The following is a 63800-nucleotide window of genomic DNA, read 5'->3' on the forward strand; positions in this document are numbered from 1 at the left end:
TCCGCCCCCGCCTCTCCGCCGGCGAGAGGTGGTGGCGAGACTCCCACAAGAAAAAGGAAAAAGGGGGAAGAAGGAAACAGAAGAAGAAGAAAGACAAAAAAAAAGGGGGGGTACTTACCTCGGACCACGGCCTTACCTCGCCGTGGTCGGAGCCGGTGAAGTCCTCTCGGAGGAGATCAGCCTCGAACCCACCTCCCAGCTCTCCTCCTCTCCTCCGGCACCACTTCGGAGAAGAGGGAAGAGCCGGCCTCCCACCGCCGCCGCCCCGAAAGAGTTGCACCTCTCCGGGCTGGTGGATCGGGAGCCTCGCCTCCTCGGCCGCCTGCGAGAGGAGGGGAAGAACCGGAAGGCGGCGAGGGAAAAAGGAGAAAGGCACCGGGAGAGGAGGAGGCCGGGGAGGGTTCGGTGAAGGCGGAAGGAGGAGGGGGCCGGCGGATGGGAGATGGAGAGGCACGGGCGAAGAAGGGGGAGAGGCCGAAGCCTCTGGAAGCTCCCGGAAGAAGAAGAAGAAAGAAAAAAAAGGGGGAGGGCCATAACGGGCTAGCGGGTCGGATCCAAGTCCAGATCCGAAACCCGTTAGGCCCAAATGACTCAAACGGGTTGGGTGAGCCCAATGTAGGGTTGATCCAAGCCCAATTAAATTAAACGGACCAATTAGTCCTAATTGATGTTGGATCTGAACCCGACCAAGCCTGAATGAACTCAAATCAAGCAAATTGGGCCAAATTAAACCCAATTGAGTTGGATTAGATCCAGCAGACCCAATTGAATATTGAACAGGCCCAATTTAAGCCCAATTAAATTGGCAGAAGGCCAAATTGGCTAGGAAAAGTGGACTTAACCACAAAATCAGGCCCAATCTTTCCCATAAGAAACCCAATTAGGCCTGGTAGACTCAAATTTACTTTAATTGGGTTAAAATTTATGATAATAGAGGATAATGTGGGTCTTATAATATGGTCCTAGGAATTAAAGACTTGTCGTCCGGACTCAAAGGATTGATAACAACTTATTGTAAGTAACCTGTCCTAATCCTGTTATGGATCATGTCATGTTATTAATGTTTTCCTAAGCATTTATTTTAAGTATATATGTTTCATGCATGATATGTTACAATGCATAAGTAACTTGCATGATCTCGGAAGCTATGGCTATGTATGCAACATGATGATACTGATAGTTTAATCATGCATGTAAGTTTATAAAGTCTTAGCTAGCCCAGAGGCACTATAATGGGCTCAAAGATGCTACTGAGAATGACTGAGCCGCCAGTAGCTGAATAGTAACTGAGCTGCCCCGCCAGTGGCTGAATAGTAACTGAGCTGCCCCGCCAGTGGCTGAATTGGAATTGGGCCTGCCCCGCCAGTGGCTGAATAGTAACTGAGCTTGCCCCGCCAGTGGCTGAATAGTAACTGAGCCTGCCCCGCCAGTGGCTGAATAGTAACTGAGCTGGCCCCGCCAGTGGTCGAGTCTGACTTCGCAGTAGCATCCGAGAGAAAAAGGACCACGGCATGCCGGGGGGCACGGTTTCATATGCATATATTATGAAAATTTTGTGATTTGCACTACTGCTTTGTTTAAATTGCATACATATTATGCCATGATGATGATTAGATAAACATGCATGTCAGCTTCTCAAACCCTGATTTACATGTTTAGCCTACTGGTTGATCCGGTGGGATTATGCAGGATTACTTACTGAGCCGTGTAGCTCACATCTGTTTATGCTTCGTTTTCTTTCAGATCCTCATCAGTGATCGCCATCAGATATGTTTTTATTTTGTTACAGAGCTTCGTATTTTTTTGGAGAAGCTTATATACTTTTGTACATTTGAATAGCATAGAAGTTCTGTATTTTTGGTTTCAAACTTGAAGGTTGTACCGCAAAACTTTTAATATATATATATAAGTTTGAATCCTTTTGGCTACCTGTTACCCCTGTATGAGGCTGCGTGCTACTGTGGGCGATAGTCGGCAATAGCACGGCCGTGTCACGGATCCGGATCCGGGGCGTGACAGTTTTGATTCCAACCGACCAATGAAAGCTTGCCATGTGACAGCCACTAGAAGTGCAACAAAGTTTTTTGAATCTTCTTCAATGAGCGATAGTTATAGCCTAGCCAACAAGGGTATAGTTATCGAGTAGTTAAGATGCGCTCCCAAGAGACTTCTAGGTATATTGTCTCTGCCACTCTTTCACACATCTCTATTGTTTTCTCAAATCTCTAAGGATCCCTTTACGAACAAATTTCAGCAAATGAACTTTTCTTATTTTCAAGTCCGATGACTAATGCCAAGCAAGCTTCTTCGTTTGAGCACAGCCAAAGCTGACCACTGTCGTCAGCGGGCCGCTTCAACTGGAGCTCGCTCGGCCTTTCGAAGCTTGGAGCTCGGATGGTAGAATTACGACAATTATAGTTGGACGCAGCAGATTTTGTTCTTTTCTTTTCTCCTTTTGACGCATGCAATTGTAATTTTTTCAACTCAACATTCTTCTTTTGGAAGGCCGCAAATAAAATTTGCAAGTATATAACACTTAATCGAATCAACATCAAGGAAAGCATCGCTCAATTCTCGAAATCTAGGATAACGACGAGTCCGCTACAAACTTTTTTTTTTTTACTTTTTTTTTTTTTTTTTGAGGGGTAAGTGCGCTACAAACATACTGGAGCTGGCGCAATGGGTCTCAACCACACGGTTATGGATGGCATAGAGAGGTCAGGATAGGCTTTGAAGGGGGCGGGCAAAGGTGAGCTGCTACATGTGGTGGAAGAAATGAAGGGCGGGCGCTAGAAATCCCACGAGTGCGGAGGATGGCGTTTTATAAGATGTTTCCGTGGGGGATTTTATCGAACATCTTGTGGGCAGGCTCGAGATGAGCAAGGCTAGCAGAAGCACAATGAGCCGAGTTGTACTCGCACTGGAGGGCCCTTCTCGACGAGCATCGAAGCCGGTCGCCGGCGACTGGGAGGTGGAGAGACTAGATCGCCAGTCGAAGCATGGGAATCCAAGCGAGGAAAAGTCGGGGGGAGGAGAGGAAGACAAGGTGGAAGGGCGTGGATAAGTTGGGACCGCTTGCGAGGGTGCGGCGGGCGCGACTCGAGACGCAGCATCTCGCCACGTAGTTAACATGCATGCAGGATGAGTTGCTGCGCCTGGGCTCGATTTTGCAACTCAAGTTGCCGAGCCCGACGTCCATGCAACCCGGTTAAATCCAGTTACTGCAATTGGGCCTGAAGACATCCCAGTTACAAGAAACAAACAGGACTTACGACGAAAGAAGAACTATGCTCCTACAATTACATGCAACACTCCTACGGAAGAGTAATACTAAAATAACGACGAAACCCAACAGAAATCTCGGATAAATGGGGTTCATAATGACATGTAACACCCAATGACATGGCGATCATAATGATGGCCGTCCGTTGTCACGATCAGCAACTTAGTAAGGATGGGGGCCACGGCAACTAAACTTGGTGCGGAGAAGCTGGAGGCCACAAGCTAGGATGTGCGGGGGCCACCCTGTTCAGCTTTCTCCATCTTAGACTCCATGGCTGCGACTGTGACCTTTGCACCAAACTACGGCAAATGAACGAACCACTCTCCAAGAATTAAGTGCGCCGAGTAGTGATATCCTATTGCAGAGTCTCTATTGGGTTCTCCAAAAATTGGAGTGCCTCCGCACTTCCTTCGACCTCCAGGGAGGTTTTAAAATTACATATTAGTAGGATTCCCTCTCCGCTATACTTTGCATGGTTCTCACCTTGGAAAGGAGTGGCAATTTTCAATCCACGTTTTATCTGACCCGATCTGAGCCCAACCCAACTAGTCCAATCTATCAGACTAATGGGTCAAGTATGAGTTGGGCTCGAGTCAAGCTCTACGAACCTTGATATATGGGGTCAATCTAACTCCAACTCGACCCAACCTACTAATTAGCGTCTCTAATTTTTGTCACCAAAACCTGGAATCTCCATATATATACATCTCTTTGCATCTACTTGCTAAAAGTATATGTAAAATATCTGCTATATGACTGGGAGACATAACAAAAAGCCCTCAATCTGCATAACAAATGGAAGCAGATGTCAGGAAAATTATAAAGGATTGACAGGTTACTAATCCTGCAATGTACACGGTAAACGTTGCAGTACAGTTGAAGAGTATATTCTCCAATCCAAACGCAACATCGATGAGAACGCTCCCCCACTGACGTAATGATCATTTCCAGCAAATTTCTCTTGGCATTTAGCATAATCTAAAACATTGTTACTGGGCCCATATGTAGTCCAGTAAATCAAGTTCGAGCAGTGGAATATCAGAATGATCTGGAAAGCATATGTTTCATTATGTCTCGCTACATATTTCATTTAAAAACAATATTTTTTTCACACTACTCTTCTTATGAGGTAAATGCAACTTTCAACACGCCATGGTTTTAGAATCTTTGGAAAAAGAGAAAAAAGAAACGAGCATAATGTCAAAAGACAACTAAACTTTTCGGGTGAAGTTCTTTACACATCATTAAAGCAGCATCTTCCCTTAATGCAAATCTTTATTTTGACGTAACAACGAAGAAAGAAAAGGAAGCCTCTACACTTTCCTGCCAAACCACTTTTCTCCCCTCGCCGACCACCTCCTCTATTATTCAACTTCTAATACATATATTAGCTAGAAACTATACGTCATTAACTAAAACTACAAATTATAGTTCTTCAAAAAAAAAAGTTACAAGGTGATGGCAGAAAAAAAACTCCATATCGACTAACACAAAAGAAATCCCAATGACAGTGCGAGTGAACCCCTGAATGCTGCTCCAAATAGAGTGATTGCTGACGGAGCCGATGAGTAGGGTAGCGGCGGGGTCTTGTAGTAGAAAGGGAAGTAAGGGAGGATAGGATTAGGAGGGGGAGGTGCAGGGAAATTGTTATAAGGTGGAGGGTAGTTGTATGGTACATAACCTGAAGGTGGAGGGTAGTAATCAGAATTCGGCGTCCCGGGCGGCGGAGGGTACCCGGTTTCAGGCTCCGGTGGTGTGTATGGCAGCGGCGGCGGCGGGCAATTCGTGACCGACGTTGGTGGTGGCAGGCACGGATACGGGCAATCTGGGGGTGAATCGTCGGATAAACTTGATTGAGGAAATCTGAGTAGTATTAGAAAGAAGAACAAAGTAGAGATAGAATTAGAGGGCCGGAAAAGCATGGCTGATGTGAGAGAGATAGAGGACCCCCGGGGGGAGTGCAAGAAAAAGATTGAGGAGGAGAAGGGAAACAAGAAGACGGTCAGCAATTATAGACTTATAGTGGTAAGACTTGGAAGAGAGCAAGATGGCTATAAGAAGATGAACGTTTTGTCCCCATGTTGAGAATGGAAGTATTATATGTAAGAGCAAAATGCCTTCAAAATGACCTTCCAAAAAGAATCCAGCTCAAATATTGCATTACTTCGTTGTAGGGCCCACGAACCTGTGGGTCGTGCGAATTTGGTAGGATTCTTTATTGGGTGTCAAGCATTCATGTATAATTTTTAATATTAAACGAACAGAAGGTGATGTCTACGTGGTGGCGTCCAATTGACGTAAAGGTCTTTGCCACCTTCTCGCTTCGTCAACTTTTGACCGAGGGGCACGAGAAAGCCGCAGCCGTCACCACGTTTTTGTTCCCACCGATTCTAGGAGCAGGTACGAGATCGCTAGAGAAGATGACCACTAGGAGCCATTTGATCGTATATTGGACGGATGAGATCGGGAGTAGTTATCACAGCTTGATAATTGTATCATTATATCTAAATAATCACATGATTAGTTGGTAATGAGATAGAGAGACAGCACCCTTTGAAAGTAATTAGCTGTATCCAGCCATGGGACGGAACACTTGGAAGCATTAATTTATTAAATTAACAAGAATAAAAGTATGAATACTAAGTCATATCCTTAATAATTAAAACTGAGTTGGAAATCTGGTTTTGCAGGTAGCTCGGAGTTTTGATTGGATCTCATTTGAACCTTGACGAGTCAAGGATAAACTGGAAGTAAAACATGAGCAGCTAATTAATCATATTTTCAATTTATTAGAGACAAGAAAAACTTATATAATTATTCTTACATATATGATGTATCCCTTTTCTTTTACTCTTGGGGTTGATAGTAAGTACCCCTCATGCAATTGGAGTGGTATTATACGTGTAATTGTAGCACAGGCGAGACTGCTAACGGGGCTAAATTGCTGAAGGTATGAGCCCTGTAGTTCAATTTTTTGTCCAAGCATTCATCCATTATAATTCTTAAAGAAAACATTGCTGATTAAAAGAATACTAAATGTACATGAAAATCGGACCAAATGGATGCAAAACCACTTACTGGATGAATTCTCACAGCACAATATGTATTTAGATCTTGAAAAACACTCCAACTCACCTACAAACTACGATACCTGAGATCTACGTAGACTCTTTGGACATTATTGGGCTGGTAAAATCAGACTCTAAAATCTAAATTGAGATGTCACGTAGGCCATATCATCCATATGGGACAGACAAGAAACCTCTAGTAACAGTAGCATTGAAATTGGAAAGCTCGAGCCGAGATAAAATGGTAGGAACCCACCAATAGGCAATAGGGCGAATCCAAATCCATTTTAATAAATAAACTAACTCGAATTGCTTTTTTTAAATAGACAACTTGACACCCATTGGCTTTAGGTCTATTTTTATGTTTGCGAAGCTTTGTGCTCCTTTTAGGTCAACTTCTAGTCTAATTTAGTGTAATTAAAATTTCAAAGATGTTGGATATTTAGGAATTGAGATGAGTAAAAACAAAAGATATCCAAGAAGCATCTGATAAAGAGATCGGAGTTAAGACCCTCATCATAAACGATGGAGCTCTGTTAATAATTTTCCTCTCACTCCTCTAGTTAGACTCTTATCACAGATTCCCTTCCCTCTCATCACTATCTTTCTTGATCTCTGATTTCATCCACCGTGTCTTTTAGGCAAGCGACATCGGCGACTCCCAACAAGCCGCCGACGATGATCGTGGATCTCTTTTATCTTTTCTATTAAATGTCAAAATTGAATGGGAATTGAAACGGAGTTCTTCCGTGACTCTAAGATATGCAGAGGAAGTCAACGTGTCAGCCATGCATGGCCTCGCACTGGATTACCCCGCTGTGGCCGCTTACCCTAGACGTGTCCGTAATTCTGGTTCGTTTCGAGAGAACATTGACATCGTGAATTAATGATTTAGGTTTCACCCTTTTGAGCAACAAATGGCAAAAGCGATAGAAAAAAAGAAAAATCAAGGAGAAAAGGTAGTGTCGAACTTCACACACGCCAATTCCCTCTCAGCCGAGTGCCTCCGTTCAATACGGGGCTTCAGAAAAAAGTTTGAGGCCCAGCCCCTTAAAACTAGCATCCATGGCCGAGGATCGAGTATGAGTTGGGTAGGCCATTACCCACACTTGTCTTGTGCTTGCCTCAGGACGGGGAATGGTGGTAAAGTTAGACGGGTGGCTTAGAAGAGTTATATAGATTTGGAGTGGATTTTACTTACCTATCTAGGATCCGCTGTCTATAACTATTGGGTCGATTCAAGTACCCAACGTGATAGAGTAAATTATCACTCATATCCACACATACTAACATGTTCTAGTCGGCTATCCACACATACACTAGATCTTTTGCTTGGGTTCAAGAGGATAGTAGTAGTGTGATCTTCCTAACCACGTTACAATTTGCTAGATTCTCGTTACTTATAGCATCCCAAAATGATGCGGACATGGATCTAATGCATCTTTTATACAATTAGCATATGTGAGAACAAGAAGACCGATGGTGCCGAGAAGGAAGCGAGACACGCAAGGTATTATGGTGACGGGGGGTGAGAACGTGATCATCGAAATAAATCAGAGATCGAGTAAGTTCAAGCTTTCTCGATCTGCGCTCATTGTTTTGCCTGGCCAATTCCCAATCCCAGCGAGACAAAAAGCCATATTATAGAGCAATAATACATATCTGTTGAATTTATGAGTATTGATAAAGCGTAGAGGGGGAGGAGAGAGAGATATAGAGGGAGAGGAGAGAGAGACGTAGAGGGAAAGATATAATCTTTATTTCTTGAATCAAACACTGTCTGAGCCCACCTCTAATAGTTGAAGGTGGTTGTACAGCTCATGTACATCAAATCATACAACTCATATACAACTTATGTATATCAAATCTTACAGCTTATATGCAGCTCATATATATAGCCAACATTTTTCCTCAAACTCAAAATGACAGTGAAGATCCCAACTTAAGTTTGCTAACCAAATCTCGATGGCGCCCTAATAGATGGGCCTGTTAGAAGTATGTCCTAAAAGCTAATGTGGCTGACGTATTGTAATCTGAGGCATAAATTTGTACTTGATCCTTATTATTCATTAATAAGATTGGGCATTATTTTCATTCATGTTTGTATGTGTACATGAATCGTCTAAGAAATTAATAAGATGATATATATTCTCAAAAGTTGAGAATTTGAGGCATGTATCATTAGTGATTAATTCCTAAATGCTCTTGATCGATAGATCATCACGAGGATGGTGATCGATCCGCCGAGATCAGTGCACAAATCACTTAGTCAGATGAATGAGTCTCGAGTCTACAGTGTGGGGACACTAGAATGATTGTGCAAGTGCTTGTTAGAGAACAAAAGTACTGAGCATGACCAAAGCAAGTAGTCACATGGATATCTATCCACTCGTCAGTGACATACTTATACTGCAGTTATATGACTGCTCCTTTGACCTGCGGTGCCCTGGCTATTCACTGTGAGGTTACTGTAGTTTGATGAATATACACATACATGGGCCCTAGTCATTCGGGTCCTTATCGTACAGATTGGCTGCAGCAGGTTCATTGTAGGAATATGAGTGCATCTAGATGGGATCTATCAACCTTGATAGATTAAGAGTGATCCTATATGATTCATGAGACTGAGTTCGATTAAATTTCTGGCCAGGTATTTTGGAAAATAAGTTTTCCAAATCTCAAACTAGAGTCAAATAAATCTTGCATATGATAGACAATGAGTTTGACGAGTTATCCATAACCTTCGTCCTGTCAAGATCCATGATAGAGGGACTGTATCATACGCTAACTGCACTTAGAGGTTCATATATTCTGTTTTGCTGGGTTGTCACTACATACTACTAGGTGTCACTGGTGAATTGTGAAACTCACGGGTATTTATCTGATGATCGATAAACTCTAGTGAGTAGAATTGAAATTGTTTCAATCCACTGAAAAGATTTCAGTGATATTGAGATGGAAATCTCAATATATCTCACTACCAGTAAAAATAGAACCTACGGGGTTACACACATAGAGAATTTGATTAGTCAGATTGTTGTAATTGTGATTTAGAATCACAATTGGTGTCAATTATCAATGTAATCGGTGATTGAATTAACCCACTAAGTGTTTGTGAGTTAAAAGAAGAAGAATTAAGTGGCATTGATTGCAAATGGATTGCAATTGGGCTGATTTTATGAGCCAAATCAAATTGGGTTCGACCCAAATTAAGTTGGGCTCATGATTGGGTCAACCCTGATTAGATTAGGGTATATTCTTGGAATATGCCTTAAGTCGTATTCACACTATGCGGACTTTAAAGTCCGCATGGCATTGTAGGATATGTGGACTCTAAAGTCCCATGGCATTGTAGGATGCATGGCACCCCATCTACTTCTAATATGATTAGGAGTTAGCCTAATTAAGAGACAAGTCCTAATGTGATTAGGACCTATCCAAGGCGCCATGAAAGAGGTCTAAGCCCAATGTGATTAGGCTCTAATCACTTGATCCAAGGACACATATCATGCATTGATTTGAGGCGCCACATAAGAGGATTCTAATCCTCTTGATCAAAGCGCCATAGACACTTGGCATTGATCCAAGGGTAGGCGGCAACGAAGAGTTTATCTCTTGATTAAATAAGCCTTGAAAAATCCTAAGCCACCAAGTATAAGAAGGAGGGAGGGGAGGCGTGTGGGAGAGGAATTGGAGTCTCTCCTCCACTCCTCCTCCCTCTCCCTCTCCTCCTCTTCTCCCACGACAGCAAGAGGGGTTCACTACAGAAAAAGTAAGAATTCCCGACGCTTTTTTCCCGATGCTAAGAAGAAGCGTCGGGGAAGTTTGGTTCAGCGCTAAACTTTGTCGATGCTTTTTAAAAGCGTGGGTAAATCTAAATCTAAAACGACGCTTAAAAGCATCGCTGAAAGTCTGGACCTACGATGACGCTTATAACCAAATCCCTTCACAACCGCGATCGATGCCCTAGCTACCCCCTTTGCCGACATCAATCTCTTAAAATCTCTCTTCTCCTCTCCTCCTCTCATCGTCAGATCTCTTCCCTCTCAGTCCCAGCTGCCATGCCCTAGCTGCCCTAGCTGCTCCCGATGGACTCCTTCAAAGCCTTCTCCCTCCCCTGTTCCAACTCCTCTTCCTCCCCCGAATCCACCGGTAGGAGGAAAAACGGGTGATCAATCCCCTCCCCCTTGGCTTCAATCATGAGAGCCTTTCTATTGGAGGATTTACCGGCAAGCATTCCGTGGGAGGAGATTGGAGTCTTCGCCATCGATTCGGCAGGAGAAGCATGCCGGAGGCATGGTGAGCACCCTCTTCTTCTTCTTCTCTCTTGTCTTTGGGCCACGTTCCCTTGGAATCCGGCCGGCAAGCCGCTGGATTAAGTGATGACTGAGCCTCCCCTGTTCGGTCTTTTGCTCTCCCTTCCGTTCGGCTGGCCGTCGCCGGGTGTGGTATGCGGCCGACACCACCTTGGCCCGTCGCCGCTGAGGTCGTCGGCCATGGGCGTCTACGGCCACAGAGCATCTTCCTCCGGGAAGAAGGAAGGAAGAGAGAGAGAGAAAGAGAGAAGGAGAGCCCCTTGGCTCTCCTATTTTTCTTGTCTTCCTCTCTCCTCTCTCTTGACTTCTCTTTCTTGTTGGGACTTTAGAGAGAGAGAGAGAGATTGTTCTCCATCTCAAGTTTCATATTTGTGCCGAGTGAACTGATTGAACTAATTTTTCACAGGTTACAATCCTTAAATAACTTAGGACAGATTTAGCAGCAGGAGACTTTCTTTTGACATGAGTTGAATCAGGCGGAGGAGGGCCTTCGAGCGTGGGAAGGAGATGCGAGCAGTGACGGTGGCTGTAGCGGAAGAGAGGCGGCAAGAAAGAGACTCCGGTGTTGCAGCCTCCCGAGTAATCCATGGTGAGTTGAGGTTCTTGTGGTTTCTTGTTAACAATTGCATGGTTAGTTGCAGCCTCCCGAGTAATCCACTTTCTTGGCTTCGACGTCGAGGTTAGGGCAGCTGCTGATGGATCGAGCTCCGGCTCGTCTTCGTCCTCAACGGCGGCTCGTCTTCTGAAGAAAATATTTTTTAAAAAAAATTTGAGGCTTTTAGCGACGCTTTTAAGCGTCGCTAAAAAGTGTCGCTAAAAACGGACTTTTTACAACGCTTTTCCAAAGCGTCGGGAAAAACTTTTCCCACTCAGATATCGCCGACGCTTCGGCGATGCTTTTGTTAGCGTCGGAGGTATCTTTTCCGACGCTTATAAGCGTCGGTAAAGATCTTAAAAAGCGTCGCTAATGCCCCTTTTCTTGTAGTGGTCCTTCTTCCTCTTCCACAGCAGCAAGAAAAATCCCTTTCCTTCTCTTCCAACGCAAGCAAGCAAGGCAGAAGAAGAAGAAGAAGAAAAGGTTTCTTCTTCAAAAAGCAAGGATTGATAGCTGTTCTTCTTCCTTCTACGACAATCAGAAGAGATCTCTGCAAGGAGCTAGCATTCCGATGAGATCATCATCTCTGATTTTCATATCCTCGTGTGGATACTTGTAAAGGCCGGATACGTATGCGACTATAAGGAGAACCTTTTACGAACGATTATCAGATTGCGGCGAGCTTCTACCAGCACAAAGATGGAGATGAGATCTTTACTTCTTCTGATTTTTGTTTTGGTTTTGTAATCTGATTTTTAATCTTAATCTCCTCTCCCTTATGGATTCAAAGAGATCTTCTAGATTATCGAATCCAGAAAAATTTTTGAATTCAACGATCCATGGCATGTTCATGAGATGAACAACGCCCCGTGCGTATTTCCGCAGCGATCGTCGCATTACATAGGGTGTAACTCAACAATTAAGGCCTTCATAAAAATATCCGCAAGTTAATTCGCAAAAGCAATATGTATCAATTGAATAGTGTCTTGCTTGATATGATACTGAATGAAATAACAATCTACATATAATTATCCAGGTTAGGATTTTTTGATGACTCACCACCCAACAATCCAGCCCATGGTCTTTTATTGGTAATGAGAGAGGTCTAACGATTTGCTAAGCCCGGTTTTGTTATACATCTTTACGTACAACCCCACTCTCGCACCTTTTCTATATTAGTATTCTCTCTCTCTCTCTCTCTCTCTCTCTCTCTCCCCCTCTCAAATTACCAAAAAATAATAATATAAAATTAATATAGGCATATATTTATAATTTTTCTTAAATAATCTTGATTCTTCCCACCTCGGCCATCTATTTGTTGTTCTTTTCAATTGAATAAATCATATACCTGGCACGTGCCAACACTATATTTAATCTTGTAAAACAAATTGTAGGTAGACTTCCCAAGTCATACTAAAGTTGCCCTTGGGAAAACAACCTATACTTGAGTTTGGGGCATAATACTTGTTATACATGCATGCACACATCGATACATTTTCAGAAACAAGATGGGCCACGGGGCTGGGTAAGGGCTGTATCTGTTATGACAATAGAAGAATTCACCTTCCTTTAGATGAATCCATCATTGGATTACCTAGTGCTCACTTTTGAGATTTGTGCACATGGATATATTATGTAGCTCGGAGTGCTTTGAGAGCTGTGTGGTGGGTGATCCAACTATAGATTCGTATCATGTAGAGGAAGGTAAATCCTTCATTAGCGCGAAAGATGCAATCGCTATCCCCGGGTCTGGTAACTTCAACTTTGTTTGGATTCTCCAACAATCATAGTATGTACTGATTTCCTTTCATGTATGTATATATGTTTTCTTACGTACTCTGTGGTTGGCGTAGGAATTTCCTTTTACCTACCTGGATTAAAATGGTCTGTCATGCTTCTCTCCTTTCTCCATGTAAGGAGAAAGTTCCGCCCCAGTAATATAAGTTTATAATAACAGACTCAAATGTTCAAAATTTTGTATGTTTAATTTGTCTTAAAAAATATTCATACATTTAGGTTGCATGCACTTGGACTTTATGCCTTTATGCCTTTATGGAGCAGGTCTGGACTTCCCAAATTTAAAACAGTAGGCTGGCCTAACACATCGATTTACCTGCAGTAGCGCGAAAATTACTCGACTCTCCGGACTGGTCTTGTCAAAATTTCAGCGGTCCAAAAAGGCAGGCAATCGCCATTCGTCTTAGATCCGCTTCGGGCCTGCAACCAAATCTTTTTTCAAACCAGCACCCAAACTTGACCAAATAAAATTTATTTTGTACCCAATCTTGACCAAACTCGATTCTTTTTCTGGTAGATTTGGGTTAGATTAGCTAAATTGGCCTGACAAACTCAGCCAAACAACATAATCTAGGTGCCTAAACCCTTCACTTTTTCCAGAAATAATCATAAATAGGCATATTCCTTTCCTTGTATTTTGTTTCTTCTAAATCCAATATCTAGTATATTTTAAATGCAACCTTAATTTTAACATTTAAAAATTTCTTATAATTACATAGGACAGGATGAAAAATGGGAACTACCAAGTACCAACATGTTCTGACCACAGTCCCAATGTTACATTAGGCCTCAATCTTACACCTCACGGACACATTGGGTCATGCCCATGGCCCTGTTTGGTTGGCTTGGACCATTGACAAATCTATCATTGGCACGCTGGTGGAGATATAAAATAAAGGGCATGGTGTTACTAAATCTATTTGCGATAGGAATTAATTAGAGAGAACCGTTGGAGTGGGTGGCACTAGAGATTATTATAATAGGACGTCTAGTTGTCAGTGACTCAAAAAGTTATTCCCCTCCCCTCGAATGATTGCCTAAAAACAAAACCAGATTGACGAAAAAGTCGTCAACCAGCACATTTATTTATTCTTATGTTTAACAAGGTTAAACACATTCTCTAGACTAAAACACGGATATGTTGGATCCCATGCTTTTACCAAGAAGCCTCCATCTTCTCCCTTGGTTATCCACACATAATAATCACCGAAAATAAAGATGTTACATTAATGTGGACTCTTTTCCATCCCTATCTATCTTTTTTCCCATAACTAGTGGGCTACCGGTTGGAAATGGGTGTGAGAGTAGTCCTAACCATCCGGTTGAATATTATCATCTACTCACTACTACTAGTAGCAGCAGCAGGTGGTGTCATCAACTGGCCGATAAGAATTATTCGTGCATCTTTCGTGTGAAAAAATGATTGATCTTTTTTCACCATGATTGTGATTTGCACAGATTTCAAAACAATCCAAACACTTTCATTCATTTGTAAATCTTGAAGTAGATATTGTGTGATTTGATGGTAGATTCGCGTGAAGGAAGATGAATCTTTCTTCCGCATGAAAGGCACAACCTTCTGTCCCTTCTGTAAATGGTTGGCCCTCAATAATTTGTGCTACTTTAATTGAAAGTAACCAACGGACCAATTGACTTCAAAAGATGAATTTTTTTAATTAAGAAAACGCTATTTGACAATTTTTCATAAATCTTGTCATGAAACTGAAGAACATTTCATGAGAAAAAAGTTCTCCCATTTGTCCTGCTAACCATATGAGCAGAACCAAGCTGTATGATTCTTTGTTTTTAACGAACGTTGCATGTGTCCAAGTTACCTGTTTGGAAAAAATCGGTCAATCAGTTCTGATGAGCCGATCGAACGGTTGATCATCGATCTGATTATGAACACGAAGTCCAGTTGCTAATCACACTCAACACTGCTTGTAATCAATGCACAGCTACGACATAAGCGTGCACACAGAGAGATCATGAAAAGCAAGAAGACTTCTCCACATGCAATAACCATCCACAGAACGAGATCTATTTCATTTAAATTTTCTTTTACAAATAGAGGAAGCGGAAGACAAACCTAAACCAAAGGGATGGATTAAAAAGCCATACAACAGAAGATTCCAGGAACCTCACAGCGACCAAAACCCCCCAAGAGTTGACAGCCCACACATAACAAAGACCGGCAGCAGTGCAATGCAGCTCCGACGAGCCACCGACGTATAGAAGTAGGGTTCCAAAGGATACAGATTCGCTTTTGGTGGACCCTCCGTATAGTGATATGGTGGAGGTGGACAATATGAGGTTGGGTACTCGTGCTCCGGAGGAGGCGGAGGTGGCGGTAGGATTTCCTGGCAGCCACAGGAAGGACACGGGCATTTCATCTCCGAATCAGGCGCTGGTGGAGACAGGGGGACCTCGTCATGCCTTTCGAGTGCCGAGCATCCGATCGATATCGAAGCCGCCACGGCGACCAGGAGCACCAGTTGGAGTGGAAATGGCGGCTTACGGCTACCCTGTCCCATTTTCTTCCCGACGTCTTTGTCCTTACTATCCAGAGATAATTCTAGGATGTTTGCCTGCTCTTCTTCCTTCTATAGTTTTGAGGCCTCGGATGGTTTGGTTTGGGGAGGATGGACGAAAAGGAAAGCGTAGAGAAGAGGTGTTGGTAGGTGTTAGGTTCTTATATTTTTCTCCTACGTTTCAGCGCATGGAGTGGAAAAGGGGTGCGTGGCTGGAAAGAGTTGTTTAGAAATGGAAGGGTGACGCCTTTCTACGTAATTCTCTCTATTCTATTTGTCTCGAAAGCAATCCCCATGTGGGTGCTCCAATTACGTGGACCCATGGTCAACCTTCCAAGAATACTCTATAAGGGTGGTTAATTAGGTGCAACCCAAATTGGAGCATGAATCCCACACACAACCATTACTCCGTGCTTCCTGTATTCGATTTAAAAGGGTAAGCTAGATGGTGCCAACCCTTATGGTTTAATTATAGAGCAAAAGAGAGACTAAACTGTTCATGCTTGCTTTAGATTTTTAGCTTTAAAACCAAAGAATAGATGACATGTATTGGACTGTCAATTGTACATGCGGCGCAACATGCTTTGTTGATTGCACCTAACACGTCTCTACCCTATCTGCCATGGATCATTTTCACTGCACCTTCTTGGTAGGGCACTATCGGCGGTTGGATCTAGATGCATTAGATGGCCTAATGAAAACTGATTTCATACCTTTCAGTGTAGCCACTCCTTATTTATTGACAAATTAACAAATGTCTCCTCATAATCAAATCTTTCACCAATGGAAAGTCTAACCTAACTTTATGATGACACTCATCCTATGTCTTCGAGGCATTCCTCCTGCCTTTATAGTTCTTGTATTAATTAGTCCTCCCTATGGGCGGCTCAGGATTAGCTCACCTCTTCTTAGGGCAATCCAATCTACTATGTGATTACAATTGGCACAAGAAACAGGTCAGACTAGGCTCTTGTATCATAAAGCAATTGATGAAGATAGAGTGCGCGTTGCGCTCTAATTACATTAGCCATTCATACCCTGGTGTAGAGCTGATCACGGGCTTTCTGGCCCGCCCAGCCCGGCCCAAAATTTTTTTGGGCTTGGGCATTAAAAAAAGGCCCATGGGTCGGGCCTGGGCAAGAAAAGCGGCCCGACCAAAAAAAAATTGGGTCGGGCCATTCTGGCCCATTTTCAGATTCCAAACAAAGAAAAAATCAAGCCTGTCGGATCGGGCCTATCGGGTCGGGCCGGGCTAGACGGGCCTATAACCAGATTTATAAAGTCGGATCGGGCCTGAACAAAAATTTAAGCCCGACAGTCGGGCCGAGCCGGGCCTGGGCATAGCCATCGGGCCTAATTTTTGCTGTAGATTCCGGCCCGAGCCCGGCCCGGGTTTTGATCAGCTCTACCCTGGTGGCGGGTCTCCGTCCCCTTCAGGAGAGCAATGCATGCACAACGCCCCCTTGGAAACATCTTTTATATAACCCTTGAGAAAATGCTTTAACTCCAAAATTCACTCAAATAGTTGCTCTTTGAATTGGTATTGTCAACTGTGCCGTTTAGTGAAGCAAAGTTATTGGTACAAGACATGGGTGATTTTTTTTTTCCAGTAATTTTTCTAAGTTACTCTAGCATTGTTCTAACCATTATTTTCATACTCATCCATGAATATCAAAATTAGGTTCAAATATTTATCTACAAGGTTCTCTATTTTCATGCTAGCTGTCTCCCCAGAAAGTCCGGCCTTTTTTCCCAAAAGAACAATATCTTGGAACCATATATAGTTAGTAATATTCTGAGTACTATTAAATTATTATTTTTTGACTAAATACTTTTTAAATTTATTCTTCAGAAATAAATTAATCAAGAACTATTCAATGTTCTCTAGTTATACATGAATTTTATGATTTATTGATGAATTATTCATTATTAATTTAAAAATGCCATTTACGTGAACCTTGGATTTTAATATCACCATACTGATGACAGAGAAACTCTAATCTTATACGTAAACGTGCAAGTTGGATTCGGTTCGATAACTTGCCTACCCAACCTACTTATTTGGTAATATTTGATTCAGATTTTATAAATTTGAGTTGGGCTTGGCCTCAAAAATTCTAATCTAGCTTTTAGTTGGTTGGTTATTTAGTCGGGTCAAGCCACGTAAATCATGTTAGATAGGAGTTAAATAAGAAATTCAAAATAAGCAAAAGCTTTGGAATGCTTTTGTTGGGTTGAGACTCAAGGACTTATCAATTTGAATAGCAAACTTGTAAAACTAAGAAAATACATAACCCCTATGAAACATGTGTGTGTGTGTGTATATATATACACACACACACACATGTTATGTATATATATATATTATGTATATAATATATATATATAATGTATATATATTATATATATATATATATTATTTATATATATTATATATATATATATTATTTATATATTGGATTATCATTTGTATATTAGGTTGGGCTAGGTTACATCAAGAGGTTAGGTCCGTTCCAATCCGGTCATGAGTTGGCCCGGAGAAAAGGTTAAAATGCTGAACACAGGCAAGGTCACGTAGATGAATAGTTCCATAGTTATATCACCTATTATTAGATCAAGGCCGTTACGTTTGATTATTTTAAAGGGGAAACTAATGACCGATCCAATGTTGGACCGGAGTATAAGAAAAAGTCCATGTTGACCGGTCTTTTAACTCCTAATCCTGAGAAATTTTGGATTTGTATCTAGTGACGAAACTACCCTTTATTCCTCCCTTGGGCCTTCCGGCTTCCTTTGTTCCTCTTCCTCTCGACCGACTCCTCTTCCTCTCATTGTCTTCTTCCTCTTGACCTAGAAAGAAACCCTTCTTCGTCTTCCTCTTCCTCTCGACCGAGTATTTTTCTTCTCGACCTAGGAAGAAACCTTTCTTCTTCTTCCTCTCGACCGAGTCCTCTTCCAGTCAACGGAGTCCTCTTCCTGCCGGCCGAGTCCGCCTCGATAAGCATATCGAATCGCCGAAAAGGTTCTGCTCGCCCAATGCTACTGGATACCATAATGCTGGCTATAATTAAAGCTAAACCCTAATCTCTCATGCTTCCCCATTTTTTGTTCCGAAGAAATTTTTAATTTCGGTTTTGAATGTTATGGAATGAATTATTGATTTCACCCAGGGAAGATTTGTTTTTACTTTTTGAGAACCATAATACTGCCTATAATCGAAGCTAAACCGTAATCTCTCTTGCTTCCCATTTTTTTTTGTTCCGAAGAAATTTTTTATTTCAGTTTTGAATGTTATGGAATGAATTATTGATTTCGCCCATGGAAGATTTGGTAGGTGATATATTGGCATAGTTTCCCACAAATACATCATATAAGGTTGTTGTTTTCTTTAATTTTATCCTGCAATGATTCTTAATTTGATGTTAATTAATTGTATCACAATGCATTATTGAAAGACTTGTTTTATGGATAATGTGTTTCATTAATATTTTTGATGCAGACATTTTATATAGCTCCAATTCAAAGTAGAGGCAAAGCACGGTCTGTTGGTCAATGAAAGGTGCTACTTCAGCCACTATGTCCAATTTATCGTCACCCTTGTGCAGTCTATGTCTCCGGAGCAGAAGAATAGGGTGACCGCAACTCTTTTTAGGCATATGCTAGATTTGCCATATATCAAGCAGAGTAGACCTGTCCTAAACACTTTGCTCTCTTTTTGGGATGATGTGGACGAGGATTTTTGGTTTGGTAAAGTTTTAATGCCTTTTATAGGAAGTGAGTTTGCACTTATTCTTGGTTTGAGTGCCACAGACGATGAGGTCGAACTATATAGGGAGGGGAGGGTTACTTCTGACCTTATCACTCATTTTTTTGATGGTGACCACAAAAAGGCCGATAGGGATGCAATAGAAAATAGATTATAATTGTTAGTTGGAAAGAGAGGACGACAAGATGTAGAGGATTTCACCAAATTATGGGTTCTATATCTCTTTATGACTATCCTGTTTCCAACCGTACATTACTATGTTCCTAAGGCATTATGTTTATATATTAATGATTTAGACCGATTAGGTTCATATAGTTGGGGTCTTGCCGTTTTTGCTTTTGTTCGCCAGCAGATACCTAGTATATCCGAGAGTGTGAGGAGAAGGAACATCATCAGAAATGGATCTAGTGGATATATGGATGGCTGCATGGTCGCTCTGGTAGTAAGCATCTTTGTATTTTTTTTAATTTGATTGTTAAGATATGTATTGTGTTGAAATTTGATGTTCACATTGATTTTTGGTCGGCATGGGCTGTTGAGTATTCGAATATCCTTTTGGGCAGCCACCGACCACCGTTCATGTATCCACGTCTGTTGCATTGGAGCAACGCCAAATTTCCTCGCAAGGTGGACGTGATCGTCAAAATTATGAAGAACTTAAAAAGATTTCAGGTTTGAATATTCATTTGTAACATCACAATTATTTTGACATGATGCAAAACTTAAGTTTTTGCATGCACCTTCTCTCGCGAGGAAGGCCACTATTAGAAGCTCCGAAAGAGATAACTCAGGTAGTACACATTTAGAAGTACCTGGCACAGATTTATTTTCATGTGGCACAAACCTTTTATTTTGCGGCACACACTTATAACCACTTGGTACACATTTAATTCCATTTGGCACTTAGTTAAAGATATACACTAAATTGGATAATTGTGTTGTTTTAGTTTCCGTCGTCTAGCCAGAGTGAACGACCTTCATTGGAAAGCTTACAAATCCGCTTAAAAGTGGTTGAGAGGTCTTTGTTCTTGATTGATAAGAGGGTGTCCAGACTTGTGAAGCTCCTCCGAGATAATGGTCTCTTGGTGGATGACGAAAATGTTCAGCATGATACAGATTTTACTGAGGTAAGCAAAGTTTGATGAATTATTAACTATGTCGTCTTGGGGATCATGGTTGTTGTTATGAATTAAATACAACTCATTATTAGGTGAGTGAAGAGCATACTATAGTTGAAGCTATGGACAAAGCTGTAGTGGGGAAATATGAGATGCACGATAGTACAGATGAAATTTATACTCTTATCAGGTTATTTGGCCCACTGATGTTGAGGGTGAGAAAGAAGGTGGACCCACCATGAAATATGTTTCCTCCTTATGCAGACGCATGAAGTTCGAAGCACGTGAGCGAAAGGCAACAGAGAAAGCAAAGGTCATATCACACTTTCCAAATACTTATAGAAAGGCAAAAAGAAAACAAAAAGTCCCCTCCATAGGTGAAGGTAGTATGGCATGAGCAATTAAAAAGGAGGATTCGCCAGCTCAATCGAGTAAATTATTGGAGCCTATCACTACTGTACTTATGGAGCTCAGCAAGTCAATTCCACTCAACAAAGAAAAATCACCCCCAAGAGAGGTATACGAATTTGGTCAATTCCTTAAATATTTTGTATACATATGCAATTTGCTAAGTCCATATCATGTTCCTTGCTAAGTCAAATTGTTGTATTCTCATTTCATTTCACTTAGCTTTTAGAAGAAACCACTAAATTCATTGATGTTGAAAGAGCGGTGACGCCAAAGAGTAAACTGAAAGTGGCACGGAAACTGTGTGCCTATCACGGGAAGGGGGAAGGTGTACTCCTATGTACCATGAAGAAGCTATTGATTTCTTCCTTGAAGAAAATCACATGGTGTAAGTTACCTAAATTAACTTTGCAATTTCACATTTGTCACAATGTATGTAGCTTAAACATTGGATTGAATTTCGTAGGCACACCATTTGGAAGGATGTAGATACTTTGAAACCATCATGCAGCGGTGATGCCATAGTCCAGCTCCTTCATGAAGGGCCACTACGCAGTGATATATGTTAATTGAAGACATATTCCTCACTTAATTTTATATTGGCGGTTCTATCTTATGAAATTCTTTTAATAACTGCAGGTCATCAACGTTTACTTTCGTGTCTTGGAGCTTTTGCATCGAGAAAATACTAAGTTCGTTGATAACCCATTTATATTCTTGTGCTGTGAAATACAGGTTCTGAATCACTCTTAAATTTTTAAAACTGTGTTATAAATTATGTGTATTCTGACATAATAAATTTTGTAGGTTGTCGTGAATCAACATCTATTGTGCGTTCATGAAGTAACCGCTGATGTTACCAAAAGTATTTTACATTCTTTGCAGCCTAGTATTCTGAAATGGTTAGGGGACATACAACTCTGTGATCTCCAAAACTGTAGATATATATTCATTCCGATGAATACGAGATGGCATTGGCATTTACTTGCTTTGGACTTGAAGTAGCAGTGTTTTCTATGCTACAATTCCATGTGGAGCTTCAAAGTTGCAGACGACGCTATTAAATTTGTGAGTATAAGTTGAAAGATGTGTTATATTTTTTTTATACTCATAGGTACATCAAAAATAATATATTCTGCACATCCATATGGGCATCATTTCTGCGATATTGGCTAAGCGACCGCGTGGGATACTATATCCCCGAAATTGTCATTCATGAAATTCGAGAGTGTCCACAACAGACGCCGGATAGTCCCGACTGCAGGGTATACATGCTCATGTATGCAGAGGTACTAATACGAGGCACTTCGAGATTATTGCTGGAACAGTTCAAGGATCCCTCTTTTTACAGGAGCTGGGCATAGAGCAAAAAACTGTGTTTTTTATTCCTTTTTCAGATTTCAATTAGAAAAACATGGTGTATAATACCATGTATAATAAGAATACATGGTGTGCCATGGCGTGCCATGGGATTGAAACTGTATGCCATGGTGTGCCAAAGGTGCTACCTTTTTGTTGAAACAAATCTTTGTAATTAGTGAATTTTATTAACTTCAGTCCTTAGGGCAACACGTCAGTTTGGTATCTGATACTTGACTCTTCTCTTTTTAAGTTTTGGGTGTTATTGCAATAGCTCTGGGAGTAATACATGAATTTGGTATTTAAGATTCACATTTGTTCTAAGTTTGTTATTGCAATGGAGGATCTTCTTAAAAACATTCTCAGTTTTCTGCCTTACATTTTGCCTACAGTAATCTGACTAGTCATATAATAATGGAAGATTGTAAAAGACAACAAGGATATCTCTGATCTTCTACCAAGGATTACTTCCATCTACTTGACCATAACCAAAGAAATCAATAATTATTAAATAATTGATACTGTAGGTAGACAAATTAAATATCTTGGAAACTATAGAAAGGCCAAAGAATACAGTTAAGACTGTATCAAAGAATACAGTTAGGTTAGTTTTCTTTTTTTTCGAGAGAAGGATGGTGGAAAGCAGGAACCCTAACCAAGTTTCTATTTGAAGCAATAATGAAAGAAGCAAATTCAGTATTGGTAAATAGGAAAATTAAAAGAAGGTAATATTGTGAACCCAACCCTGAATATATACATAACAAAGATCAAAGACCAAAATGCATATTTCAAATAGGTCAAAACCCGATCCAAAATACATACTTCATAGACTTTGGATATCAATACCCTACCTTGGATGTAAACTAGAGCACCAAATACATACTTCACCATGATTAGAAAACCCAACACCCATAAATGTTCCAACCATGATTGTGTCTTCTCCTGCCTGCAAAAACCATATATAATAAGAATACATGGTGTGCCATGGCGTGCCATGGGATCTGAAACTGTGTGCCATGGTGTGCCAAACCTGTCCCATGTTACGCTATGGTGTGCCGACGATTGAGTAAATTGGTCTCATCTATATTTTGTGTGCACCATCTACTGAAAAATATTTTCAGTCTTTTTCTAACTGCGTGCCAGTTTCATTTCAGAATATGCCAGTTTTATTTCAGAGCGTGCCAGCATCATTTCAGAGCGTGCCAGTTTCATTTCACAGCATGCCATTTTCACTTAATTATGTGGTTTCTCAAAATTATGTCACTGTTCTAAACTCTATGCATGTTCCAGAATTTAACAATTCTATTCTGAACTGTGCATCAGCAAGGGAACAAAAGAATAGTTTTAGATCTCCAAACATTACAAACAACAAAATTTCAGAATAGAAGAACAGTTTTAGATCTGAAATATTACAAAAGAACAGTTTCAGATCTTCAAACATTACAGTTAATAAAAGAACAGTTTCAGATCTCCAAACAACAAAAGAACACTTTCACTTCATTAACATCAATATAAGAAATTTCCATCTAATATGCGAACCACATGACTGAGAGAAAAATAAAAGTCTCAGATCTCGAAACATTACAAACATTCTCCATATTGTTTACACTATGACCTCATTACAAATCCTTCTGTTGTGCCCAAGCTTCCCGCATCGTCCATATTTCATATCACGTACTAACTTAACTTGAGAAGATCTTCTCTTCTTTTGAGGCCTACTAGAACATGTCTTTGTCATAGGAGGTAAAATGTGAATCTCTTTAGAGGCACTGTGGGGCTCCTCAAAATCAAGAATTGGATTAATTGCTTCGACATATATTGTTATATACAATTCAGCTTGAAACCAATTGTCAGTGAATTGTACAATGATCTCCCAGCCTTCTCGATACAAGCACAAGCATGCTTACATGGCATGCTGAAGATTCGCCACTCGCCACAAAAGCAGCTGCAATTTTGGAGGTCAACTTTGCATGAGTAGTTTGTATCATTTACGTCATATATCATTATGTTGGACGTAAACACGGATAATCTCTGACCGTCTTCTGCATTTTTATGTAACACTTTCTCAGCATAGGTGGGTTTAAATGCTATATCCTCGATTATGTCGTTCATGCATCATCTGCATTATTTGAAGCATGATATGGTCAACCATCTGAGGGACGAGTAGATGACGAGCCTTCATGATCTAACTATTAAAACACTCTGTCACGTTAGATGTCATAGTGCCCCAGCGTGGACCTGAAAAAATTACATTTGCCCAATGCTCAGGGTTTACATGTAGGAGAAAGGTGGTAGCACCAGGGACTTCTGATGTAAGCTTCCCAATTAGCTTTTGGAAAATATTAAGCCTCGAAGTATACGCAATAGCATTTAGTAAATCAAGCAGCCTTTTCTGTCAGCTGCACAATAATGGACAAGCACCTGCATTCACAATTAAATATTAGATATACCGCATGGTATATTATTTAGATACTGTCTACTTTAAATTATTCAGAATATTATGCTGCAAACCTGATTCTTGAAGTTTTCTTTCATATGACGGATATAATATGAGTGGTAACAACCAGAAAAGTACTTCGGCACCGATTTAATAATTTCTTGATGTCTATCCATCATAAATGTGAACTGTTGACCACGATACTCACTGCAACTATGAATAGCTTCTTTAAAAATTTGGCAAAACCATTCTCAGTTTTCATCAATTTCTGTATCTACCACACCATAAGCTACAGAAAACATATCATCATTGCCATCTTTGGAAGTGGCGCCAAGCAGTACACCTCCATCCTTATATTTTATGAATGTTCCATACATAAAAATTAGAGGTCGACATCCTTTTATGAAACCCAATAGTGAAACATGAAAACAAATGAATAGACGTCTGAATCGACCTTTAATTGTTTCATACTCTGCAATGCTGTCGGGGTTGGTTTGAAGAATGGCGTCGCAATACCACCGAATTCGGTCATAAGATAGTGATCTATGACCATAAATCTCTTTCATAGCCACCTACTTACCACGCCAAGCTTGATGATACGGCAATTCAACACCATATTTCCGACGGATATCTTTTACAATCTCAATCAGCTTATATAATGGCATATATTAAAGTTTATCTTTAATAATGTTCGAAACCCAGCATTTTGAAGCCTTCGGATGCGACCGGATTTGCAACCCTCCTCCACATGTATGGTTACCGTATATTTTTTTAATTGCAAACTTTTCACCATTCCCAAGTCGAGAAGCATGGATACGCCATTTACATTGTTCATATGCACATTCCACAGTAACTTGCTCACGATCGTTCTTCACGAACACAAAATCTCTACTATTTGTAATACAAAAGTTGCGAATGGTGTCAGGAAGATTTTCGACATCCTTGAACTCCTGACCAACACCCTCTATATAGCTTTTCCAAGCATCCAAGGAATTTCTTTGACTTCCTTCCTCTTCAATTGCAGCTCTTGTTTCTTCAACAACTTGACCAAAATTACTTGAGCTACTATTTGAAATATTTTTGAATATCCAACTAATTTCAGCACAATGAGATGAGCCACTGTCCATACAAAAGGATAAACATAATTTCAGCACACTTATTAATGTCCTTTTAGCTTCAAATGCACAAACTAAAATTTCAAATATGAAATACCTCGTATCGATTACGACATCCGCAAAATGGAAGAAGATGGGATATAATCAACATGCAATCTCAAACGCAAGGCAAAAGTTTAAACAGAAAAATAGGGATCGAACGGAAAACAGATGGGTAATCTGCTTGAAATATCAAAGAAGAGAGGACTCAATTTTCTGCTTGCCGGTTTGGAATCTCAACCGCACGGCACAAGTTCAAACAGAAAAACGGGGATTAAACAGGAAACAGGTGTTCGTTGGAATCTCAAAGACGAGGCAGAAGTTTAAATAGAAAAACAAGGATTGAACGGGAAACATATGGATAATCTGCTTGGAATATCAAAGAAGAGAGGACTCAATTTCTCGCTTGCCGGTTTGGAATCTCAACCGCACGACACGAGTTCAAACAGAAAAATAGGAATTGAACGAGAAACAGGTGTCTGTAGGAATCTCAAAGAAGAGATAACTCAATTTTCCGCCTTCAAAAGTTTTGTATGGAATTCCAACGAACACCTTCTCCCGCCTTCAAACCGAAAAAGCCTTTTGTTAGCCACGCAATCAGGGAATACCGGAACTCCAACTGACTCACTTTTCCGCCTTCAAAAGACTATCGTTGGCAAAAATCGAGGTATATTCGATACCTTAACTTGAATGATTAATCCTCCCAGGGACCGCAAATTAAACTTTGGAGAGCCGTTGGACCAAATATTTCATTTTGGATCAATAGGGATGGTTTGTTATAGCCGAATCATCTGGAGGGTGGGGAATTAATTACCTCTATTTTGAAAAGGTATCATTTTGCAAAACATACAAACACAGAGAAAAAACTCTTGGTTGTACAAAAATAAATAAATAAATTAGTTGAAGTGACATATTCATATCTTAAATTCAACATATTCTAAACAAGTCCTTACTGGGCCTTCTTGTCAATTCACTGGGCCCATAAAAGCATTTAGAAAATTAAACATGCACGAAGTCTCAAATTTGAAAGAATTGTACTATTTAAGGTCTGAGGCGACACATTCCCACCTCAAATTAAAGCAGGACATGTTTTCAACCAGTCCCTGCCGGGCTTTTGTCAATTTAGCCACTTCAAAGTACTCAAATTTGAACAAACGGCATCTCTTAGGTTCCAGTGGTCTTCAAAGTCTATTAGTTACTATTGAACCACTTCAAAGCCATCAAGTTTGTGGCAGAGAATCCCAGCATCTGCAAGCCTTGAATAAAAAAATAGCAGCATTGCACCAGTGTCAGGCCCACTTAATATCCTGTCTCGTTTTTATACTCATGGACAAAAAGCCATATTGAGCATGTAAGATGGCTTCCCCAAGAGTTTCAACTGAGAAACGGGCGAATTTAATAGGAGGTGCTCATTGGATGGACTCATTGGAGATCAATGCCTCAATCTAAAAAATACCACAAAGTCTTGGGATTATTTGGTTATTGCAGTATCTTGGAGCATTTGGATGTAAAGGAATAGAAGTCTTTCTGAACAAGGAAGCCAATCAATTGCAAAAACTAAACAAGACTGTTCCCTTCTGAACATCCCAATATCTTCCATCATTGAATGATCTGTGATCCCCTATAGCCAGTAACATATCTCAATAGGAGATTAACTCTGAACTCCTCCATTTTTTTAGTAACATAGGCTCTTCCTCTTCTCAGGAAAAATTATGACACATTGACTGTCTCCTAAATCTATCTCATGTTTCGATTCACCAACCATTTCCATAGTGATGTTAGTCCATCTGTTCATAAAACGCGGCACATGATTCTGTTATTTTTCAAGTCATTATTTACACATACCAATTACCAGAAGTCCCCACTTTGAATAATCCATTTTCCCATGCCAAATTTAACTCCAAAGTATCTTTTCCAATGCCTAACAAAGTTTTTTTTCTTTTATTTTTAAATTGTAGGTCACAATCATAAAATAAATGTGGATTACTTGTCAGGACTCGAATAGTTTCATTCTCCTTTACATATATCAGATGACGGATGAATAGCTGACGTCCACCTCCAAAAGACGAGCAAGCAGATCAACGGCTATGATTGCTGTTCTCCTTTTCAGGGGGATGCAGGCTAGAAGCATCCTTCTTTGTCGGCGGTTCTGCCGTGCAAGCTGACACGTGGCTGGGAAACATTTGCCGTGGCAAGCACCAGGGAGCGGCTCCCTCTTGCAAGGACACGTAGCCATCCACGTGCCACCAAGTCTCGCCACGTTTCCGCCGTGTTCCACCTATAAGAACCCGGAACCCGTGTTTCGTGGATCTCCCAAGCCGTTCGAGAGATCTTGGAGTTCCATTATTGTCCGGTCCCTTTGGTTTTTGTTCGGTGGAGTCGAGCCGAGAGGTGGTGGTCGGAATGGTGGGTGCGTTCGTGCCGGTGTGCGTGCAGTGCGGGACGACGAGCAACCCGTGCCGGTGCAAGGTGGTGGGGCCCACGCTGGGATTCGTGGCGTTCGCCGCGGCGGCGGTGGTGGAGTGGCCCGTGGGGGCGCTTGTCTACCTCTTCCGCCACATGAAGGGCCGCCGCATCATGGCCCACCCCGCTACGGTCGTCTACCCCTCCGTCTCCAGCGCCATCCCTATCTAAATGTGGATTACTTTTGTGCTTTTGTTTCTTTAATGCATGGAGTTGTTTAAAAGTCATGATCTCTCTCTCTCTATCCACAGTGTAATGGTGCTGCTAGCTAGGTCATCTGTGTGTAACCCGGGTGAACATTGGGTTGGCCCAGGAAGTGAACGGGTGGGCTGAATTTATATCCAAAATTGCGTTTTGTCGAAGGAATGCCTCATAGGAGACTAAACGTGAGGGAAGCGATCAAGTTGAACCGGCATGGGCATTGTTGGATCGAGTGAGAGGCTTGGGTGAGTTCCAGGGCAAATATGAGTGATGGGAACGTGAATTTTATGTTCAGAATCTTTTGAGGGAGAAAAAAAGGTTTAACCATACTTTTTTTTTTAATTTTTTGTTTTTTTTTTTTTTTTTGCTATAACGGATGGTTCATACCGTTCCAATTAACTATTCGTCGAGACTATCGCCCAACTATTTTTGAAATTAAGCAACTGTTTTTTTTTGAAATTAAGCAACTGTTTTTCCAATTAACTATTCGTCGAGACTATCGCCCAACTATTACATATGGCTTCCTATTTAAACAGCCACTTGGTCTCAGCAAAAAAAAAAAAACAGCCACTTGGCCTGAGCTTTTCAATACACCACAGACTTTTCAAGTAGATCTCTCCTTTTTTTCTCCTAGAAAAGGGTGTGGTACCTGTTCCCCTTAATCACATCAATCTTGCTGCTATGATGTTGCACCAGAGAAAAGTTAGAAAGAGATCATTTTTACAAATATAGGAAGGATGCTAGGAAAATACTTGACAAAGCGAGGGAGACCACTCAAACAGCAGCTGCTTTTTATGTTCTGCACCTTCTACCTTGAAGTTAGAGCTTGAAAGGGAGGGCTGAACGCAAGGGATCATTAATCTGAGCATGTCATTTTGAAGTACTTAGCGACAAAAAATCAACCTTCAGCTTAATCCTCATACCACTTTCTTCATCACAGCAATGACCGCAGAGCAGGATAGAAAGCTCATATTGTCTGAGAGATAGATGATCAGCATTTCTCAGCATTGTATCCAATATATTCTTCCTCGCCGATCCATGTAGCTATTATTTCGCCTTTTTATTGGACTGGAGTGTGGGAATTATGAAGATAAGAAGCAAAAATATCTTGAAAAAATTAAACACGAACTCTAAGAGATGCCTCACCGACGGATATTGAGAGAGTTTGCATCGCACAGTAGAGATTCTTCACCGAGCGCGGCGACATAGTATGGACAAACAAGCTCCAGATCTCTATCCAATCCAACCTCTCCATCCCTATCCCAGCCGCCGTACCAAGTCCCTGGAAATGCTTAAAGGCCAGTTGGAGTCAATGGGAAGGAGAGTGGTGCTGGGAAGCAACTGTTTTCTTTTCTCTTCCGTTTTTTTGGGGGGGGATTATATAACAAGTCAAAACCACCAGCTCTACTCAAAGTTAAAATGCAGAACTGTACAACCGTAGCATTAGTTACTAAATGAAGGGAACGTGAGTGGTAATCAATAAGCGATAGGTAAGATTGTATTGGGTTTATAACATATATATGCATATATGAACAGCATAGTGAATGCTTAATATAGTACATGTTGTTATGGTTGGGCCGCCTTCTGGTCGAAAATCGGCCCATGAAAAAGAAGAACAGCATCCCATAAGATATGTGGGTCAAAGAGACGTTGGCTGCAGGGAAAGTCTGATAAGAGGTGGGGTCGGAGTAAAAGATATATAAGAGTTGGTATATGGAAAGAGGCACATAATTTGATAGCCGAGGAGATGGGACACAGGGTATGCGATTTGATGGTTCCAGATGAGGGCAGATGGGATGAGGGGCTGCTCCGAGAGGCTTTTGGGGAGTAGTTGGCAGAGAGGATCTTGGCCCTGCCGATTCCTTCACAAACGGTACCAGGCAGACTGGTATGGGTGCCGTCGGCCGGTCGAGGGTGCATGCCAGAGATCTCCGGGCATGGACTAGTAGGAAGCCAGACAGGCAGATTGATGGTGGATAGATCTGGAGGATGAGGGTTTATCCTCAGGTGGCGCTTTACCTTTGGAAGGTGGTTTGGGGCTACCTTTCGACCAAAAGTGTGCTTTTCAGGCAAGGGATGTAGATGACTTCACTATGTGAGGTATGCTCGGATGCTGAGGAAACTATCAGCCATGTACTTCTTCGGTGTCCTACAATCGTGCAGATATCGAGATGCTTACCTATTCCACCACTTTCGCTGTGGGAGTCGGTGGAGGATATGCTCAAGTATTTGAGCGACTCCCTCCGGAGGCCCAGCATTGCTGAGATAGGGATCAAGGCGGCTTACGCGGCCTATCATATATGGTTAGAGAGGAACGACTGCCTGTTTGAGGGCAGGAGGTCGTCCCCACGGGTGGTGAAGGTCAGGGACATCTGGAATACCTGTACTGCTGTCTCAGCGTCCAGGTTTATTTATTTTTCTTGGGTACTCCCACCCTCTGATTATTTTAAGGTGAATTTCGATGGAGGCATGGCGGTGGATGGTGCTTTTGGAGGCGTGGGTTTTGTGATTAGAAACCATGACAGCAGATTTATTGCAATGGGTGGACACAGCACACCCGGCATGACCGCAGTGGCAGCGGAGCTTCGGGCAACTTGGAAGGGCATTTTATGTGCGAGACGTGTGCTGGGGGCTGATAGCATATTCCTTGAGGGTGACTCTTCTACGGTCATTGATTGTATCCGAAGAGTAGATAAGTACGGGGATGGCCATCCGCTGATCCGAGACACACGTAAATTGGTGCGGGAGTTCACCTCCTTCCAGATAGTTCATATGTATCTGAGGCGAATAGTGCAACAGACTGAGTCGCCTCCTATGCAGCCCGGCACTCCACATCAGCAGCTACAGTGGCGTATCAATAGGATGTCAAGCGTATCAGAAAACTGGGCACAGAAAATGAGAGGATAGAATATTTGAATTGTGTTTCCTCCCAACGGTTGAATATCAAGAGATGATACTGCCTCAATGCAGAAAGATCTAATGCTTGCAATATAATTAAACTGGCAAGAGTTTCGGTTCAAAGAAGTAATAGAACCAAAAGCGTCCGAGAGATAACGCAGTTATCTTGGAAAAGGAAGTTCGTGTCTTTGAGGGACCCGCATGGAGGAGATAAGCAAGTTATTGCCAAAGCCTTTGCATTAGCTCTTTAAAAATCAGAGCTCTTGGAAACTGAGACTTATCGCTCTTTGTTATCAGAACAACAGATTTCAACATCCAAACATGGCAGTAGCATGCAAGGCACCACAAAATCTTTGAACCAAATGTTCTACGTTCTCTTGATTATGCGACAATTTGTAGTTAAGGTAATACAAGCAAAACACAGATTCAAAGATAAGTTGCGTCACACCTCACTCTCCCACACATTATAAAAGAGCCTTGTCGCTGGGAACGTGCTTGTAGTTTCCCATGCTAGGATTCTTCAACAATAGAGCAAGCTCAGAACCAACAATGTCAAATGCTTAAGATGGGAGAGCACTCGGGCCCATGTCAGACCTAGCCATTGAACACTTGCAATCGATGTGGATCTGTGGAAGAAGATCACTGTTCAAGAAGTGGTGAGGTGGCATGACACACCCTGACCACCAATCAACGAACCATACAAACATTGAGGCAATCCAAACAACCCAACAAGTCATCAAACAAAGGCTAAACAAGTCTGAACTCGAACTCTGTCCATCTGTAGAAACCCGACTGTTCGTTTAGATTGAAGTCTCAAAAACCCTGCTATCTACTGCCTACGATGCGCCGATTTTATTGGCACTTGAGGTGGATCAACACAAAGGGTGAGCTATCACCAGTAACCGGTGCTCCCGAACACCTCCACGCTTGAGACGTGCACGCGACGTTTCCTCGTGGCCGTCGGATCCGTGTCGTCGTGGAACCTCTTTGAACTTCTGGAGGCTCCTCCACCGCCGAACCAATAAGGCGGCGCTGGCGGCGTTGGCGGCGTGGCAAAATCCTGTGCCATCTCGGCCAACATTCGCTGTAGCTCCTCCAAACTGTATTGTTTTTCCTGTGATCACGAGTCCAGCAGCATCGGCGACACGTTAAGCGCCAACGGACGGAAAGCAATAAATTGTAAAAAAAATTGATAAAAGAACAAATTCTGAAAAAAGCGACATCTCAGACGCTTAAGACTTTGGTCCAAAGAAGACTCACGGCAAAAAAGATCTTAAAGATAAAATGAAAAAAAAAAACTCTTATATAAGTTTATATTAGGCCGATTCACTGGAAGAAAAGCCTCAAAAATAAAACGGCCTTAGGTCCCCAAATACATTGGACCACTTCTGATTGAAAATCGATAGGTACATGTGTTTTTGGCAGGCCATACGTGTGCATATGACCGCAACTGCTCAATCATGACGGTTGAGCGAGTCCGGATATCTTCGCCGTTCGATCTTGGTTCTTTATATTTTTTTAAGTTTTTTTATAAATATCCTCTTAAATATTAATTTTTTATAAATATTTTTTTAAAATTAATATTTACATAAAGTACTTATTTTATTATTTTGTTTTTTTTATATCATCTAACACCATTAAAAAATTTAACAGTTTCAAATTAAAATAACTAAAATACTATAGATGTATGACTAAAAATATTTATAATAGAAATAAAAAAAAGTTATTTCAAAATTTTATTTTATTTTTAATTAAAATATATATGATTTTCATTAACGGTGTTAAAAAATTACTATATTAGAGATATTTGTATAAAAATAATATTTTATGAGGGCAAAAAATAAGTATAAATTTTAAAAATATATTCACACAAATTTAATTTTTTAAAACATATTCATTAAAAAAAACCCTATTTTATAAAAAGGGACGGATTAGTCGGTAACCAGTTTTCTATATTTTTGACAGCAGTAAAGCGAACGTAAACGAACAAAAAAAAAAACTAAATGTAAAAGAATTCTTTTCTAATTATATTTGCCATCTGATAATGATCGTGAGGTCATAAGTAACCCGGCCATCGTCAAGAGCTTCTCCAGCGTAACAGAAAAAACTTATTGTGCATAAAAAAAATATATAGTATACGAAGTAGAAAATAAATAAAATTACCTCTCTCCTCACGTCGGCCATGAGCGTCAGCATTTCTTGAACGAAGTCATGAAATCCCTTCAAAAGAAATTAAAATAAAGAAAACAGCGTCAGTAGACAGGAGATCCTGATGAAATTTTATAGCCAAATCTCCTCTTCTCCATTTGATTCTCTCCGATGCTCTCCAAAAAGAGAACACGGGAAATGTGAACACAAAACAGAGGAGGTCCCTTCTTTTTCTATCGTCTAATTAGATAATACCTTATAATTTTATAAATTAATAAGGATTTAGGCTCAAGAAAACATAATTACAATCTGTACCTCGACTTCCCCTTCGTCGTCTTGTACCGGATCGTAAAGGCCTGCATCGTACAACGTTCTCCTCTTTTCATCAGCCAATACTGCCACCGCACCAAAAATATCAAATTTAATCATTACAATCCAAGGGAAATTTCGGACTTTTCGACGATAATGAGGAAATAACCATCAATTTCATGTATAGTTTATTACCTTGGTAGGCCTCTTGGAGCTGCTGGAATCTCTTGTTGGCCTCCTCCACCAGCCATGGCTCCCTCGCCACTCTTCTATCCGGATGCCATTTCTATTATAATTAGACGCCAACCCACCAATTAATCAGCCAATAATTTACGATTACCTATTAATCCCTTCCTCGTATAGAAAGCGCAATTGCCAAACCAAGATTAGAGGGAGGAGAGACACTAACCATCGCGAGTTTCCGATAAGCGCTACGAATCTCACCGGCGGAAGCGTCCGGGCGGACGCCCAGCACGGCGTAATAAGATCCCGGTCGGTCGCCGCGATGCTCTGTTCCCATTCTCCGGCGAAGCCGTCGCCTGGAAGGAAACCGATTAAGATATCTGATGCCGTCACCTGAAGCAATTACATATCTTGCGTTTATATACAGGCAGCGTGAGATAGGAAGAGCATGGAGTTTAGGAGAAGCGGCTGGAGGGAAAAAAATCTCGGGAGAGGAATCTAGAACAGGGATCGGGTCTGGAAAGTTCCGAGCTCGATTCGTTGCCAACGTGGATCGTGTCAGAAGATTTTTTCAGCCAGATTGAAGCGGAGTTTTAGCCACGTCACCCACAATCAATGCAGAATCAGGAAAAACTAAAGGCACCAAAAGGACCGCGATTCCCTCTCGGGCACGAAGGGCCCACTTTGGGTTCAATGAGAGGGTGCGGCATTAGGTCTAGTTGGGTCTGGTGAAGAAAGAAGTGATCATAAGAGCCAAACAAGGTACGGATGCTGCCGAGATTGACGTGTAGGTCCTTGAGAAGGTGACGTCTCCGATTGGGACTCTTCCGGGAGGCATGATCTAGAAGTTACTAAAAAGGGCGGCGGCGACACGTATCGCTTGAGAGTTGAGAGGCGCCGCTAGGTCGCTCGGTTCTTTTGACTTCATCCAGCCTCCGCAGCCGCCCAAATGATCGCGCTGGTTTGATATGGAGTGAACGGTGAAGATTAGATATTTCATGCTGGTAATGCTGTGCTCGAGAGTGTGGATTTTTTACTCTAGGGTTTACCGATGCAGACTTGTGCTGTGCGTTCTCCTTCCGTCTCTTTTAAAATAGGGAGAACATTTGCAGCCTATTTCGCGTGTTTATCAGACTCGGTGACGTTTGGGATATTGCTGCTTCAATTCAAATTTCAAGCATCATAAGCAGCCCTAGATAGAAATATGTGGCAGAGATTTATGTTGAGGGTTCCTTTTTCGTGCACATGAGAATTTTTTGTATCATGTGACACGAAAAAAATTTTGTAACTAGTGGGAGTTGGCATGATATACATGAATTAGTGCAGGCAAAGGTAGGCTTAAGAAATGTGGACCAATAGACTTTCCAAAGATTTTTTCTTTTTTTTTTTTGATGAATGAGGATTCATATATTTGATCCCCATTATTTAGGATAAAATTGGATGATCATAGTTAGTCATAGACTTCAACGAATTAGGCTATGCTTGGGTATTGAATGATCAAGAACCTCTAGATAATTTTCACCATTTGAAGTCGTTTTTTAACCAATCATCAGGCGAATAAAGTAATTTGCGGCTTGGTTGGTGCTGGCTATCCGCCACTAAAACTAAAGTGTAAGTAGTGAGAAAATAATAATAAAGAAGGTAAAAAAATATCATCCAAAGATAAAAGCTGTAAAGAAAATAAGAGTTGAATTGGCCGAGTGGTTTAAATTATTTTACTCTCTCTCTCTCTCTCTCTCTCTCTCTCTCTCTCAATCAACAACTATAATCTAGTTATCCATCTCTTTGACCTATTGGCTGGATAAGGCCATTCACCCATGTTGGCTAGTTAGCAAAATAACCTTATATTGTCCATGTTGTAACCAATATAAAAATGTAGACTTAGCTCTTAGGATAACTTTTTGATGAGCCAACTAAAAAAATCATTGTCACAAATCTTTTATGGTGCAGAAAAGCTTAAGACCAATTTGGTTAATGTACTGAAAGGTTTTTTGCTTCTATATGATGATCAAGCCTTGATAATTATTTGTTGGATAGCCTAATGCGAGATAATTGATCGATTTTCTTTTTTCACTTTAGCAAGCTATTTATTTTCAATCTAGTAGCAATTTAAACTATTGTGCGAAGCCTCCACCTAAAATGAAAATAATTATGTCGTATAGCAACATTATAATGTTGTGGGAAACACCAACTGTTGGAAACCCTGGTAGTCACATGCATATATTTTTAAAAATTTTACAGCGGAAGTATGAATTAAACTATTTTAATTCCTATGCATGCTAGAGATCATATCTCTACAACAAAAATAGATCCAGGATTTTAAACATTTATCCTAAACAAGTATGCATGATTCTATGTCTAACATGTAGTCATGCAGAATTTCAGCAACCTAGTTGATTTCTAATCCTAAATTCTAATGAGATCAGATCTCATACCTTTTTGCTTTGAGGACTTTGATAATGCCTTGATCACTTTCTGTAGCCGCACACGTGTCCGGCCTCTACGGATAGTCCACGCGAAGCTCTAGGATGATCCACAACTGCAGGAATTCTAGCTCGCGCAGAAGTGCTGCAGTGACTAAACTTTTCAACTTCGAAGCACTCAACTTTTGATTCTTCTTCGAGAAGATGAAGGATGGAGATGAAGAAGAAGAGGAGGAGAGAGGGCAGCTGGCTCTCAGAATTTTTTCAGAATTTAGAACCTTTTCTAAAGACCATATCTTTCAAACCCTATACGTGGGGGTCTTTTTATAGCCAAAAGACCCCCCACGCCTCACACCTATTTTAGCCAACGAATTTGGCTGATAAAATTTCCAAAAAATTCTGATGAACTAGCAGCTAAGAAGTGAACAAATTTTCTTTTAATTTTGCACTATGAATCCCTAAAAATCAGGAGGTTAATGCACCCTAAACTTCAGCTGCATGCCACCCTACTTGATGCACCATGCAGTCCCTACAAATTAGGGATTTGATTTCTTTCTTTTTAGGAAGATTTGAGGCGTCATATTTTTCTGAAAAATAGCCCCACGCCTCCTCTTTCCTCACACCACAAATTGGTCAAAAATAAAGAGGATATGCACCACTAATTTTAGGGATAAGAATGAGGCGTCTTTCTTCTTCAAGAAAGAAAGTTATGGTTCTAAAATTTAGGGGTTCTTCTTCTTATCAATTTCTGAATTTTTGAACTTAGAATCCCTATCAAATAAGAACTTTTAATAGGCTCGGGTCAAGCCCAATCCAATTGGGTCAAGTCCGATTAATTGGGTCGAGCCTAATCAACTCGGATCGAACCCAATCCAATTAGGTTAATCCCTGATGTAGCCCAAATTGAATCTTATTCAATTTTGCTTAACCTAAGCTCAATTATTCAATCAATTCGAAATAATGCTTTTGGTTGTCTATTTTGTGAACATTTTCAGTTTAAGCATGGTTCTCTATCTCAAGGTTCTCGTTCGTTTTTGTCTTTTTAACTAGAGAAGATGTACCCGAATCAACTGTAACAATCTCACTGCTCAATTAATTTACAACATATTCACTGTACATGTTATTAGTTAATGGAGAAATTAAGAACACATTAGCCATGTAACTTAATTGTGTGATCTTCTAGCATTACATATCTTTATTTATACCCTTATACACTAAGGCGATACGTGTTTTAGATATTCTCCGTGCAAACGAGGGTCTATTTTTTGTTACATGAATGAGGGTCTATTAATCATTGTAGTTGTTACCATGTGTAGCATTCATGCAGACGAGTAAAACAATAATCCATTAAGAACAAAATTGCCTCCTACAATCGGATAAAGATGTCTTGGAGGAAGATGTGCAAGTAAATTTACGATTTGGTGGTCTTGAGGATACAGCATACCATATCAGCCGTTCAAATCAAAGGAAAAGCTAAATGCTAAGGCCCAATGGGCCGATCCCAAAATCATCCCCCAAAACGCAATTTATTCTGACGACTTGATCCTCCAAAAATCTAACCAAAGCGTTTTACTCTTATACCCAAACCATGCCTTCTCCCTCTGGCCTTTCGTCCGTGAGGAGACCCCTCGCCCTCTTCTTCCTCCTCTTCTTCCTCGTGGGTAGGATCAGAAATGGGCTTGAGCCGGCTCTCTCTCTCTCTCTCTCTCTTAATCTCCTTCTCCCTCCCGATCTCTCTCTCTCTCTCTCGGCTATCTTTCCATCCGAATCTCTCTCTCTCTCTCTGTTAATCTCCTCTCCCTCCCAATCTCTCTCCGCTCGATCCCCGTCCCAATCTCTCTCTCGAATCTCGATGCATCTCTCCTCTCTTTCTCTCCTTCTGCGTGCTCTCTCTTCCCTTCTCTCGTTTTGCATTAGAGGACAAGCTCGGATCTAGCAACGACGGCCCAGACAGACAATTTAAGCTCGAGTCAGGCTTGTACTGGACTTTAACAATATTGGGGATGTCGACCGGCCCGAAGCCCAATTTTTTTCCAGGCAGGGCCCAGGCTACATAGACACCCGACTCCGTCCCGGCCCGTTTCCACACCTAGGCCCCGCCTCGCCGTGTGACAACGCCCGGAGCCACCTCCTCGTTGCCCTCTCCCGTCACGCCGCCTCGCTGCCCTCTCCCGTCCCGCCGCCTCGCTGCCTACGGCCTCCGATCTTCCTGCCCCCACCGCCGGCTCTTCTCCGTCCCGCTCCCCCACCCCGCTGCCATTCCCTGCGGCGTGTTCGTGGATTCCGCCACCAGCGCCACCAGGAACCTGATCTGGAAGGTAGATCTAGAGGGGAACCCGTCCGTTTTCTCCAAATCGCCGATATATGCGCCGTCAGAAACCGTCGGCGATGACGATCGGCCATCGGTGAAGGGGGCATTGGGAAGGGTGGTCCACGGGGGGCGGGGGTTCCTGCTGGTGGTGCAGGGGAGCACGGGGAGGATGTCCAAGGTGGACGTGGAGGAGGGAGCGGTGATAGACGCCCCCGGGGGGGGGGGGGGGGGGGTGAAGAAGGGGCTGGAGGTGAGGAGCGATGGGGCCGGGGAGGCAGTGCCAGGGAAAGTGCAGCGCCGTGACTGACGATTGAGGACGGGTGGGAGGCGGCGGCGGTGGACGACGAGTTGGCGGTGGAGGAGGGACAGGCTAGAGGAGGGAGTGCGTTCTCGTGTCGCCGGAGAAAGGAGAGCAAGGGGGTATTTTGGGCTTGAGCTTATTATTGGTACTGGATGTTTCACCTGGGGCAACAGCATGAACAATAAATGAGGGCATAAATAAGATTATTGGATTGGAATGGTACAAAATTTTGATCTCATGATCGTTGTTAGGCAATGGTCATGATTGATGAACCCTTTATCTTTACATTTTTCTCCTCCACTCCTCTTTGTAATTGTGATCGAGTTTAAATATAGAGAATCATAATTGGATATGTTCCACTGCGTTTTCTTTCTACTGTCTTTGATCAGAATGTGGATTGTTGCTACTTTGATGGCCAGTGAGAAGGCATTTCTTCCCATTTTAGCTAAAAAAAAGAAGGCTTTTCCTTCAAAATGGCCACGGGTTTTGATGAATTTGGCAAGTAATTAGGCTGCAACTTAATTAAATGGAATCAATGGTAGAATAATATGAGAGAGAGAGAGAGAGAGAGAGAGAGGATAAAAAGGAAACATTATAATCTCAAAATACAAACTAATTTATACTTGAGCAATTCTTATATTTGGAGATGGTGGATCGATACGAGTTATTTGAACTAGTTTTCTGAAGTTTTATTCGGCAAAAGGAGCCTAAATTTATCCTAAATTAACTTTAGGTCCAATCTAATGTTATGCTTAGCTCTCGATTCTCGGGTCTTAAGCATAAAAAATTAATACAAAAGAATATGTTAAATTTGGCCAATTGTATGCAATCTTCAAAATTATAAGCAGCAGAGGGTAATTACTACAGAAGGAATCGGACCATCATTCAACTCCTTTTCCAGTACAACCAAAAAAAAAGGAAAGAAAGAAAGCTTTCCTATTTTTGTGGGTCAGAATAGGAATCGTGAAATAGAATCAATGAGGGAAGTTTGAAACTACTTATGAATTCCAGTACAATCAAATGCATACATGATCTCTTGGACAAGCAAATGACCCATCACTGCAGAGTGATTTTTTCGCTTACATACATCTTTGTCTTGGGAGGTTTATGAAGTTAAATTTTTTCCTTATAAATTGTTTCTTTCTGATTTTATTTCGATTATTTTATCACAATTTTTTTTGATTTTTTAATTTCATTAATATTTATCTCCAACAAGATACAAGCTCCCTTCCTAGGACCCATGAAATTAATAGATCTCAATGTCCTAGAGTCAAATCAATCAAATGGAATGTGGGAAAAGGTTTGGCCTCATCTTCTACGACGTCAAATTCCAGCCTCACACAATCAAGCCTGCTTAAATTCAACACGTTTCAAGGAAAAGCAAATTCTTCTTCCTGCCGAATAATTTCCATTGTGAATTCCATCTTACCGTAGAACTCAATTCATACAGTTTGTTTTTCAAATCATATGCAACTTTCCGCTACCTCAGGCATGTTCTTCCAGGGCAAAAGAATAATCTTGTGATAGATACGAGTTTTTTGCCTGTGGCTACACTTCGATTTCATGACTCCGTGGTCTGCCTTGCGGACTGAATCAAACCATTGGCTTCCCCTTCATCATTATTATTTTTTTGGCAAAATGGATGGTCCATACCTTTTGAGACAAGTCAGTGCAAATTGACCAAATTCGAAGAAGACTTCGCCACAGTACGACAAGAGGAGAGAAGCCAAAGAAGGGGTGGCCGGCCATTTTTGACACCGCAGTAAGAATGACTGGTTTTTTTTCTTGGTAGTAGACTGCTCAGACGTGTTAGAAAGGTTAGAAATTTTTATTGAATTTGTTTCTCCAGTGGGTTGCGCCGAACCTAATGCATTTGAATTTGTTGAAACTTTATTGATAGGACAGACTTCATATGAATTCATAGTTATTGTTGCTTTTTTTAAAAAAAATTTATCACCACTCTAATACTCTCATAATTAAAACCATCTTCTTTGATCTAAAAGAGAATGTCCTCATTTTTCTAATTACAATTGAACACCGTTTCTTCTTGCACCATGCTGGAACTATATGCGTAGACAGTTACTTCTTGTTCCACTTCATATTTTTTTTCTCTCTCGTGATCTTGCTTAAAGAGAGAAGGTTTGAGATATTGGGGTTTTTGGCCTGGGCTCCCCGGCCTTTTTTCTCCCTCTTCTCCACCCCCTTCTAATTGACTATAAACAAACAGTAAACAGCGACAAAATTAATTGTTCTACAGAAGAGTAAAAGCTATCAGATAGCACATCTATAGACCAAGAAAATTTATTGATTTCTTTTGATATGCATTATGTTTCTTTCAACACAAAGATACAGACTTTCTCCAGCTCCTTTCTTTATTTATTGTTCATATTAATAAATCATTTAACTTACATAAGCATTAGAGTCATTTTCAAAAAAATATGAGCACAAATCCCACCAAACAATGTGATCCAGAAATATTTTTTTTTTTTCCGACTTAGCTCGAGTAGTTGGTACTTGTTATTTATATTCAGAGGATGTCATGAGTTTCGATTCTATTAAATATTCCAGAAATTGAAAGTTGTTATAGATAAGGAATCCTTACACAGCATAAAGGTTCGAAAAGTCATCTCAATTGGGCCATTGCCAGGATGTTATCAGACCTTACATGCATCGCAACCTTTAACAGCCAAACTACTAGTTAACACACTCACAAGCACAACTCCACTAAAATCCGAGACTTCTCGACCTTCCAAGTTCTTTACCATCCGTTCCTTTGTGTGGGTCACCCATCTTCCAAGTTCAAACTGTTTGCTCGGTGTTCCAAATCCAAATTATTTCAAGCAAGCAGACCAACGACCTTTGAACGTTCCCACTGGGCGACTAAAGAAATCAGGTCGATAAATGAAAGGCCACGAAGGATCGCATGAAGAAACCAAGCCTCACCTCACCTCCAAACCGGGTCAAAAGTCTCGTGACCCTCCCACCTTTCCCACCATAAATGTATAACTTTCTTGGAGGCATCCGAACACCACCTCCCAAAAGAAAGTTTCATGCCTAACTCTCTACCATCACAGCACCAGTATAGGAGAAGGCTGTGATCGACATGGCCATCGGCGATCTCTTCGACACGGTATCGGTGCTCGTGAACACCTGCACCAAGCACATGTCGCGTGCGACCAGGAGGGTCCGGAGCCACCGGACCTTCTCCAAGCTGTCTCTCAGCAAGAGTAAGGCTGCTCCCTTCCTCGCGCGGGGGGCCAGCTTCATCCCCTTCCTCGACGCCAAGAAGAAAGGCGACAAGGGGAGAGGGGATGACGACAGGAGGAGCAACTCATCTGAAGAAGAGGAAGAGATGGAAGAGGAGGAGCGACTGTGGCAGAGAACGATACTGATGGGGGAGAAGTGCCAGCCTTTAGATTTTTCAGGTGCCATATACTATGACAGCGCCGGGAGGCAGCTCAAGGAGCTCCCCGTTCCCCGGTCGCCTCTTCGAAGCCCACTGCCTTCTTTCGCCTTCCATAACGCCGTCGTTCACTCGGAAAAAGTGGCCAAGAGCAACTAGCGCTTCTCCCTACAAACTCAGCTTTGTCGCTCTCTCTCCCTCTCTCTTCTTTGTGTTTGTTAATGATCATGATATTTTTTGTGTTCGGAATTAGTTGGGTTTTAGTTGAAGTTTTGTTTAATTTGTACATGAGTAAATAAAAGAAGTACAGGATTTGTTATGTTTTAGGACATACTTTAATGGTTGTTCTGAGGGTATTTTTTCTGTTAATTACTAGCTTCTGCATGCCTTGTGAGGCCTATGAGAATCGCTCAGAATGGGAGTTCGTGGGTTGAAGTGAAGGGAGAGTAGGTTTCAAGTCTCGTTAATTTAGATTCACCTCCCGGAGACTTATGTTGTATATCATGACACGCAAGGGAGAAGGAGAGAGGCGTGGTGGCTGACGAATGGACTGCGGCGTGGCGTGGCTGGGTAAAGAAGAAACCGTTGACCAGTTCACCCCTCGCCCTGCTTCGAGATAAGCCACCGAAAGAGAGTTTGGATGCAGGTGTCCATAGAAGAAAGCTCGGATACGCTCGAATTGGTGGTGTTTTGGTGAAGCCTTGTTTCTTCTAGCAAGCAAAGGTGTTGCACCGAAATGGCATGAGATCTTTGCTCTTTTGTGTCATCCCATGCGTCTGCTTGGAATTAGGGGAAGTTTTCCTTAAAGTTTTAAGACTACAGAATTTGATGCCAGGACACCCGGTTTGGTCTGCATTTAGTCCAGCCCTATTACTTTTATATCGAATAATCATCTTGAAAGCCATTTGGTCAAGTCATTATAGATGAACCTCCGCGACCCAAACGCAAGAAATTTGCATAGCTTCATGTTTTTAACTTGGAACATAATCCCCAATGATTCTGGATTACAATAAACTTTTTAGTTGAAATTTCTAGATCAATAAATAAATATCTCAGCTCAAACCAAACCCAACCACCACAAATCTATCTTCCTTGACCCAAATACTCTAAATATGCGCAGCTCCATGTTTTCCAACTTGGAAGACAATCCCCAACAATTTCGGGTTAGGATAGTTTTTTCTTTTTGAAAGCTTTATATAATTTAAAACTATTTCAAAAATAGTTAAATTATTATGCATATATATAATATATATGGATTAAATTGAAGTAACAATGAGTTATCTTGAAAGCACTGTGCATGTAATTGCTATGCTTTATTTGCATATTTTATCATAGAAAATATATAGGTGTGATCATACACTTGCTGTAAGTTTAAGGCATATACAAATCACTTGCATATAAACCATCATTTTTGTAAAGCCAGAGGTCTACACAACATGCTATTATTAGACAAAAACAAAATTATCATATAATAACTGAACTTAAATTTTTCGTTGTTCATGAAAATAATATTAACTGAATTCATAAGTTACGGTCAATTGGACGATAAAATTATGGTCTGTTATATATAACACTCTTATGTCATTACAATCTTTAGAGTAGTGACATCGTATGCATTGATAGATCTGCGAATCTAAAAGCAGATATAAATTTTTTGAGGTAAAAAGGTAAACTCAGGAGTTCATAATTTTTTGAGGTAAATTTATAACTTGCTTGTGGAGGAGTTTGACGGATTTGATCTTGGATATGGATTTGTTCATAAAATCATCAATGTGAGAAACTCACCTGCAAATATGAGAAAAAAATTGAAGATATAATTAACAAGAATTAAGATTTTTGTATTTTAAAATCTCAGGAGCTACGGAACAAGGGATGAAGGAAAATCACGGAACATTCTCTCTCTGATGAACAAAATGCAAGTAAAAGAAACTGAGAAGCACATTTTGACAAAGATTTCCAGTGGCAGGAATACATGTACAAGGATGCCTTCAAATAATGAAGGTACACCGTCTCCTCTTCTTTAGATATAAATTTTGGTTAGCCCAGGCTAATCTTTGTACTTTCATTACTTTGTTTCATAAACCTTTTTTGTTAAAAAAACTATATTAGAATGAGTTAGAATAAAAATGTAAAATATGGGTCAGAAATAGTTCCAAAATGGCAACATAAATGCAACAGCAAGTTCAAGAGAATGAAGCTCAAGATCAATTGCCCATGCAAATTTAAAGTGGCAGCAAAGCCTATAAATATTGCCAAGATGAACCAGTAACTGGAAAATTTTTATGTTGTATTTAAGTTATTGCAATAGACTCCACCAATCTCTCATCCAAATGGGCATAGTCTTCTAGCCTAATATCATTGCTAAAATATCCATGGCTAAGGAACTCATAATGGACCAAAAAGACCTCTCAAACTTTAAGGACTCATTTGGAAGAATTTTTTCTAACTAGAATTTTTTTTTTTTTTGAAAGCTGATGCACACATATATGATGTCTGGAAAGGTGCTTTTTGAATGTTTGGTTGACCACAAAAAAATGACACATTTCAAAGTAGCTTATGTTTAGTTGGGCATCTGCATTTCGAAAAAGTTGTATAAGATACCTGTTATACCCTTAACAAAAAAAAAAATATCTCATTCTAACTAAACGCTTAAGAGTGTTTTTGGGAAAAAAAATTTCAATTCCTAATCTATGGAAATTAGATTTTTTCTGTCCCACATGAATTTTTCTTTTTCATAAACTATTAGAATCTTATTTTCATTGTAAAGCTACTTTCTCATCCCTCTCATTTGTAAACTTTAACCAAACATGAGATGTTTCTCAATTTTCCAGTTAACCATACTTTTTCTCCTTTTCTCATGAACTGAACAAAATCTAAGTTTGCAAGCTTTGTGCAAGAAAGAGATCAACTACCTATGTTTCTTTACTACATCCTAATCTGAAAAGATAAAATTAAATTATAGTGGTACATGGATTAGCATCAATCACCTAGAGGCCTAGAATCGAGGAAAATATAACAGCATCAAGGAATGGCAATCTGTATCTATGCCAAGAACTGCAGGGCTAGTTCATCTGTAGAAAGCCTTGCTGGTTATGAAGCACCCTCGTGCAGTCATGCCAGACTCTGAAGTTAGTTGATGACTTTTGTTGGATTCAGGACTCACTTTGAGGCCTGGCCACCCCACTACCAAAAATAAAACCAAAAGGTTCCAAGTCCGGCAAACCTTGTTGGATTTTGAACTTCCAGAAGTGGCATATGATGGAATTGGAATCCTATTTATACCTCAAACCTAAACTCGAAGTTACAAATGATTAATAAAGAAAAGAAATGCCACCGTGAGTCGGTTTAGACTGTATCTTTGGCATGAAGGAATGATTGATCTTCTTTCTCGATATCAATTATTAGATTGCATGTTAATTATATAGATCTTAAAGCATTACATATTTCTTTCATTGATCTATATAGATCTTGAAGCAACCATTGCACAATTCAACATGTCATGAAAGAAGATGAACCATTTTTCGGTGCCAAAGATACAGCCTGAACCCTCATACTCTTGATCAATAATAATTGAGACAATTTCTTCCCACTACTCCTTTGAGTCATACTTTGAGACGGTCCACTGAATATTACAAAAATACCCTTTGCTGGCATGAGACGGGTTGCACTCGTCTTCCATGAATTGGATAAGCTTGATCGTTATAACCAATAATGTTAAAGATTTATTGAGATGAGACAATGCTTGCATAATGTGTGACGGACAGGCTCTATCTCTTCAAAGCCTTTATTTTTTTTTATAACAGAAAAAAAGGAAAGAAATTACATTAACAAAACGAAATGGGAAAATTATATCCCTTTTCCTCTTGTTAGATAACAAGAAAATTACAGCTCCAACGGCTATCCAAGTGCACCTCCGACTGGAAATTATATCATGTGGTTCTGTCATTGGTTCCATTTGAATTTTGTGGTATTCGTATCGTGGTAACCTAATTCATTGGTTGGTTTGGCTGGGACTGATGTTCATAATATGTAGTTCTTTATTAATAAATCAGATTTGCTTGGAAACGAAAAGGAAAATTTATTTTTATTTTTTACCATAATTTTAATATCAAATTTTGTTTTAATTAGACAAATTCTTTCAATAAAAAATTTTGGATTTGTTGAAGATACGCTAGATAGGTAACATAAACCTGCTGGATCCAAATCTTAGATCATTAACCAATTACAGAGACTCCGCATCATACTTCATTGTAGATCCAATTCATCTCATATATATATATATATATATATATATACACACACACACGCTAGATAGATTGGGTGCAATATACCTAAAACCATTCACGCAAACATAAAATTGTCTAAAAATCATACCATCAAAGCCCATATCATCACCATTCGCCAGCCCCAACCCTAGTAAACCTTTCATCACCAAAGCCCATATGACTAAAATCAGTCCTCTTAACACTAACTCATGGCACGCATAAGAAAGCAAACCAAACAGAACGTCCGCAAGCGGCAGTAAAACAGTAGTAACTCAACGGCAAGAACTCCAACAAAACCGCTGACCCCCATTAAAAGATCTGAGCTCAAGCTCCCGGCGCGGCATCCTTCATCCGGCTGTGAAGATAGCCACCATACTCCCGGGCATAGTCCTTCATGTGGCTCGCCGTGTCGGCGATCCGGCTCCGCGCAGAGTCGACCCGGTCGCTCCCCACCGGGTGGCGGCCGCTGAAATAGCGGTACAGCCACGTCGCGCCAGCCACGGCCGCCACGCCGAAGCCGCAGAACGACAGGAACCCGGCGATCGAGATGAAGATGACGGCGGCGACCGGGAACCATATCGGGCTGGTGAGCAGGATAATTGGGCCGAAGAAGACGAGGGCCGCGACCGTGCCAGTGAGCGTCAGCCCGGTTAGGAGGAGAAGGATGCCCCCGGAGATGACGAGCGTCAAGAATCCGACGACCTGGGTGGAGGTGGGGGCGCGGTCTTGGAGCCGGCGGAGGAGGACTTGGCCGGAGGCGGGCCGTTGGGCTCGTGGGCCTGCGCCGGGCTGACGGTCCGCCATTCTTGTTGGTGGTGGCTCTGTGGGTATGGAGCTTCCGAGAGAGAGAGAGAGAGAGTGGGGGGCAGTTTGGGGGGTGGAGTGATATAACAAGGGAAAGGAGGAGGTGAAGAGGGGTGAAGTGACGCGTGTGGGGATGGTTCTTTTTTGACGGGCATGCATTTACACGTGTGAAGAGCACAGGGAGAGTTAGGTTGGGAATCCTTTTTTAACCCGTGAGGAGGGATGACCCCTTCCCCAAGGGGGTCAGGGGTGGGGCCGGAATAGGATGCCTTATTTGTGGAAACCGTGGGTGGGGATTTGCGTCCGGTCCCTCGGTTTCGTTTATTGAATGTTTGGGGGGGATAAAAGTATAAAACGGGTGGAAGCCAGATCCGGACCCTTGGAGCCCATCTCGGATCAAATGGGAATTAGATTTGAATATTTATTCATAACTTTAGTAACTTTGATTTGAAGGGTTAGGCATGTTGATCTAAAAGATTGCCATTAGAAACTATATTGTACATATTACGATGTTTGAATTCTTCTACCTTCAATTTAGCTATTGAACGAGGAGATGCCAAAAATCATGATGCTCTGATACGGGGCGCAAATAAGCTGGAGATGCCACCTTGCCTCCCTAGTAGATTAATTATCTTTAACAAAACTATAATTTGCACTCCAGGAGCAAGAGAAAATACTGATATCTCAAATTTTTGGTATGTCCAATTGCACAGAATAAATGAAATAGTTTCTGTGGGAAAAAAAAAGAATACAACTATGATCAACTTACCAGGTAGAATTCTCCAGGGTGCCTATGCAATTAGTATTTGTTCCAAGCATTATAAGCCTGGAGATAACTTGTGCAAACGCTATACATGCACGAAATGATGACTAACAAAGCCAATATATGTATCTGGACATGTTTCATCTATTACATTTGGAAAATGAGATGTACAATATATGATTGAAGACAAAAAAGGAGAGAATGAAATAAGTAAGCCACTCATGTATCAAGACTTCTGAGGCTCAGTTGTTTGTGTGTTGACCCGGCTTCTTAGTTCTTCAAAAGCTCTCATGCTCTCTGCGTCAAAGCCTCCAGCAAACTGGAAGAAGATACATGAGAGAAATTTGACTCAAAAAAGTTGCTATTGATGCAATAATAAAGAGTTGCTACTTCTTTCAGATATATTGCTATTAGTCTACAAGTATACAGATTAAAGATGCAAGAGAAAAGGTCAGGAGTTCATAAAATTTTACCTGATGGACCCTGAAGGCAAACCGGACACCTTGGAGGACCAAAAATTCCCTGTTTGGTTCTTTCTCAGTTCCACTCAAAGCATCAAGCTCTGAGGCAACCCTCTTCATGTACTTCCTCGCCAGCTGAACAGATGACAATTTAATCTGCCAAAATATCAATTAGTAATTTAGTGATCTTTCTTACGGCCGGTGAGATTGACAATGTATCAGATATCAATAGGCATAAAAGTAAAGTGGCCAAGAACATATTCTAGGCTGAAAAGAATGGATTTTTTTTTCAGATTCATTCAGTCAAAACCTGCTATATTTTGTAAAACAGATACAAGGGATAACTTTAGTTATATATTGCGAGGATGAAGTAACACTGTAGAAACTAATACATACCTTGCCCACCACACCTGAGTCTGACAACCAATCAACTGGAATCCCGAACTCTCTGTAGCGTGAGATAGTCATATCTCGAGTACGTAAGAGTGCATGGACACTTTGTTCCACCCTGAAAATTCAAACATAAGGAATAATTAGATGATGCAAAAAATTCTCTCATCCCTCCATGTAGGATCTATATGCTGCTTCTGCTTGTATTGTCTGCTCGCAGCAATATGCAAGCCATTCAAATTTCTTCTGCTCAGTCTTCAATAGGAACAGATGCAGCCATTGATGTTGTGCAAATCATCGTCAATGAAAAGTAGTACTATTTAGAGAAGACATGAATAGATTAGCATCTTGGCGAAGCAGGAACTTACTTTTCAAGCAATGAATACATTTTCTTGAGAGCAGCTTCACAAGGAAGTTTTGGATCATCAACAAAACATGAAACTTGTTTCTCCAACTTCATCAGGTCTTGATATTCAAAAGCTGCCTCCCTCAAAGCATCAGCTTTACTCTCGGGCCAATCAAAGTGTTTAAGAACTGCTCGTTCATCAACCTACAAAACCAAAGTGAAATGGACCCACAGGAGTAAGATTCAAATATTCGATCTCACCGAACACTTCAATGCAAATTGTAAGACATTATCTAAAGCAAAAGATCGGGCGAGAGAATAATGCTCAGAGTTCAATCATCAATCGGATAAGATAAATAAGAAAACGACCCAAATTATCAAAATTGCATTTTAAGTTTATTTCCTCAACTGCAGAAATAAAAAAAAGTCAGATTTGACTGATGTTCAGAATGAGAGCTCTTCAATGTTAGTTATATATTACGGCAAAAGATATATTATAGTGTTTTAGAAGCTTGAGATGATTAGCTTTTTCCTTACCAAGAAGGAGAGTTCCTCATCCAGCCAGCTGACAAACGACACAACATCATCAATATTTGTAAAAGTTGCAGCTCGAACCTCAGTAGCCAAGGACTGGACAAAATCACCCTGTGTCTCCACATCAGCCTTCACCTGAAGCAAACTAATTTGTTCAACATCCCCCAAAAAAGAGAACACCAGGAAAATGTCACAGCATGTGGGAAAGAAAAAGCTTACAGCTAGAAGAAATGCTGAACGGTTTTCAATTTCCCCAATCATACTATTTCTAATATCGGCAGCACTGGATGTCGAGGAAGCCATGGATGCTGTATCCTTCTTCGCTTCACGCTTCATGAGAGATTGATAGAACTCAACCAGCTCAGGGGCGCGGTGAACTTTATCGCCGCTCGATGGGCCTTTTAGGAGACCTCCTGGAGGTGGCGGAGGGCGTGGTGGGCCTCCGGGAACCCCAGGTGGGGGTGGTGGTGGAGGTGCACCTGGGGGCAATGGCGGACGTGGAGGTGGCGGTGGTAAACCACTTGAAGGGCTGTTAGCGCCGGGAGCGCCACCTGATGGTTTAGGAGGTGGCCTAGGCACCCTTGGAGACCTCTTCTCAATGTGTGCAAGTTTTATCTTGCTAACTATCGGGCTGTCAACCTTGCTATCGCTGGACTTCTCGCTTGAATCAGTAGTAGGTCCGGGAACTTTCTCCTTTATTTGTGCAAGTTTAGTGGGTAGAGTGATGGGTTTTTCCCTCTCCGCCTTAGCTCTAGACTCGAAGTTTGAACTCGAAGCTGAGCCATCACCAAATCTTTCTGCTCTAGCTTGCTGCGCTTTCTCCTTGATTGCCTTCTCTCTCTCCAATGCGAGTTTGTGCCGGTCCTTGAATGCAGGATACTTGTCCTCGGCCACACCTTCAACCGATCTAGACATCAGCTGGAAAGAAGCAGCCACGTTGTTTAGTTCATCGCCGGAAGAAACCTGGGTTCTTAAGCGTGGCAGATTCGCTTGGTCTAAGAAGTCATCTGGATCCTGGTCATTCTTCCCAAACGTGGTGATGGCAACACCATCTCCAGCATTTCTTAGCATTAGAGCTTCCAATGGCCCCCTTGATCTTTGGCTGATGCTAGTCCTCATTGGCGAGCTTCCTCCTATAGACCGTGCTGGCGAGGCTAAGACACTAGCATCATCCTTGCTCTTTCCCCATTTCTTGAGCTTCTGAATCAGACTAGGCTTCTTGCTCATGGAGCTGTATCTACTGGACGAGCTAGCAATGGAAGCATTGTCATAGTCTTCACTACCGGGTGAAGAAGGAATGGAGGAAAAACTCTCTAGATCAGTGTCACCTTGTCCACGTTCAGATCCTGCATACTCTTGCATCAGCCGTTTAGCTCTCTCTTGGGACTTGGGGCTCAAACTCTTGCTAAGATCACGAGCTGAGATCTTCCCAGATGGTGTCTGATAATTCCGAAGTTCATATCTCAAGCATGCATTTACCCAGCGTAGGTACACCAATTCCTCTACTTCACTGAACCTGGTCATCTGTAGACCTTCCACTTGCTTTGTGAGATCTTCATTGGCATGCCTCAAATTATTAATCTCCTCCCTTGCCCTAGCAACCAAATCACTCTGCATCATGAGGGGAAAAAAATGTCACAAACATTTTTCATGGTTAGTCGGAGACTATTGATCCTGATCTTAGTTCATGCCATGTTTTTTTGGGGTACATATAGGCATATAGTGCTCAGTGTTTCTTCAGTCTAGTATGAGGTGCATTGGACCTAAGAAGACTGGACAAACATCGCCAGCAAGAATATAAGTTACAAAGTTGAAACCAAATATATAATGCTCTCAACTGTTGGAAAATTTTCCTACTTCACTGAAACATGTTACTAATTTTTATTCATTTAAGCAATCATTTCTGTTTTGAGTATGCTACTATTGGAAATGTTGGCAAATGAAGTGTTTAGTACTTCCATCTCCCAAGCTATTCCACAGACTCACTTATCAAACAATAAATACTTCTTGTATTGAAATGATCCAAGACCCACCTTTCTTTTCAACAAAAGTATTAGTAAATGAATACACAAAATACTAACTTCCAAAATATCACTAGATTGCAGGGCCAAACCAACATTACTGCGGTATAAATGTTAGGTTGCTTCAGCTGATGATAATGCAACCTAACATTTATACTGCAGAAATATTTCTGGGTTCATACTGAAAAACTATGATATTTTTGGAAGATGACATTTATGTATTCATTTACTAATACTGTTGCTTCAGATGATGCTAATTCCTTGGTTTCTTGAATCTACCACTGCAGACAGAGAATGGAAAAAGAAGTGCTTTCCGCATATTTTCTTACATAAATTTTTCTTGTTATTGAACTTCTCAGATTTGCTGTGACCTCTTAATTGAAAATATACATTTATAATTTCAGATTTTGTTGCGTTTTCCCATATTATACTGGATTGTTCATTGAAAAAGACATTTGTAATGTTTACATATTGAGATTATTCTAGCTTTCTATTAACCTTTTGACTCCATTTTAACTACTGAAGTTCACATATATTTTAACCTTCGCTTAAGTCCAGGAAAAATTAACGCAAACGCTTCTCCTAAGTTAATAGCAAGATTTTCTTAGATTAGATCTACTTTTGCACAACTCCCGAAGTTCATTTGCAAGAAATATCACCCTTGGCGTAGATTCTCTTCTTGTCTCTAAATAATGTAAAGTTATTTTTCTTGGTCAATCACTATTTCCTGTCATGAAGTATAATTATTAAATCGATGATTGTGTGTTTACCAAAAAAAAAAATCACCTAGTTACATGATTACAATCTAATTTTTCACTCAATGTAATTTTTGCTCAAATAAAGGCACAATGGCAAATCTGCAATTGATTGACAATAGTTGTCAGATTTCTATGTATTGTGATGCTTAGATCTAATCTTGATTTTCAAGGAATATTCACATTCTTTTAGTCTTTCATTTTGTTCAAGTTCAAACTAGTATTACGCCGTACTGAGCATTTGTAGATCTGCCATACAAAGGCAAATGACTCATCTTTTTTCAGCATGAAGTTACGTTTTCTTTCACTCCTTGTATCATGTTTTTATGCTTAAATCATTATTGATTTTACCAAACCTAATTGTTTGTCAGATATAAAGTTCCTATACAAGTTAATATCAGTTTGCAGTTTAACTTATTGCATTCTTTATATTCAAATTTTCCAGTATCAAGAATATGGAATCAACCACTATCAAGAACTTGAAAAACTCAATGCAGGGTGCCAAAGTTAGATTAATTGTATAGATATAGGACAGCTCAGTTACAATAAATGTGAACTGATGCTTGGTTCAATCTGTCCATGCAGAAGTAATTCTCTTTGTACAAATTATAAGCTGAGAAGCACCAAATTGACAGATGCTCTCCATGTTTGCCGCCCCCCTCAATCTTGTATTTACTACTATTTTGATTTACCAAAGCCTACAGGATTCTGTTATGAACCTTTTGGTTTTGTTACAAAGTCAATTAACTTGACAGTAAAAATGCAGTGATCGGTGTACAGGTGTACTAGAAAAGAGAACAACTAAAAACAATTAGATATATGCTGATATGATGATGAACAACACAACAATGATGATGACTGTTGAAGAACTTCTCCAATTACTTGGCACATTTTAACAACAATCATCAAAATATGCTCATTTGTTTTATAATGAAAAAACAGAGGACATCTCAGTTTTTCTCCAAGGAGTTGCTCTCTTTTGTTCCTAGAGCTGTCAGAAGGTGGCCTGATTCAAATGCTATAAAGTAAAAATGAGAAAAAGATAGGCATCATTTTTGGTAAGGAGAGAAAATAATGGTACTTCTATGCAAAAGAAAAGAAGAAAGAGTGAAAATTGTGGTTGGATGTTTGCAGAACCGGCTGTAACATACATAAAACACACATTTTCCCCATAATTACGGACTTAATTATTGCAAAAAGTGATACGGTAATTTCATACTTATCATAAAATAAGATATACAATATATATCTGTCCTATAAATCCAAAGCTCAATGATTGTGGGCAATTTACAGCCACATACTTGTTCCTCCACAGCTATATATGCCATTTCAGAATAAAAACAGATGAACAAGAAAAAAAAGAAGAAGAAGAAGAAGAAGAAAGGAAGAGTGGGTGATTATTGTAACATATAGATCATATGCACCTAGAGCAAAAGTGAACAGACACAAGTATCTAACCATTTAAGGTGACCAGGCTTATAAACCATCTTGATCCTCACCCATCACAGAGTGAAGATTGTACACGCATCAGCCATCCATTAGTAATATATACTCCATTATTACCAAACCATATAATTCTCATACATTTCACGTACCTCTGTCATGTTGGAGAGTTCTGCCACTCTGGCTTCAGCTGCATCCAGTTTTATCATTAGCTCTCTCTTCTCATGCTGCAGTTCCTTGTTTCTCCTCCTCAGCTCAACTACCTCCACCTCCATCTCCTTCACAGCTTTGAGCTTCTTCTCCACTTCAGCATCTTTCCTCGAGGCCGCCTCCTCTTTTTCCTGGAGGCTGGTAACTTGCTGTTTAAGCAACAGCAACTGCCCTTTGGTCTGGCTAGCATCAAGCTCAATCTGCCGCTGAAGCTCCTTGATCTTATTTCTTGCCACCGCCAATTCCTTCCTTGCTGAAACACCTTGCGCAATCTCTCCTTGGAGCTTCTTCCTCTCAGCTTGCAATGAGTTAATAGTAATGTTTAGCATGTCAATCTCAACCATCTTAATCTTTAGTTGCTTCTGTAACTCAGCGATGTCTGATTCCTGTTCTTTAAGGCCATAGTACTCAAGCAATTCTCCTTCAAGCTTCACCTCACGCTCCTCCAATTCTTTCACCAAGTTCCGTAACCTCTCCAATTCAGAGGCATTGCTAGCCATCTCAATATCATATTGGGATTTGTCTAGGACATCAAATATATTATTGGGTAATGTAAATTCTATCTCTCCGGAGAGAAGATTTTCGAATTCAGGCAGCATGTCATCTTCATCTTCTATTTGACCAAGGGCAGGACCCTGGGCTTGCCTAATGAGATTGCTAATTGTTTTAACCTCTTCTTCTTCCTCTTCTTCCTTCCCCTGCAATTGTCAGAGAGGGAAATGGCAATCCGCATCACTAAAAAGATTTCAGAAGCTAAAAGACAGACTTAATCACAATAAAACTAATATAGGTAATCAATATATAAACATACATGATCCTTCCTTTGAGTAACATCAGAATCTTGGTCCTGCTCACCCTGTCTCTCTTCTTTCCAATCAGGTTTTTGGTTTGCCTCCCCATTCTCTAAGGTCACAATTTACAATTAGAGTAGAAATTGTTTCAATAAATCATGCTGGTGGAGAAGCGGAGCATAACAAACTTTAATTCATAAATTAAGCTTTATTGAATTACGAATTTCACCTGCCAGCATTTATAGCAATAGATACTTCTATTCTATTCTATTGATGAGAAAGATCAAAGATGTACCTGAAGGCTTTACGTGAGATGGCCTTGCACAGTTAACCTGCTGAACTGCATAAGCTGCGATGGAGGCAGCAACCAGGAAGCCTAATCTAACAAGCATGAAGAAATGTTATCCAAGCTTCCTTCTTCCTTCACTCATCACTTCTCACCACCCCCCCTATCCAATCCAAATCAGTGAAAGAATCAAAACCCATGAGCCAAAACATTGGTTTTGTTGAAAAATCTGAAACGTCAAAAAGAAGATGAACTACGCTTTCCTATCAAGCCACCAGGAGATATCCAGCATAGGGAAGCTGTTCTCCAAATTTATGATGGATACAAGACCAGAACTCTTCTTGGAACAAGGAAGCACCAACATAACATGTGGCTGCGCTTCTCTATCCAGTTTTACTACATGCATCCAAATGCATTATCTCTTTAACTCGAGCTGCTCTCCATAAGAATTGCCTGTCAATAGAAGCAACCAAGGAACTGACAAAATTTCTATTTGTCGGAGGAAAGTAGCACTCCGATGGTGGCCTAAGGGAAGGAATGTTGGACGGGCTCCTAATCAACGTTTGATGCGCTCTTTGGCGATATAAAACTCTTATAATACATGAAGGTAGTCATCTCCTGTTCACATAAATAGGTGGGACGAAATTTGTGGGTGTTAAAAGGGGAGAGCTGTCTTCTAATTCTCAGCCATCCGCTTTTCGGATGGCAGGAAGGGAAAGTCCAACCACCAACAACAAGATTAAAAGGCAGCAATTTCTAGGGAGATCATGTATCATGACCCCACCATGCTATAATGACTATAATAAAAGTTTTTGCAGGCCTGTTATAACATAAACATAATGCCATTATTTATAGATGCATCATCATGTTATAACAGCTTGACATGTTCAGCACATATGTAAATGAATAATTTCTTTGAAAGAAAAAAAATCAATTCTCCATATTGGCTGGAAAAAAAAGTTTTTTTTAATTTAGTGAATAGTAATATAATCAAATTACAATGTTAAACTTTTGTTATCTTCAAACTAGGCCTTCAAATATGTGCAACTATACTGTAATCACGGTTACAGTCTAATTAGAACATGTAATTAAAATATACTGTAATTAAAATATGTGCATTTGTAAGAAGGCCAAAAAAAAAAAAGAACATGTCCAAAATTATTGTAAGTAGAGTAATAGAGTCCATCATTTAAAACCATGCAAATGTGTCTTTTGTAATTATTTTAATTTTTAAATGAAGATAATTACGATTAGATGACACCAAATATCTTTAGGCAATTAATGTAGGAGTTTTATGTTGTACCTGCGCTTAGTTGGCTGCCCTTACCTGGTGAGGCCCGCCATGACAAACTAACCCCTCTAAAGTGCGATCATATATCTGCCCTCAGCATAAGTGATGGAATGGACGGCCCATATACCAAGATATTACATCTATGATTGGAGAATAAAATTATAAGGTGTAGTCTACTGCACCAGAAGCACAGGAAGTTGGAGCCATTCATTGATGGCTACGGGATGGAGCCAAGTTATCCCGGGGGTGTGGGTTCTCGTGGCTGTCACCGGTCCCCAATCCCAGCCACCAGTTCATCTCTCTGGCCTTTTCTTTTCTTTTCTTTTGTGGACCAGAGTCGTTGTAACTTTGCAAGTCCTATCCGGTTCAGTAATGGACCATGAGCAGATTAGCCCAGTCCAATAATCGGTTTGGGCTTAGCTCTTTGGTTCGCAGGCCGGATAAGTGCCTGTGCTCAGGCCCATTTAGGAGACAATGGATCTGAACTTAGTTTTTTGTTTCCCTTTTTCCTTAAATGTTTTTTGTTTCTTGTTGACATGGTTTTTAGTTCCCATCCAGCACTTCCTCTTCTGCAACTACTGATCTTTAACGAGTTAGCAACAGTGTAAAGCATTTCTATAATCTCAATTCTTGATAATTATCGTTCTACACTCATCTAAGAAGAATGATTTATGGGTTTTTTTTTTTTGCAAAAGGAAAATCTTAACTGTAAAGCAGTCGGAAATTTGGTTTGTGTTAGAAAAATGAAGTATAATAAAATAAAAAGAAAAAAAATGCAAAACAAATCTGAATAGAATGCTCAGCTCCAATCTGGGTTCTGGTTGTGAAACCTTAGTGGTAAGATTTCCAGGTAGGTACTGAACATTTAGTTCGAGACAAAGTGAACACATGCCTCTGAAGTGTATGATATATCTTGGGTGAATCAATGCTTGAGGGACATAAAATATACGAGTTATGATCATTGTTGTAAGAATTTAGCAGGTGTGAGCAAAGTTCTGTAACACAATATCACAAGACATGCTGTAAAATTTGATGGCCAATGTTTTGCAAGGACAACAGCAAATCATTATAAGATTAGAGAAGTAGAGAGCAATACTTGAAATGATCAAGTGGTTAGATAGTCAAATTGAAATGAACGAGTACTTATGAATATGTTCATTCAGCACCAGGAGTAGAATTAATAGAAGATAAAGTGAGGGGATCACCATTTAGATGTGTCATTTCAGTTTATAACTGATGATAAGGAAGACATAGAATCAAGTCAAATGGATAGAAATGAGGTGCAAAGATGACAATTATGATAACAATTTAAATTTTGTTCTAGGTCTCAAGGATAGGTTTTCCTTAGTTTTAGAACAGCATAAATATTTCTAAATAATAGACTCCTGCAAATAAGCCTCTATTGCTTAATTTTCAAAGTTTAACTGACAAAAGAAATCCATCTACGGAGATAAAGTGAAACCCTTCAATGTCTTAAGACTTTAACAGCTGATTGTAAACCTAGTATAAAGATATGACATGCTTATGAAAAGGGTCCTTATGAATACTGACCTTTTCTACTAGGAAAAAGAAAAACTCCCTTCCAGTCTTTCTTTCCTTTTCAAATGCACCTTCTACCCATTCTTTTCACTTAGAAACTGGTTGCTTCAATTTGAAAGTTGTGATATATTGCATCCAAGCACCCTCCTAAATGGCCCAATCAGTGAGGAGGTTAAAATTCCTGGAGCAGAAAATATAGAAAAGGGTGCAAGAAATTGTGGCAAGAAAAGTACAACCAATAACAGTTGGCCATGAGAAGCAACTTCAGGAACCTGGCAACAAATTCTGATCTAAATGAGTTATGCCATGACTATGTCAAAATTTACCCTCAAGATATAGAAAAGGCAGCTACCATGATAAGGGGAAAAAACCCCTAGTCCCAGCCAACTCAAGTAAAATGAGAGTGTTGTCATTACAATTAACATATCGAATCAGTCGGACACTGTCCGAACTTTTTTCTCAAAAAATGAACAAAAGATATTACAACAACAGATGTCTTTGTTAGTGATGCTCTCTTACGCTTTGTCAGCCTTCGTTTAGTAGGTTTTTCTCAGAGACCACCTTTTCTTTTTTCTTTTTTTTTTTTGATGTAAGAGACTACTTGAATGGACAGTTAACCGGAGAGGTTCTGGTGCCAATATCTGATTGGAATCTGTTAGAGTCGAATTTTAGTAATTATGTTTTTCTCTAAGAAGTTGAGTATGAGGTCTACTGCACATGTACTGGCATTTCATAGAGTAGTGTTGATCCCAGAGCCAGTCAATTTTTAGCTTTAGTTTATATCTGAAAATTACCTCACCATATGCAGCGCCCTTACCCAGATTGTTCCCCTTTGTTTGGATTATATTAAGAAATGTTCAACTTCTGTGCATGACAATTACCAATTTGCAGCCAAGTACTCAGGCATCTCAAACTTCAAAAAATGGTTCAGGTCGTATTAGTAGAAAAGGATGCTCGTACTCTTGCCAAATTAGAGCTATTACAATTGAAGAAGTAATCTGTAAGGTAAATTCAAGTAAAAAAGCAAAGGAAATTCAAGGAATTACTTTGTTTGTGTAATGCAGGATGCGTGGGGAGTAAATAAAGAAGGGAAAGAACCCTAGATTGAAGTGTGGAGATGTGATGTCCACCAAAATATACAGATTTTTATGTAAAAATATGATGAGAATTCAATAGGTAATGGACAGAACAGCCAGCACTGAGGTAGTAATATATGATTTTCCACAGATATTGCAAGTGTTCTCCATGGTGATCAGGAATATAAAAAAAAAAAAAGAAGCAAAAGATCTCTTGTTACTTCATAATTCAGAGATTATGCTTTATTTTTGAGCTATTTCTAGACAGCACAAAATTCCTATGATATGTCATCTGCACTAGAGTTTGGACTATACCAACTTATTATGCTCAGAGTAGCAACAAAAGTTACTTTCTACTCATCTCCCTTATTGATGGGTTTGATATGGAAGGCAATTCGAAGAGTGTGATGTGGTGGTCTTAACATCCCGGACTGAGGTCTTGGGCAAGTTTTGTCAAAGGGTGTCTCTACATGATTCAGTAAGTATCTTTTATACATGTTGGAAGATAAGCTAATCATGTGGCAGATAGTTCGACTATCAGGTTTTCCGGAAAGCGCTTTCAAAGCATTGACACATTATCCGCTAATATGAAGGTGAGACTGGGTCTAGTATCATGGCCCTCCTGGATCACTTCTCAGGTATTTGTTTAATTGTGCTTACTCATAATGAAATTGTAGCAAATCCTAGACAGAAAAAATGTTTTTAAAGGGAAGCATGTCATGAGGAGAAAGATTGATTACAAAATAAGTAACCACTATCTTGAAAATTAGAGCAGAGGGCATTGTGATGATTTCCTGCTTTATGTTGGTAGAAACTAAAGAACATCTACTGAAGGGTGAACTTTGTTCTTTTGAATTCCAGCTCCATTAATTTAGTCAGCTGGTAGCTATGTATTATATAGCAGCATGGCTCTGCATCCATCATGAAACTAATCAGTACTGATCACAATATTACCTGTAAATTTCAGTTTCAATCAAGATTATTACTAGCAAAAGAATGGCAATTGTAAGTATCATTGAGATATATGAGCAACATAAACACCTACTATCCATGTAACTTTTGAAACATAAGAGAAGTTAAGGGGCACCTCATCCGCCGGCAGCATTACCTGTAAAATTTTCAGCCAAGCTGTTCAATTAGTAAAAAAGACAAACATAAAAGGAGCTAGGAATAAAATGTATTAGCATCTCCTTGAAATCTATAGTCGAATTAAGATTGGCGAAATATAAGGTGACTGAAGCAGCAACTTATCCACTACATTGCCCAAAGTAACCTTGCCATGTCTGCAAAAAAGTTATATTGTTAAAGGCTTCATAGAACTGTAAGTCCAGTGGCAGTTTAGGAAACTAGAGGCATGGAGGAAGCAAACAGAAAGAGATAACTAAAGATGGCAGAGAAATGTTTGGCAACTTTATCAAACAGTTAAGCTCTGTCTGTCAAATAAAGCACTGAGTGCCTGCGGCAGAGGGTTGATTGTAAAACCGACCCTCTTCTCCTTAATCAGGCCTTGTCAACAGGAGATAGCTTAATCACAAGGAGCAGATATAACTAAACTACATAGAATTAAGAACCTAGCATTTACAAAGTAATAGTAAGCACAAAAACAATCTGCTCATCTTTAACTAGGACTACAAAGATAGTAATTCTTTTTTTTGTATTTCTTTTGCAGTTAATAGTATATTCTTTTTGGCGCACTTCATTTGCAGTCAACTAATTCCTTTGGTATCGATACAGAGAACCAAAGTACTTGACAGATTTGAGATACAGAACAGGAACCAGAATCCAAGCCAATTTGATCTATAACCCAATGCTTCCTGAATAAGAACCAAAATGAAACATATTTCTGAATAGATTCATTGATAGCAGCATGAATCTGACTAAGCAACTCTTTTATGAACTAAGGATTAAAATGATATCCATTATGGGGCAACATGTATACATGATCATATGCTGTGAGATTTCAAGGCATCTAAAAAGTTGTTCTCCTATTACTGTTAAACATTGCTGGTGAATCTTTTCTAAATGTACACACTCAAATCTATTTGACATGGTACAAAAGCCCCAGACTAATTCTTCCTGCAAATACAACAGGCACTTAATTTATTGGTTTTCCATGCTTCATGACAACTGCAACTGAAAGATTCTGAAAGTACATCATTCATGAATAATCTTTCCCTGACCGTTAACCCATCCTGTAATTACAAAGTTTATGATTGATTCCATGGATGAACATAGATAAGGAACAAAAAAGATGCAGGAGTGAAAAGCTAATTTAGTTTGATGTATTTGCAAAATATGTACCTGCCAAATAATAGTTGCTCCATGCAACATGAAGTTCATATTCGAAGAAGTATTGTAACACCATGACATCAAAAGCAAATTCTTTCCCGGTATACTTGTACTGTTGTATCTGAACAAAGTCTAAGCAAAATTGCGCAGAATTATAACATTTTGAGATTGGTTACCCTTTTGATTATGATATGGATCTTGAATTTGCAACAATATCTTACAGAATATGTGCATCTTTGATAGGTCCAATGGAATCCTATGGGGGAAAAATATTTTTTGAAATATGCATAAGGAACAAAGTGTAGGCTGAAAAATAGCTGTTCAAACCTTGTACTAATAGGAAAAAAACAATTTTACTTCTGATTTGCAGAGCAATGATTATTGATGGAAAGATCAACAATTAACTTGGAAGAAGGGGATTGTTTGCAATGTTCATTAAAATGATGATGCTTAACCTCGCTGCTATGATGGAATAATTCTTGCAGAAAACTCTTGCATTTCTTGCTACGGCGTACATAAAATTGTAACTTGATCTCTGATAGAGACGTTTTTGTTATCATAAAGAAGGTTTTTCACCCTTAGACAGCATAAGAATCTAAAGAACTTTTGATGATGCACCTTCAGATAAGTCATGAAAGATTACATGCATTAAGTCATCTTCTTAGTTATTTGCAGTTCGTAGACCGACCAAAAATTTAATCTAACAGTACATAATGATGGATATGACTTGAAAAAATATATAATGTGATAAATCGTTCCCGAAGTGACTCTAAATTATCCACTCCATGTGAAATCAAATAAGAGAGGAAAAAATAGAAAGGAGATAAATGATGTTACTTACAGGATACAAGTGACATTTTTTCTCTCAAAGACTTGACTTTTGAGGACCATTGATGACTGGAAGAACGTAGTAGGTCTATCGTACTAAAAGGAAACTGAGGCTCATATTTCTTGGTGGTAACCGATAGGTTACATACTCGGGCTTCATTTATCTCGTAGTAGGTCTAATCTTCTAGAGGTGAGAAACGTACATGGTGGCTGGAATGCGGCTCCAAATAACCCCACAGCAATCGAAGTTTAGTACCAGAAACAAAGTTGTTTTAAGAATACATGGAGACATTCAATCGAGACATCGAAGCTCGCCGGCATATAGCCTTCGATGCATTCGATTCGGCAACATCGTCAACCAACAGAACAAAATTAAACAAGGTTGGAATAGATAAAATGCTTCTAAGATTATCGAGTGAACAAATAGTTCTTGTAAATTATAAAAGATCACATGCATGGCAGCAACAAGATCTCGAGAAGAAAATGAAATTTCTAACCGAAAAAAAAAAAAAAGAACGACACCGGAGAAGCTTAAGAAAAATATTAGATCACCTAGTGGAAGATTTTGGAGCGCTTGATGGAGATTGGAAAGGAAAGAAAAGGCGCCAGGGGCAAATGGGCAAAAGAGAAAGAAAAAGGCGCCAGGCAGGAGTTTCGAGTTTTGGTTTAGGCCAGGGGTGCAAATGGGTATTCGGATTCTAATTTTGGATCCAGATCCGATCCGGTTGAAGATCGGGTCGGGTCCGAGTTGGGTCTGGATCGAATCCGGATTTGAGTCGGATCGGGTTCAGATCCGAATTGGATCTAATTTTTTTTAATTTTTGAGAAAGAATTTGGACAAATCTAATTTGGTCATATCATAATTATGAGGTGCTAGGTCACCCATGACTTGAAAGACTTGCAATTGATCTCCAGTCGGAACAGATGACCCCGACTTACTAAGTAAGTCGGTCTACAAGCCAAATTTCATATCACACTATTTTTTGTCTAGACGGGACTTGGTGTCTCCCAGCTTCCCTCTCACGAGGACAAAAAAAAATCCCAGACCTTCTTCCAAAATCCAATTCCATTGCAGAAAACTGGCACATGACCCATATTTAGTTCGGTGTTCCCTCACTTCCTCCCTGTAAAAGTTAAAAAAACAGAAACCAAAAAATCGAAGAAAAAAAAAAAAAGGAAAAGCCAGCTACCGAGACACGACCCAGAGGTATCAACAGTGTAATAGACCGAGAGAGG

The 63800-nt window shown here is 40.3% G+C and overlaps 4 protein-coding genes and 1 pseudogene across 5 annotated transcripts; 2 read left to right on the forward strand and 3 right to left on the reverse strand.

The window, feature by feature from the left end:
• Positions 1 to 28150: 28150 nt before the first annotated feature.
• On the forward strand, positions 28151 to 28657 carry LOC103722278 (cold-regulated protein). Its single transcript, XM_088704042.1, has one exon. It carries the CDS (start codon positions 28236 to 28238, stop codon positions 28464 to 28466), a length of 231 nt encoding a protein of 76 aa, XP_088560168.1. The 5' UTR covers positions 28151 to 28235; the 3' UTR covers positions 28467 to 28657.
• Positions 28658 to 32015: 3358 nt separating this feature from the next.
• Positions 32016 to 34568, reverse strand: LOC103722277 (uncharacterized). The gene is made up of 5 exons (XM_008812762.6): positions 34261 to 34568; positions 34047 to 34137; positions 33858 to 33937; positions 33558 to 33614; positions 32016 to 32508 (listed from the first exon to the last, which is right to left on the reverse strand). The coding sequence occupies exons 1-5, from the start codon at positions 34369 to 34371 to the stop codon at positions 32287 to 32289; spliced, it is 561 nt and encodes a 186-aa protein (XP_008810984.4). The 5' UTR covers positions 34372 to 34568; the 3' UTR covers positions 32016 to 32286.
• A 7460-nt stretch (positions 34569 to 42028) lies between these two features.
• Positions 42029 to 42772, forward strand: LOC120110513 (uncharacterized). The gene has a single exon (XM_039125650.3). It carries the CDS (start codon positions 42173 to 42175, stop codon positions 42629 to 42631), a length of 459 nt encoding a protein of 152 aa, XP_038981578.3. The 5' UTR covers positions 42029 to 42172; the 3' UTR covers positions 42632 to 42772.
• Positions 42773 to 46652: 3880 nt separating this feature from the next.
• LOC103722275 (oleosin pseudogene) lies at positions 46653 to 47723 on the reverse strand (annotated as a pseudogene). The gene has a single exon (XR_016396130.1). The product of XR_016396130.1 is annotated as an oleosin pseudogene (transcript).
• A 483-nt stretch (positions 47724 to 48206) lies between these two features.
• On the reverse strand, positions 48207 to 56106 carry CHUP1 (Hydroxyproline-rich glycoprotein family protein). Its single transcript, XM_088704045.2, has 10 exons — positions 55799 to 56106; positions 55551 to 55704; positions 55276 to 55367; positions 54407 to 55162; positions 50255 to 51646; positions 50039 to 50170; positions 49524 to 49705; positions 49162 to 49273; positions 48778 to 48921; positions 48207 to 48623 (listed from the first exon to the last, which is right to left on the reverse strand). The coding sequence occupies exons 2-10, from the start codon at positions 55645 to 55647 to the stop codon at positions 48531 to 48533; spliced, it is 3000 nt and encodes a 999-aa protein (XP_088560171.2). The 5' UTR covers positions 55648 to 55704; positions 55799 to 56106; the 3' UTR covers positions 48207 to 48530.
• Positions 56107 to 63800: the final 7694 nt, after the last annotated feature.

This window comes from Phoenix dactylifera, chromosome 1 (assembly GCF_051530095.1).
Source record: "Phoenix dactylifera cultivar Ajwa chromosome 1, Ajwa_hap1_PhDact_Kaust_v1.1, whole genome shotgun sequence".
In the NCBI taxonomy this organism is placed as follows: Eukaryota; Viridiplantae; Streptophyta; class Magnoliopsida; order Arecales; family Arecaceae; genus Phoenix; species Phoenix dactylifera.

Bases quoted from the DNA above. Each gene is read 5' to 3' on its own strand.
- LOC103722278 (XM_088704042.1), top strand. From the start codon at position 28,236: ATGGTGGGTGCGTTCGTGCCGGTGTGCGTGCAGTGCGGGACGACGAGC.
- LOC103722277 (XM_008812762.6), bottom strand. From the start codon at position 34,371: ATGGGAACAGAGCATCGCGGCGACCGACCGGGATCTTATTACGCCGTG. The intron at 33,938-34,046 runs GTAATAAACTAT...GTGCGGTGGCAG, and splicing joins GCTCCAAGAGGCCTACCAAG to TATTGGCTGATGAAAAGAGG. The intron at 32,509-33,557 runs GTAATTTTATTT...TCGTGATCACAG, and splicing joins TGGCCGACGTGAGGAGAGAG to GAAAAACAATACAGTTTGGA.
- LOC120110513 (XM_039125650.3), top strand. From the start codon at position 42,173: ATGGCCATCGGCGATCTCTTCGACACGGTATCGGTGCTCGTGAACACC.
- CHUP1 (XM_088704045.2), bottom strand. From the start codon at position 55,647: ATGCTTGTTAGATTAGGCTTCCTGGTTGCTGCCTCCATCGCAGCTTAT. The intron at 55,368-55,550 runs GTACATCTTTGA...TTGTGACCTTAG, and splicing joins ATCTCACGTAAAGCCTTCAG to AGAATGGGGAGGCAAACCAA. The intron at 50,171-50,254 runs GTAAGCTTTTTC...AGTTTGCTTCAG, and splicing joins GTTCAGCATTTCTTCTAGCT to GTGAAGGCTGATGTGGAGAC.